This window comes from Cupressus sempervirens, chromosome 6, assembly GCF_028749045.1.
Source record: "Cupressus sempervirens isolate cs-2001-9-10 chromosome 6, ASM2874904v1, whole genome shotgun sequence".
NCBI lineage: Eukaryota > Viridiplantae > Streptophyta > Pinopsida > Cupressales > Cupressaceae > Cupressus > Cupressus sempervirens.
In genome coordinates, this window is record NC_143123.1 from 310,780,411 (window position 1) to 310,852,499 (window position 72,089).

The following is a 72,089-nucleotide window of genomic DNA, read 5'->3' on the forward strand; positions in this document are numbered from 1 at the left end:
TGGAAATAATCCAGACTAACAAGGTTACTGATTCACCCCTCCCCTCTTAGTAACCTTGTTAGTATGGATTATTTCCAACAATTGGTATCAGAGCATTATGGTTCTTAGGATAAAGTTTGACAGCTTGAGCAAAGATCAAGGACAATGGAGATATTCAGACTTGACAAATCTATTGAGAATGAAAAGCTAGATCTAGAAATGGCCATGAATCAACTCAATGAAGAAAAGGAGCATCTTTATCAATCTCTTAAAAGAAGGAAGGAACTTGCAAGACAAATGAATGTTCATCAGTACATTGAAGAAAGGATTGAAGACCTTTTACCATCAAGCAGTTCAAATGAAGCTAATGATGCAATCAAGGAACTCCTAGCAAAGAATGGTTCATTGTAGGAAGAAGTAAGAAAGCTCAAAAGAGAATAAGAAGTCCAATCCATCAGGTTGTGTGAAGTTTTGGAATAGAGAAACAAGGCATATGAAGACTTAGAGGTAAGAAATAATCTATCCCTTTAGCATGAAGATCTTATAGGACAACTATCTAATGCAAATGAAGAAATTATGAATCTAAGATCTGAGAATGAAAGTTTGAGAAATGATTTAATCACTGAAAGACAAATCAATACAAGCTTACAAAGTGATCTGAGATCTGAAAGAAAAATCAATGAAAGTTTAAACAATGACTTAAATGTTGCAAAACAAGTCAATGAAAGGATGATAAAATCTCAAGCAGATATGGATCAATTGAATCTACAAAATGAGCAGAATTTTCATAGACAAAAAGATAAAGCAAGCCTTGGATACAATGAAGAAGGTGAATCTTCCAAATAGGGTACCCAAAAGAATCAAAGACCTACTTGCAATCACTGTGGTAAGTTAGGTCATACATCTAACAGATGTTGGAGCAATGGTAAAAGAAAATTTAATGGTAAATGCTACAATTGCAATCAACATGGTCACAAAGCAAATGAATGCAAAGAGAAATCAAAGTTTGAGGGAAAATGTCACAAATGCAAGAAACAAGGTCACAAGGCATCTAAATGTAGATCTAAATCATTCAATCCAGTAGAACAATTTGTCAATGCATTATTTGTTTGGGACTACAATACTTGGTGCAGATGTCACTATTGTGGAGAATATGGACACATTGGAATAAACTGTGCAAGACATCACCTAAGGAAGAAAAATACTACTATAAGATGTTATACATGTACCAAACTTGGTCATATATCCAAGAATTTCATGAATATAGGAAGAGTTGAAGATGAAAAGAAAGCTAGAGCTGACAGCATTCGAAAACAGATGAGACAATAGTGAATTCCTAAATCTACCGAGCTAGAAAGTTCAAATAATGGCAATGTCACTCAAGAAGTGGGTGACTTCACCATTTCTAATTAGACTCATCAAGAAGGACCAGGGACTACATCTTCAAGCAATATCCTAAAGCAGTTCCAAAATGTAGAAGTGCAAATGATAAATTAGTATTTCAGATACAAGACATAGTTCACTGTGGTGCATCTACTGAGCAAGGTTGGTTTCATACTTAACCGAGCTAGGTCAGTAATGTGAAAAATTTTGTTTGTTTACCGAGTTGCAAGGTTTACTGAGTAAGTCAGTGACTATCTAAAAAACCTTAGGACATCTTAGCTACCTTCGTACTTGAGCATTAATGGTAGATTTTTCATCAAAAAGGTAGAATTTGATCTCATTTTTCACCGTGAATTTAGAATATATAGAATGAAGAAATTTCCAAGAGTGCAAAAGTAAGTTCAATAGATTTGAAGAAATTTTCTAGTGAATAATTTGTTTAACAAAATCATCCACTCACCAAGCAGAAATGGCATCCGCAAGCATCAGCAACAGTAAGGCAAAGAGAGGTTCTGAAATGCTTGTGAAGGGAGCAGAATGGAAAGCACCCAGCTTCAAGCTCATTCCTGCCATAGCTGAATCGCTCGATCCACATGGAGCCCAATCAAAGATTCCACCAAAGTTACTACTTATAAATGAAATTTGTACTCATTTCAAATGCACTGTTCAAGAGATAGGGACACTAGATATGGATAATGCCCTAGCCGAGTTGTGTGTGGATGGAACCCTCAAACTCGAGTTCAAACATCTGGAAACCAAAGGTTTGACCCATATCCTGCACCTGCCAAGGAACTTTCAAATGAAATGGATAAGATACATTTTAAGCCATGTGCATAATGGTCAAATTTGGTTAGAGCAACCTGTCCTGATAATGAAGAAAATGATTCATAAGATCACGGGTTTGCCAATGTTAAGCAAATAAAAAACAACTAAAACCCTAAGTCGAGATGAACTTCAGAAGTTAACCCTAGCCAAATGGGATGGAAGAGGATTAAAACCTAACAATGTATCTGATATAGAGCTAAGATTCAAAATTTATTTAATTGCATATAAGATGTATAGTTCCAGCAAATTGAATAGTGTGCCCTGTGAGGCCATAGATTTAGCCTATAAGGTTGTGAAGAAAAACATGGAGTTTGACCTAGTAGATGTGTTGCTAAAACAACTTAATAAGAACATGGATAGTATAAGGACCTCAAAAATCAACTCTTGTAAATTTGGTTCTTTGTTAGTTTGTTCATTTTTCTATATACAAAATTTTTTCCCTTCAAAAGGTATAGTTGTATGGAGAAAAGATATTCTAGTTTTCTATCAAATAAATGAGTTTGTAGCAGAGATGGGTGAAAATTTTGATAGTATTATGGATAATTATTTTGAAGACTTCAAAGAGAGAATGAATAATAGATTTAGAATCCCTCCTAAACTTGTTGAGGACTACAAAGATGATGTGTGCTTCATGGTTGACTGTGACAAGGTATACATTCAGGCCGTCAGACCCTGAGTTGCATGGGTGAAACCTCTTCCTTATGAGGTAAATATTGATGAATCTAGAGACATTATAGAAGCAATGGTAAATGAGCCAATAGACCCTAGGCAACAAATTTTTGAAACCTATGATGAAGCTAAGGCCAGAATTGAGCTTGAAATCAAGCTACCACAAGCCATAAGCAAGGGCAATAGGAAAATAGCAAAATTAAAAACTTCTACCAGTCCTCTTATGCTCACCGAGGGAAAAGGTGAAAATGAAGAAGGTGAAGAAGAAGGAGGAGGAGAAGAAGAATCTATAGAAGAACAACTAAAGAAGAAAGTTAAGGTAATCATCACCAAACCCAAGAAGAAGCCTACTGCAGTATTCACCAGAAGAACCAGGAAAGGTAAGTAGGAACCTATACTAGTTAGGCTTGCACCCTCATTCGAGCAAAGGATCAAAAAATTGGAGGAAGGAGCTGGCATCACAAATTTCAAAGCATTAAAATTTGAAACTAGAACTGATGTTGAGAAAATGCAGATTGAGGAACTGGTACTCAGCAAGATGGGTAAATGGAAATACTCCCCAGACCAAATTGCCCCTCAAATCTCAAAAGAACTACTGGAGAGATTGCAACCGAGATGGGAGTTAGCCACCCGAACGATAAAAGATATTTATGAGAAATCTCTGAAGAATCTCCGACCAAGTCTCACTAGAGCAAAAGTAAAAGCTGAAATGAAAAACCATGAAGGTAAAATGATGATCAGATTTCACACTTTTTTGATTTTGATTAAAGACATTGAACATGTTGTAAATGATGCTACAAACATGTGGAAAAACATCTACCATCTACATAAGCCCAGTGTAGACCCAGTAGAAATAAAAGATGATGATAGCAACAGTGATGATGAGCTTGATAGCACTCCATCTATCACGGTCTCACCAGGAGAGCTGCATGTGTATATGAGTAATGTTAGTATGCTAATAGAAACCAAATTTAAATAAAGCTTCTACAAACTAAAAAAAATTCATAAACTTCAAGATAGACTAAGATGAACTCTTAATTGAGAATATGAGCCATTAATGGGCTCTCTCAATGAGAAGCTCTCTTGTTGAGTAGCTTTGTCTAAATAGATAGGATGTATGCTCAAGCTTTATGCTTCAAAAAGGGCTTCAAATGGAGTTGGAATTTGGGTGTGAGTGTATGGTTTTGATGTAAAATGGCTTCTTAAAATGGCATTATGACTTTACTTCATGGATTGTGCTATTTTGCAAAGGGGAAGGATCCAATTTATAGGCAAGAGGCTTGAGGGTTTGAGGGCTAAGATGCAAGGATGGGAAAAAGCTCATGGAGGGCTTAGATTGCATGAGAGGAGAGCATATGGATTATGCTTCGTTACAACCAATCAGGGAGTGACACATGTCACAGGGTGAGAGGATGGAGGAAAGGGGAAGGATGAGTCAACAAAGGAGGCTCAAGGGATAAAATCTTCATAAAGACCCTCATAATGGCTTGTAAGAGCAATAAAAGGGCTTGGAAGAGTCATTTATGGCCTAGTGGACTTCATAAAGTTTTATGGTTGGGATATTTTGAAGGAGATGAGAGGAATTTCAACTTGGGCTTGATTAGGAAGGTTTTAAGCTTGCTTAGGATTGTACAAATGATTAGAGGATGGATTAGGATGGGTTAAGATTAGCTTAGGGATAGGTAAGTGGATGACATTTAATGAGGGTGGGTGAAGGAGGAGATATTTGTTAACTTTGGCTTGGGTTAGTAAGTTTTAACCCATGTTTAGGGAATGTGACAAGGTTAGGAGGGGATTAGGATTAGGTTGAAAGACATCTTCTAGAAGAGTCTAGACTTTGGATGAGGATAAAGACTTTCTAGAATAGTCTAGAACTTCCTAGGATGAGGATGAAGACTTTCTAGACGAGTCTAGAACTTCTTAGGATGGGGATAAATTAGATTTTTAAGAAATAAATAAAGTTTTATTTATTTCAAGGGTTTGGGTTGAGGAGATATTTATTAAAACTTTTTTAATAAACATGAGGATTAATATTTAATCTTAATTAAATATTTTGAGTTGGGATTAGGGGTAGGAAATGATGGGATTAGCCTTTAATCAAAATTAATGAAGGATTAGAAGATTTTGGAAGAGGTTAGTGGTCTTAAGGAAATTGGCCAAGTTTTGGGCAAAAAATAATTTTTTAAATTTATTTTGGGTTTTTTGGTCAATTTATTAATTAAATAATTAATAACTAAGGAAATAATGTTTAAATAAGATTTAAACATTTTTGGGAGGGATTCCTTAATTAAATATTTTTAATTAAGATAAAGGGATTTAATGGCATAAAAATAAATAAATAAATAAATTAATAAATGATGATGTCATTAGGAATTTTTTAGAAAATAAAAATACTTTATTCTCTAAAAGTTTTTAGGTGTCTACATTTTACCCCTCTTTGATGTGATGCCGCAAGTGGCATGGCATCAAAGATAACAAAATAAGATGCCCAAGGCTAGAGCAGAAGAGGAGAGAATGGACTGTGAGATGCCCCCTCAAGAAGGCGGCAGGGAGAGAAAGTGAGGCTCGATGGCTTCTTGAAAAGTACAAGAATCTCGGATGAGCAAGGAAACTCAGATTGGCAAAGAGAAGGGGCTGAATTAGTTCAAACTCTCACTATGGGAGAATGATAAAGGAGAATCAGATGCATAAGAGGAAGCAAGCTTAAGACTTTAGGGAAGGTGGAGGATGAAGGAGTGGAGCGCTATAAAAAGGAATCTAGGATAGGGAGATGGATGAGGGGATTATAAAGTTGATGCGATAGGATTTCAAAAAGTCAAATTAGTGGAAGATGGGTTTCGGAAATCCCTAGGACTAGGATTGTGGATCTCGAAAGATGAGGCTTGGTGGATTGATTTGGATTGGTGGATCCCTAAGACTAGGATTGTGGATCCCTAAAGCTAAAGGTGAGGAGTGATTCAAAGAGATACTGATGTATAAGCTGGGGTAGGAGAGACGGATGTTGGATATGGATGGGGGATAATGGAGATGAAGGAAAACCATTGAAGCTTTTTGAGCGGGGGAATACTTCAAAGAGAAGTACCACCATGTAGTTGAGCACTAGATTTGCTATAGGACTGTTGGTTAATTGCCAAGGTTACCAAGAACATTAAGGCCTTTTCATCAACTGTCTAGAGGAATGACAAATTGACTTGAAACAAACACACAAGGATTGCCCCAGCATCACACATGAAACCCAGAGGAATCAGTGTGGAACCGACACTGGGTAACCCACAAGAAAAAAAGAAACAAATGAAAGACTTGATCAAAATCGTACACTCAGAGTGCCCCATTCATAGCATACCATGATATGGAAGATTGTGGCAACCTTGAGGAGGGAACAAAAAGATTGCTTGGAAAAGATACTTCAAGACCCAAAAGGGAAGATTCCAAATCAAAAGAAAGTGAAAATCCAAAAGAGAACCATTTGCCAATGAGATGGGTAGGATGAGGTACTAACAGACCAAGATCAGACATGAGGAAAGCTATATCCTACAAGGATCTATCAGAGAGCACCTAAGCCAATGGATCTGGGTGAGTGATGCATCTGGCAAGCTGAACTAAGAAGGATAACACTTTGGTGACAGGAGATCTAGCTAAAGGATGCATTGGAATAGCTAACCAAGAATTGTGATGTGTGCAAGATGCTGATCAAGGAGGAACTAACACAAAATCTAGATAGATACAATGGTACTAAGCTAAAGAGGATGTACAAGCTGACAAACCAAGATATTTACAAGCTGAAGCTGACCAAGATAGTTACAAGCAAGCAAAAGCTTAGGATGGTAGGATAGCGGGATGGTTCGATGTTGTGCAAGATGCAAAAGCTAAGGGTGGGGTGATAGCGAAAGATATGGATTTGGCAGGATGCATCCAATGATGATGAGAGATTTTGTGACTAAGGATAGCTAGAGGAGCAGGATGAGATGGCTGGATAGGATGGTAGATAGCTAGGATTATGATGGATATAAAGAGATGACATTGGGTTTGCATGAGGATAGCCTAGAGCTAGATGCCAATGACAAGGGAGGATGGACAAGACAAGATCTCCAAGGAATATAGTGCCCCCAATTAGAAGATAACATGCAAAAGGAGGTCTTGTGATGGATGTGATAGGATTGAAGCTAGGATGGAAAAAGCTGAAGGGGCTAGGGAGATGGATGATAGCTGGGATGGTTGGCTAAAGCTGCAGGAGATAAGTGGATGGTGTGAGATGGAAGATGGAGGTTGGAGGATAGGTGGATAGATTGGAAGATGGAGTTGGATGTCAAGAGATGACCAAAAGCATGAGGGTGATAAGCTAAGCTGGGGATGGCGGGATTATGCATGACGCTTGTTTGCCAAGTTTTCACCATTGGATGCTTTATTTTTTTGTATTTTTTTTTGACGTTTTGACTTTGGACTTAGCTGGAATGATTTTGGCTTTCTTCAGCTATTTTGGCTTTTTTGGGATTTTTCACTGACTGTTGGAATGTTCAATTTTGTTGCTAGCTGTTGGTACACCAGATGTGTGATTTATGCAATAGATTGGATTAGATGGGATTGATGGTAGGAGATGGAGGGATGAAAAGGTTGGAAAGGAGCATGAGATGGGGATGCTTGCAAGAGCAACATTGGCACATGTTGGGACAGGTGTGAAAAGAGCATATGGAGGATAGATGGTAGATGCAAGCGTGATGGAGGATTTGTGGAAGCATGCTTGGGGATATAGGCAACCAAGATGGAGTTAGGAGATGGGGGACATGAGCTACTAGATGGAGGATTAGCAATGGTGGATGCCATTATGCATTGGGTTTCAACTTTTTTCTTTTGGATCCACATGGTTCTGGATTTTCTTTTCATAGGCTTTTGCATTATTTTGCATTCTTTGATTGGATTTTTCATTCTTGGAGTATGTCTTTTAGAATAGACATATGATTGCCTAGGATGTGGATTTTTAGCTTTATGCATTTTGAAGTTGGCATTTACATTGCTGTGGTAAGCTTTGGGAAGATGGTTAGGAGAAGCTTTGTGAGATGGAGAGGATATGGGAGAGCGTGTAGGGGGATGATGATGGATGATGTGCCTCGATATGTGCCTTTGCTGATCTTGCATAGGAATGGAGGGAATAGGATTTGAATGATGGTTGATAGGAGGATGGAGGATGGTAGATTTTGGGACATAGGGACCCAAAATGGATTTAGCGGATGAAGGGGGGATATGGTAGGTTGTTTTAGGTTGCAAATATGGTGGAGGGGGGATGACATAAGATTTCTTGAAGGAGTGATGGGAGGCTGTCATGGGGGGTTTTGAGATAGGCTTCGTTTGGGGGTGTGGTGTACCAACACCTTTAGATGGTGAGCCTTTGGATACATATCCAAGACCATGAAATCCTAGATTTTTTTGTGCAATAATAGGCTTTCTGATTCCTTGCTCTTGTGGTCCTAAACCTTGACCTTGATAATGCCATCAATTGAGCATTTGAACTAGCTGAGGATACTTTTTGCTTGCAAAAAATGGTGGAAGTGCTTTATCAGATGTACTACAATAGGGAGATACTATTCTTAATTCTTCTGCTAAGAGGAGGCCACTATGGATGAATGTAAGTGAACCAAGAGGGTATATTATAGATGGTGAAATAGCTTGGATAGGTGGTAAGATGGAAGCATGGAGTGGAGGAGATGGTAGGATAGGATTTAGCTGATGGGATGAAAAGATATCCTGCAGTAGAGGAGGTATGGCTTGAGGTTTTGGAGATGGAGGGGATAGTGACTGCACTATGGATGGAAGACATGGTACGATGATATCTTCGTTTATGCTTTGGGGGATGTCAACATGCTTTTGGGCAGGATCTTGATAGGATTAGTTTGGAGTGGATGGTGCGATAGGAGGTGAAGGGATGGACTCTTCAAAGGCAGTGGATGGATAGATGGGAGATTCAGTAGTGGAGATGGGTGAGTAGAAGATGGATGCATGAGGGTCATTATGGGAGATTTGGGAAATGCTTCGAGGTGATGTGGATAGGATTTGGAGGGTTTTGACAGATGGTGGGATTTTGATGCTTGTGGGAAGTGGAAGGATTTTAAGAAATTTGATGGATGGTATGGGGATGATAGCTATGGGAGATGGAGGTGATATTATAGATGGGGAAGCTTCATTACTGACTACTTCACATGGTTGGATTAGATGACATGGATTATCGACTGCTGGAGGAAACTTTTCTTGTATTTCCTCAAGGAAATTCCTTGGAGACTCGTGTGTCAGAGGTGGAGGTGGATTGATAGGAATAGCTAGTGTGATGGGGGTGGAAGATTGGAAGCTTGGTTGATTGGGTGATGGAGGAGAAGCTGGGATATCAGATGGCATGACTAGATAGTTTGGAAGAATGCATGGATTTTGTGGGATGCTTAGGGGAATGTTTCTAAGGCTTTCAATATACTTGTCATAGTCAACAAGATTTTCATCATCATTGGAATAGGAGGTGGCGAGAGCAAGGACAATATGACCGAACACATCATGATAGGTTTGGGATTTCATGTTTTGATGATGAGTCGGATGGGGATGGGGTCTTGCATATGGATGAACACGGAAGCTCATGGTTGGATTTTGATTAAGCACAAATTTTGGATTGGCTAATGAAGGATTTCCTAGGGAGAGTCAAAGCTGTATGATAGACCTAAGGAGGATTGGCTGGAGATTTTTGGCTTTCTTATGGATGGAAGACTTCAAGGGCATGTTGTCAAAAAGTGAGAGTTTTTCTTTCCTATGCGCTGGATTGGTGGAGATTGTGTCAACTTAAGGATAAACTAATGATCCTATGGGCTTGACACAAGATTGACCACTTGTGGATCCCAACCTTTAGCTCAAGGTGATGAGGGATAACAAGTGACAAAGATAGATTACCCTAGACAAAGCTCTGTCAAAGGGATAACCTTGGTGAGGCTGGTGGATTAGTCGGATTGATTGGATAGCAAATTCTAGTAGAATGACAACAACTCTCTAAAGGCTTGGGTGTGATTTTGAATTGGGTTGCTAGCTGGCTAGGGGGGATGATTTGGAGAGACTTTGGATTTAGGATTGTTCTAAAGCAAGGAACTAGATAGATTCAATTGTAGCGGGGGAGCTTGGATGATTTTCTAATGAGGCAGTGACTATGCTAAGTATGCCTTGAGCTGGGAGATTTCTACTTTTTTGGGATTTTGACCAAAGTTGGCAAACATTTATTCAAAATCTATGAAAAAACAAGCAGACAAAATTTTGGAGCAAGCACGTCAAACACACCAACATCCTAGGAAGCTTTCTACAAGGATGAAATTTGTTATAGCTAGGGAGTCCTCGATATACGCAAGGTACATGAGGCCCAAATTTGTAGATGAAACCAAAAAGATGTCACACAGCCGAGGAGTGGTAACCCACTTCTCCTCTTTCACTTCTCAAGGGTATAAAGTTCCTTGAGGCTTAGCCCGAGTGACAAAATCTTGATTCCAAGAGAGGTGTCTTTGGATTCACCTCCCGATTCTTATACTCCACCGGAATGCTGGAGTTGAGGTCGTCCCAAGGGGTGATGAAATCCCCAAGCAAGCCTCCTAAAAAGTGTAAAACAAGACCACATACATGATCTTGGGCTTTAAAAGACATGCATTTATTCCAATTGATGATTTAGATTTTGTAAGCTATGATTGAAGAGACTTGTGATTATGGCATACAATGTTCATTCCAATTTGACAGCATCGTCAACATAATGAAAGTCAAGAGATTGTCAACATAAGAAATGTGAGTGTCATTGAAAATGCGTCCAAACCATGCAATGTTCATTGATTGTTAGGCATTCAAGATTGAGTGTGAGTTTTTTTTAAGCCAAAAACAAAGATATGTGAAACTCGATTGCCAAGTGCGCGTCTGGAGGCCCTCCACGTCAAGATTTGTCCAATTTTTATGCCCAAATGAAGTGTGAGTGAGATTAATGCACATTCAAAGAATTTTCTAACTTAGAAAAACCACTAAAGACCCAAGTGAGTGGAGTTTGATCTTTGTGGAGCACTTCACACCCTCTTAGGTAGACCCATCCCCATAGATGGAACTGAGATTGCAACCAATGGTTAAATTGATGGGTGATTAAAGAGGGTGAGTCCAACTACAAACTTACTCAAAGCGTCTTTATTAGTTTTTATAACTTAGAAGATTTCAAAAATGTGGATTCTTTTTATGCCCCAAAAGATGATTATTTGATCTATGGCATTCAAGATTGGATTTGTTGTTTTAATCATGCATTCATAAAAAAAAAAAAACTTGATTTTAATCCATGGCACTCAAGAGTGATTTTAGCAACATGCATTCAAAGACAAGTGATTAAACATTCAAGTTTTTTCCTTTGAGCATTCAAGATTGAGATTTTGTGTGTTGTTTTAAGAACTTTGAAGTGCTTTGTTTTAACCTTAGATCATTCAAGATTGTTTTGGACTCAAAAGTGAAAATTACTCATTGGACTTTGGTTTTCATTCAAGATTTTGTGTTCTAGTTTTCATATTTTAAGACCAAAAATGATATTCCTAGATTGTTTTGATGCATGACAAAACCTAAGAAACATTCAAGATTTTGCAACAAGACATTTGTTTGGAACAAATAACAAAGCTTTTAGGATAATTTTTGGCAACCAGTTAGGACTCTTAGTTTTCATGAGATTTTTAAAAGAACTTTAAAATATTTGCAAATGAGGTTCATTTTATCCTTGATTGATGCTTTGAGTTTGATTTAGATTTTAGTGTGCACTTAGTGTTGATTTTGAACCTTTTGAAATGGAAACTTGAAGTTCTTTTTAAATTCCCAAAAATGAAGTGTTCCTAACTTTGCATGAATGCATCTAAAACCTTGATGTTGCAAGGATGCAAATAATTGGATTGGTTTAGTTTCACTTGTTAAAAGATTTTTTCTTTTTTGCAATTTTTTAATTTTTTAATGGATTTAAGTATGATTTGGGAGTTCATTTTAAGCACTAAAAAGAAGTGTGTATGATTTTGCTTCCTTAAAAAAAAATGGCCAAGATCTCCCACAAGAAGAAGAAGAAGAAGTAGATGGAATAAGAAGAATATAGATAAGAAGAGGAAGAAGAATTCCAAGTGCTTTGTCCACCTATAAGCTTGAAAAATATGCAAACACTATGAGATAGACTATGAGTTCCTTTGTCTTCTTCATGCTCATGTGGACCTACAAAACCAATTTATACAATCCTACCAATCACAAAAACAAGCAAAATTAACCAAAATTAGCAAATGACATACAAAACTTGACTAAAAAAGCTAATGAAGATGACCCATGCGGGGTCTCACCGGGTGTGCCAAAATGTATATGAGCAATGTTAGTATGCTAATAGAAACCAAATTTAAATAAAGCTTCTACAAACTAAAAAAAATTCATAAACTTCAAGATAGACTAAGATGAGCTCTTAATTGAAAATATGAGCCATTAATGGGCTCTCTCAATGAGAAGCTCTCTTGTTGAGTAGCTTTGTCTAAATAGATAGGATGTATGCTCAAGCTTTATGCTTCAAAAAGGGCTTCAAATGGAGTTGGAATTTGGGTGTGAGTGTATGGTTTTGAAGTAAAATGGCTTCTTAAAATGGCATTATGACTTTACTTCATGGATTGTGTTATTTTGCAAAGGGGAATGATCCAATTTATAGGCAAGAGGCTTGAAGGTTTGAGGGCTAAGATGCAAGGATGGGAAAAAGCTCATGGAGGGCTTAGATTGCATGAGAGGAGAGCACATGGATTGTGCTTCCTTACAACCAATCAGGGAGTGACACATGTCACAGGGTGAGAAGATGGAGGAAAGGGGAAGGATGAGTCAAAAAAGGAGGCTCAAGGGATAAAATCTTCATAAAGACCCTCATAATGGCTTGTAAGATTAATAAAAGGGCTTGGAAGAGTCATTTATGGCCTAGTGGGCTTCATAAAGTTTTATGGTTGGGATATTTTGAAGGAGATGAGAGGAATTTTGACTTGGGCTTGATTAGGAAGGTTTTAAGCTTGCTTAGGATTGTACAAATGATTAGAGGATGGATTAGGATGGGTTAAGATTAGCTTAGGGATAGGCAAGTGGATGGCATTTAATGAGGGTGGGTGAAGGAAGAGATATTTGTTAACTTTGGCTTGGGTTAGTAAGTTTTAACCCATGTTTAAGGAATGTGACAAGGTTAGGAGGGGATTAGGATTAGGTTTAAAGACATGTTCTATAAGAGTGTAAACTTTGGATGAGGATAAAGACTTTCTAGAATAGTCTAGAACTTCCTAGGATGAGGATGAAGACTTTCTAGAAGAGTCTAGAACTTCTTAGGATGGGGATAAATTAGATTTTTAAGAAATAAATAAAGTTTTATTTATTTCAAGGGTTTGGGTTGAGGAGATATTTATTAAAACTTTTTTAATAAACATGAGGAACTAAGACTGCTCAGTCAGCGCATAGAACTGAAGGCAAAGTAGAAACAACTAAGGAATGAGAGAGATAGAGAGTTTAAAATTATTGATGAAGCGAAAAATATAATTACTGAGGCTATAGGTGTTGATGTTGATACTTCTCAACACATTTTTCTACAATTAGAAGAAGCAATCAATAAATTCAATGAGGATACCTCCGGTCAAGAAAAGTTGTTAGAGAAGGTAGAAAATAAATTTGATAATAAGGTGCTTGAGCACATTGCTCAGCACATAGCAATAAAATAGGTTGAATTAACCACAGTTTTGGCCAATATTGAAAATTCTTTTAATAATGTAACATCTCTTTTTGCTAAGCTCTGTGATGTTACCGAGTATACTAAGGAGATAAGAGAGCAATTGAATAAGATAGATGAGGATCTGAAGGCAAGCACACAAAACCTGAAGCTTGACCCTAGTTCAACCTCATCTCATCACCTCAAGATCAATTTTTTGTCAAAAAAACAAGCAAAATTGCTAAGAGAAGAGTCAAGGATCCGATCTACATTGTTAGATATTCAAAATATGATCCTTCCCATCATGGACACAATGCAGAAGCGCATTGCCCATTCAAAAACATTGATCCATGACAACAATTTCTCCGTTGCAGACCATGTGATTGAACTCTCTGTAGAAGTTCAAATAGCTCTATCCACATGCAAAATCTTGTAAGAGAATTGGGACAAGACTCTGCAACTCATTCTTCAAGTACATTTAGGGTTTATCTCACATTTTGGTGTTTCTATGTAAATACATTATTTTTTTTATTCTTTGGCATTATTGTCAAAAAAGGGGGAGAAAGAGATACTCAAAAAGAGTTATTGGTGAGATAAATGTACAAAATGGACAAAAAGATACTATAAATAAAATTCATATAACTCATGTAAATACCTTGTGTATATTGTATGGGGGAGTCATATGTAAGGAAGCCATTTATATTCAGCAAAATCAGTTGTCAGTATGTTAGATATTGTATATAAGTTTTGGCTCATAAGTGTTTTTGTCACTAATGACAAAGGGGGAGATTGTTGGAATTATGATATATTTTTCATTAGTCACAACACTTATTCGATTTTGAATGCTTATCGAGTTCATCACCTAGTCTATAGTTCACATCGAGCATTTAGCAGATACCTTATAAATTCTACAGGTAAACAATTGATACCGAGCATTCCTTTGGAAATCGAGCATATGGGCAGTTCAGCAGTATTTACCAAGTTCACAATGGTTACCGTGCAGAACAGTGGTTACCGAGCAGAACAGTGTTCTCCAAGCAGTTAGTGGTTACCGAGCAGAACAATGTTCCCCAAGCAGTCAGTGCTCACCGAGTCATCAAAATAACTTAGTGCTTACTGAGTGATCAAGGTAAACAAAGAACTTAGTGTTTACCGAGTGACCAAGGTAAACAAAGGAATTAGTGTTTACCAAGTGAAGAAGGTTATCAATGGATTCATTTTTTACCAAGTGATCAAGGTAAACAAAGAACTTAGTGTTTAGCAAGTGATCAAGGTAAACAAAGAACTTAGTGTTTACCGAGTGATCAAGGTAAACAAAGAACTTAGTGTTTATCGAGTGATCAAGGTAAACAAAGAACTTAGTGTTTACCGAGTGACCAAGGTAAACAAAGGAATCAGTGTTTACCAAGTGAATAAGGTTATCAATGGATTCAATTTTTACCGAGTGACACAATATTCACCGAGTCACCAATGGTTACTGAGTTCCAAGCTACTTAGAATGATTAGTATGGATCATGCCTCTACTCTTACTGAGTGCATGATGATGCAGTGTATTGTAGTGGATGGCAAGTATCAAAAGGTCACCAAGTTAGTTTGTGGAACCCGATTTTTCTACCACCTGGCCGACTCAGTAATGCTTGTTCACTTGTGTTTGGCCGACCTTGCTAGTGTAAATATTGGAATGGTATATATCATTTAAAATGATGAGATGTTGAATACTGATCATTGGTTGTGTTGTGTTGCAATAATTTGAGAAGAGGGAAAGCGAATCACTAGCAGAATAGAGGAATACAGAAAGGTCAACATTGATACAGAAAAGATATATCCATCACATCAAGTGATCAGAGCACAAAGGATCTTATCAGCAATTAGTTGTAAACCAGATCCATTTCTTCATCCTAACAAGTGAATTAGTTTACTAAATCCCTTAACAAGGTAGACTTAACAGTCTTTTGTAAATCTCCTAACAGAGTGCATACTTCATTGTATGTTTGTAAATCCTTTAACAAGGTGGATCTAGTAATCCTACTTGCTCCTAACAGGGTAGATCATCAAAAGTGATCATTGTAAGCCTTAACTAGCCAACTTTATACTATAGTATTGAAGTTTTGTGGGCATCATCCCCACCCCAGTTTTACTTTCTAATTGGAAGGTTTTTGGGTCACCAAATCTGTGTGTTCATGTGTTACAAATATTTATCTTTTCATGCATACAATAGGTTAGATGGATGAATGGTAAAAATATTATTATGCAGAACTGAATTAAAGTTTTAGAGTTACTGATTCACCCCTCCCCTCTCAGTAACCTTGTTAGTCTGGATTATTTCCAACAACACCTAGGTCTAATGACCCTTATTACTACTTTAAAAAGCTCTCTAGGAGCACAACACAAAAAAATTGAAAATTTGAGTGCCCTATGTTTCAAGGTTTCCCTACACCATACTCTCCATCAAAGAAGCTAAGTCCCCTGTAGAGATAAAAGGTGGAGATCTATGCCTTTCATCTTGAAGTGATTCTCAAGAATCTATGTAGTCTATGAGTCTAGTTTACCATGCCATTTGACAAGATATTCTTTATATGTACCATGTTTGGTCTTTGCATGAATCTAAGAATCCAAAATCTTTTCTGCTTGAAGCTTTGGCTTAGGAGGTAAAGCTATTATTTGAGCATCCTTCTGAGCTTCCTCCACATGCTGATCCACCTCATTAAGAGGGCCTTTATACTTGACTAGGTCTGCTACATTAAAAATGGAAGAAATAGCTAGATCCTCTGGTAATCCAATCTTGTAACCATTCTTCCCATACTTGGCTAGTATTGGACATGGGCCAATTCTTCTCATTTGTAGCTTTGTAGAGGTTCCCTTATCCATCCTTGCCTTGTTAAGGTGAACCATGACTAAGTCCCCTACACCAAACTGGACTTCTCTCTTCTTAAGGTCAGCTTTATCCTTTATCTTTTTGGTGTTATTAATGAGGGACTATTTTACTTGTTCATGCACTTCCTTCATAGATTGATTGAAATATTCAGTATAACCACTATTAGGTACTTGTCCATCTAGGTTTCTCAGCTCACATACACCCCTAGGATGTATCCCATACATAATCTCAAAGGGATTCTTACCTGTAGTTCTATTAATGCTATCATTATAAGAAAACTCTACTTGATGAAGGACCAAATCCCATGTCAAACCATACTCCTTGGTTAAACATCTTGGTAAGTTGCCAAGTGTCTTATTGACCACTTTAGTCTAACCATCAATTTGAGGATGGTAGGCTTAACTAAAAGTGAGATTGATACCTAGCCCTTTCCATAAGGATCTCAAAATATGTCACATAAATTTGCTATCTCTATTAGATAAAATTCTAGTTGGCAAACGATGTATTCCCACAACTTCCTTGAAAACCAAGTAGGTAATATGACTTGCATCATGAGTAACCTTGCATGGAATAAAATGACTCATTTTTCTAAATCTATCCACAACTAGATAGATGCTATCAAAACAACTCTTTGTTCTAGGTAAACCAACCACAAATTCCATACTTACACATTCCCATGGTCTTCTTGGTATTGGGAGAGGCTGATAAAGTCCTACATTTGTAGAAGTCCCTTTTGCTCTTTGACATATGATGCATTTCTCAACATAAGTTCTTATATCTCATTGCATTTTAGGCCAATAGTGGTACCTTTGAACCAACTCCAAGGTTTTATTCAATCCAAAATGTCCACTCAAACTCCCATTGTCTTTTTCCTATATAAGGTTCTCCCTTATGGAACCTTTTGGCACAAATAGTTGCCCACCTTTGAAGAGTAATCCATTCTACAATGTAAAGTCTGCAAACTCACCATGAAAATGATTTTGGTATTCTTGACACACATTGTATGTTGCTACAAAATGTTCATCAGTTTGGTAGAGTTCTTTAAAATTATCCAACCCTATGCTCCTTACTTGGATTTCTTGAACTATAAGAAACCTCCTACTCAAAGCATTAGCTATCTTATTGAACTGCTCCTTCTTGTGCTTTATGGTGAAGGTATAAGATTGTAAATACTCCACCCACTTGACATTTCTATGGCTTAGCTTGTCTTGAGAGTTAAGAAAATTCAAAGCTTGGTTATCTATGAACACTAAAACCTCCTTGGGAAAGAGATAATGCCTCCACTTCCTAAGGGATTAAACAAGTGCATAGAGTTCCAATTCATAGGAAGAGTAATTTTTTTTTTTTGCATTTAGCATTTCACCAAAGAAAGCCACTAGTCTATTGCTTTGGCTTAAGACTCCTCCCACTTCTATATTACTTGCATCACATTTGACAAAAAATGGTTCATTGAAAGTAGGCAACTTAAGAATAGGCTTAGTAGCTACCTCTTTCTTTATTGTTTCAAATCCCTTGTTTGTTGTTTTTTTCCACATAAACTTCATCTTTATTCCACCTTTGATAGTATCCATCATGGGAGCACTTATCCCACTAAAATTCCTAATGAACTTTCTATAGCATTGACCTAGGCCATGGAAAATCCTCACTTCATTGGCATTTTTAGGAGTTGTCCAACTCAATATTGTTGCAACTTTATCTTCATCCATTTTTAGATCTCCTTGTGAAAGAACAAAGCCTAAATAGACTAGTTCCTGCTTCATGAAATCACACTTGTCTAGATTGATGATTAAGTGTTCCTCTTTCAATTTAGACAATAAAATTCTAATATTCTCTAAGTGTTCCTTTTTACTCATGCTAAAAATTATTATATCATCTAAATAGACTACCACAAACTTACCTGTGAAGTCTTTCAACACCTCATTCATGAGCCTCATAAATGTACTTGGAGCATTTGAGAGATCAAATGGCATAACTAGCCATTCACAGAGTCTTTTAGTGGTTTTAAAATTTGTCTTCCATTCATCTCCCTCTTTGATTCTAATTTTGTGATAACCACTCTTGAGGTCTATCTTGGTGTAGTACTTAGCCCCTCTGAAGCAATCCATTAAATCTTCAATCCTAGGTATGGGAAATCTATACCAGATTGTGATCTTGTTTATGGATCTAAAATCTATGAATAATCTCCATGTTCCTCCTTTCTTAGGTGTCAAAATAGTAGGCACAAAACATGGGCTAATTTTTTTCCTTATCAACCCTTGATCCATCAACTCTTGTACTTGCTTTGTAAGTTCTCTATTCTACTCAAGAGTTAGCTTGTAAGGTGCTTTGTTTGGAAGAGATGCTCCTAGAACCAAGTCTATTTGATGGCTGATTTCTCTTTTAGGTGGTAGTATTTCTAGTGTACCATTTGATATAATGTCCTTAAATTCATCAAGAATCTATTGCACCTCATGAGGTATTGCCTCCTTCTTAGCTTCTCTTTCTTCCTTGGGTTTCACCACAATTACATAACCCACTCCTTTTTGTCAAGAGTCTTCATGAACTCTTTCCCTTCAATAGCAACACATTAGGTCCACTTCCTAGGTTATCAAATTCAAGTAATGACTGAATTTTATAACTTATCCCATCCTTCTTGAAGGTGTAGGATTTTAGCTCACCATTATGTATGGCCTTCCTATCAAACTACCATGGTCTACCTAATAATAGGTGAAATGCATCCATGGAAAAAAAATCACATATAATCTTGTCTTTGTAGCCTCCTATGGTGAACTCAATCCATGCTTGCTCATTCACTAAAACATGTTATTCCTTGTTTAGCCAGGTGACCTTATAGGGAGTTCTATGAGGTATTTTTGGAATCTTGAGTTTAGCTATGGTTTCCTCTAAAATAATGTTATCAATAGACCTAGAGTTTATGATAGCTTTGCATTCCTTTCCTATAATCTTGCATCTCACTCTAAAGAGTGCTCTTCTTTTCTTTGGCTCTCTTTGACTGGTTCTTTAATCAAGATCCTCTTTATCATCAAGTTCTCCCCACTTTTAGAATCCAACTAGATATCAGGTGACTTCACACTTGAAGCATCTTCATGGATGTATGCTATCTTCTTTTCTCCTTTTGATGCTAATCCCTTTTCAAGACACCTATAGGTTGGATGCCCAAGTTGCTGACAATGGTAACATTTCATTGTAGCAAAGTAGGATGGTCCTCTTCCTCCTGGTGATCTACCTAGGCCTCTACCTCTACTTGAACCACCTCTTTGACTCATTTCTCCACTTTTTTCAGTCAGCTTGGACTCACCTTGGGATCTACCTTCATTACTCCTACCTCCATAGCTTCCTCGTTGTCCTCTACCATCTCTACCTCTTCCTTTATTCTTTGAGGTACAGTCTTGCTTTCTTTTTCCTTTCTCTTCCACCTTTAAAGCCATTTGATATCATTGGTGGAATATTTTAGGAGTGAAAAGGCTCATGTCTTCTTGGATAGACCACTTGAGTCCATTCAAATATCTTGGCAATATGATATTTTCATCTTCTACCACCTTGGACCTTAAGCATAGCTTTTGGAACTCTTCAGTGTAAGAGTGCACATCCATGTCCTTTTGCCTCAAATTTTGTCTCCTCCTATGTAGCTATACTTCATAATCTTCAAGAATGTAAGCTTGCTTGATTTTAGCCACCATTCCTTTCCAAGTGATAATGGTACTTTTCCCTTCTTTTTCCTTCTCTATTTGAACAAACTTCCACTAGGTTAGAGCAGTATCTCTTAACCTTGATTTTGACACCTTGACTTTTTGAGCATTAGAGACACCATCACATTCAAAATGGTTCTCCATTCCTTCAATCCATTCCATGATGAGGTCTAGATCCATCTTGCAACTGAATAGAGGAATGTCTTCCAAGGCTTTACTATTTATTACCTTTATTTCCTTCAAGAAAGGCTCTTCTGGTAGAATAGGGTCTGGTGTTGGAGTTTCTTCTTCCAACTCAATCTCTTTCTCTTTGGCTTCTTTCTCTTCCTTTTTCTCTATCTTGTCCCTAACTTTATCAATTGTGTCTGTAACCTCACTCAACAATTGTTTAAGTTGTGCTAATCTTTCTCTCAAAGACTTGTTGTCTTTCTCTTACTCTTCTATTTTCTTCTCTTGTTCTTCTACCTTCTTGGTTGATTCAGCATTGGTCACCATTGTGCTAGAACCACTGGATTCACTAGGTGATAGCATTCACCTTTCTTTGCACTTATGTTTCCCACACCTTTTGCATGCTCAATACCACTTGATAGGGATGAACTATTGATTCATGCTTCTTGTTTGCCTCTAAGACTTAGGGTGTCTTGCAAGATTACCACATAGATTTATAAGACCTTTTCCAAGCAAAGATCCCCCAATCTAAAACCCTACTCCATTATCTTGATACATTTTCACTTCTTTCTGTCTGCCAATCTACCATTCTAGAATGAGGAGCATACAAAGTCTTCAACAAAACTAGGTCTTTTTGACCATTCTTCTCGACTAATTGTAGGATCATGGAAGGAATCTCAAGACGTTGCAATTTACTCCTTTGGCATCTTAAAACATCTTTATATGGTTAAGTTTCTACCCAATTTCACCCTTTTTCTCCAAAATAGGGCTACAAGGAAGAGCCCCAATTAGCCCTATTTCACCTACAAAATGGGATTTTATCCTTTATCTTCAACTAAATAGTCCGAATGGCCTTCATGGAACTCTATTCAATTTGTGAGAGATTAAAAAAATTCTAGTTTTTAGGCCCTAGAATGGTTGTACAACATCGTTGCTGATTTAGAGGGTTTTTGAGGGTTTGTATAGAAAAAATTGTTGTTTGGTCTTGTTTTATGGCTAAATGAATTAGTGGAAGCTTTTCCTTCCACCCAAGGAACCTCCTCTCACTCCTCTTTCAACCTCCAAAAGTATTTTGCAAAAATCTCCACAATCCTGCAAGAAACAAGCTCTGCAACAACACTATTCCCTAGCCAGGCATGCTTTAGCTCGCCTAGGGCAAGAGGTTAAAAATTCTTGCTAGTGTTTTGAAGGGCCCTACTTTTACCAAAATATAGTACATTGAATTTTATCACTATCCCCAAGAGGCTTTACAATTCCAACTGTGGGATAGTGAGTTAGACCATTATTTCTAGAAGTTGCTGAAAACGAGACAACAAACTTCTAAAATGGAAAGATTTTTATAACTATGAAAAAAAAAACTTTCAAAGAAAAATTCCAAAATAAAAAATTTTCTAATTGACCCTATGTTTCAAGGTGCCCTTGCACCATTTTATGAAAATAAGGATGAAAAAGAATTTAGGAGTAATGCTTGGAAACTTGACCTAGGCAAAATCATTGTTTTGAATATATATATGTGGATATAGAACTCATTGGAGACACTAGAAAATGGTTTTTGTCTACCATACCATCAAAGTTTCATACTAACACATCCCATTTTCTAATTTCACTAATTCTGATCTTTTGGCCAACTCGATCATCATTCAAGCATATTTTAAAATGTTCTTCATCATTCACACCCCCATTCTCAAATAAAATGTAGATTATTTCAAAATTAGTTCCTATTTTTTTCTAAACTTTTTACAATTGATTCTAAATAATTTCAAAATCATCACAATCTTATCAACTCTAAACCATTTCAATGTCATTAGAATCCCTTCTAATCAACCTTAAACCACCATTAACCAACCCTAAACCATCCCAAATCATGCCTAAACCATTTTGAGTCAACCCTAATCTATCTGAAATATGTCAAACATCCCTAATCAATCATCATTTATCAAGTCCTAGGCATTTTAGTATCCTTCAATACCTTTTCAATCTATTAAATCTATCAAATATGGCCTTATCACTACAATGTCCCTCAGCACTTGATCAACCTATCATTGTTATCATTTGATCATCAACATTATTAAGTCCCTCAGTGTCATATTTTGGCTTTATCCAATCAATTTAATAACATTGACAATGTCTATTGATGTTATTATGATCAATCTTATCAATCAACTTTGATCTTGTGACATTTAAAATGTCCATTAAATGTCACATGTCCTTAATCCATGTCATATGTATTTGACATGTCATCAATCCTAATCATCCAATTAATTTGATCATGGCTTTGATCTACCTACCATCATCCTAGTTGATCTACATAATCATCACAGTTCATCAAAAGGGTAATCTTGCATTTATTTCATCAAATTGGCCAATCATTTAATAATGTATCCTATAGGATTAGATAACCCATATTATATTCCTATGTCAATTAAAACATTTTGTTCATCCCACTTTACTAATTATTCTTATCGACCAATGTCCTCAATTAATTAATATTTATTAATTAATTGATCCATCTTTGTGAATTATAGGAATTCTTAATTTGCTAATTCTTGTTTTCCCATTTTTTATTTACAAATTTCTATTTTTGTGGAATTGTGAGTTTTCAATTCAAAATTCCACCCACTGCTGACACATGACCATAATGTGTAACGCCCTACCAGGGAACCCAAAAGAAATTAACCTAATATGTCACTAAGTTTTCCAAATTTTTTTTTTGAAAAATTAGAACAATAAGAGATAACATAGCAGAAGCAATAACTCACATACATACAAAAAATCCATAAACAAATTACATCTCTTAAGGGTTCCATGACATTGAATCACGTACATAATTTTTATTAATACTAAATATGATACATAAAAAAATCCACATCATACAATAACCATAAGTAGAAATCTAATGAAATAATATACAATTACATAAGATGCCACATGGTATGAACAAAATGCATAATCATCCTCTATACAAGTCACAGGATATGAAAATCTCAAAGAATATACATTAACATCTCATAAGATTTCTAGATAATCAAGAATGCTACATCAAAAAATAACCACCGAACATAAACACAAGATCAAAATTAAAGGAACAATTGCACAAATACATCTAGCAATAGCATCCAAATATCAAATCTCAATGTTATAAGAAACACTACCACCTGACCTTGTGGAACCTAAATGAACCACTCCCACCATGCTGAGGAGATAATCTCAAGTCTCATATGGACAAAAAATCCAATAATCAAAATCACCATCTAGGTCAAGGAAATCTTGATAGTAGTCTATCTTAAAGTTACCAAGACACAAGTAACATCTAAACCCAGAGGCAACAAAGACACGTAGGAAATCTACTATGTAAGTGGGTAACTATCATCGCATGAGCCAACTCTAAGGTTACCCTAGTAGCCCCTCTTGACTCTGGCCCCCTAGTGACTCTATGTGGCATCAGTATCCTTTCATATAGACAAGGCATACTAACGAAGCAAAGTCACAACCAAGCATCCTCTCTACTCCCATCCTAGCTTGTACTAGCACTTGAGGCATGGGAAAGTTAAAATAATGACTCTTATAAATTCATTTTAAACCTATTTAATGAAATATTATCACTTATTAATACAACCTACAATGGGTTATTGAGGCAACCTCTTTAGGGCTCTTGCCTCCATTGCAAGCCACTTCTCAACATGCATAAAAATAACCTACCCTAATCTCTTAATAGAAAAACTCATAAGTGTTGGAAATATAGATGAAGTAACTAAGAGGGGAGGGGTGAATCAGTTACCACAAAAATAATTCCAAAAATCCCTTAGATGTCTATAATATTTACTTACTGTTGATACTCGGTAAATAGTGTAGGAATACTGTAACTCGATAGGTTAACTAATTACTGATCATCTAGCATTCATTTTTATTATTATTCTTGCAAAGATTAAAATAAATGAACAAAAGAGACACCAGATTTAACGTGGAAACCCAATATGGGAAAAACCACCAAGTAACTAGTCACCAATTTTCACTCTTCTGAAGTGAGCCTTATTAGGAGCCAACCCTGTTAAAGGTTATAATGCACACTGTTAGGTGTGACCTTGTTAGAGGATCTAATCACCTTGTTAGGAGTGGCCTAGTTAGAGGTCTTTAGAATGATTCAACTAAATTGTCACCTTGTTAGAGGATTTAAAAAATGGCTATTAAAGCAACCCTATTAAGAGATTCTAGATTCACTGTTACAATGATTAGAAAGCAACAATGAGTTGACCTGAATGATATGCAACTTAAATTTTTCTGATTACAGATCTCTATTCTACTTTACTAGATCCTTACTGATCGAATACAACTTTGCAGCTCCTCCAGGATATCTAATCCTTCATCAGAATTCACTTGATATTCGTTTATTCCATCCTCATCCATATACTCACACACACACACACACACACACTTTAATTCACAGCTTGAACATCTAAATACATACCTTTTAGATTATCAAGTTGGCTCAAATATAAGTTACAACAATTGAAAAAATCATTACATCAGTCGGCTGCATGAAACAATTGAACTTAATATCAAAACAATAAAATCCTTTGTTGGCTGACCTAGCTCGGTGACCACTGCTCCAGAATGGTTTTCTAGTGTTAACCAAGTGAGGCTCAGTAAACGCTGCAAACCCTACAAAATTCCTTTGGAGATTAAGTGAACTCAATTAGCATTGACCTTCCTTTGCTGACCTTATGAGCTCGGTAGAAGCTAACTCTCTACCACATTTCCTTTGATAATCGAGTGAGCTTGGTAGACGTTAACTTTTCTTTGTTAATGTTGGGAGCTCAGTTGACACTAACTTTTTGCTACAAAATCTTTTCATGCCTTAGTGAGCTCAGTAAACATTAACTTTTCTTCATTAACCTTGGGAGCTCAGTTAACACTAACTTTCTATTACAAAATCATTTGATGCCTGAGTAAGATCGGTAAGGACTGACTTTACTGAGTAATGTTCGAGAATTCTCAGTAGACACTATAAATTGCTTTGCTAATCATTTGATCTCGGTAGACTCTATTTGATCACTGATATGACATTTTTGTAACATCAAAAATAATACACAATTAACAATTGCATCCAACAATCTCCCTCTTTGGCATTGATGGCAACACAACATATCATAGCAAAATGAAATTTGAAAACAAGTCTAACAAGTCTTTTCCTATCAAAACAAGTTTCTCTATTAGATAGCAAACTCTCCCTCTTTTAGTAATCTCCCTCTATGAAGGAATTCCATAGCAAACTTTTCTTCTCAAACAAATTTTAGAAAGATATGACAGTAGAACTCTCCCTCTTTGACAACACATGCCAAAGACAACACAACTCAAATGAATTTTAATGTACCTTTAGTACTGATTCATATGCAATATTTCCTTATTATGTTGTATCAACTGATAGATCTTTGACTTGGTATGTGTTGATGCATCACTAAAACTTCATTTTAGTGAACTTCAGATAGGGGAGTGACCCCTAACTTACCTCTTAGATACAAGAATGCATCCTTAGGTAATGGCTTTGTGAATATGTTAGCAATTTGTTCTTTTGTATGGACATTTTCCAATCTGATCTCCTTATCTTGCACCAATTCTCTGACAAAATGATATTTTATTGCAATGTGCTTGGTTTTGGAATGCATCATTGGATTCTTAGATATGTTTATTGCACTTGTATTATCATAGAACATAACAACTAGTTCTTTGATTTCCACCTTCATGTCTTCCAACAACTGTTTAAACCAAACAATATTAGAACAGTTTACTGCTGTAGCAACATACTCTGCCTCTGTTGTAGATTGATATGTACAATTTTTCTTTTTTCTTGTCCAAGAAACCAACCTCTTTCCAAGAAAGAATGCTCCTCCACTTGTACTTTTTCTTTCATCAAGGTTTCCTACCCAATCAGCATCAGTAAACACTTTCAAATCTAGATTACCTCCAAATTTGTACCATAAACCATAATCTTCAGTTCCTTTCAAGTATCTCATTATTCTTTTGATTTCCATCATGTGATTTTCTCTTGGTTTTGCTGAAAATCTTGCTACAATACCAATTGCAAGGGCAATATTTGGCCTAGTATGAACTACATACTGCAACTTTCCAATCATAGATCTATACAATGTTTGATCTACTTCTTTTGATTCATCTTCCTTGGTAAGTTTTAATCTAGTACACATAGGAGTCCCAACTGGTTTACAATCTTCCATATCAAACTTTTTCAATATCTCCTTGATGTGTTTTGATTGAGTGATGTAGATACCATTTTTATTTTTCTAAATTTGAAGACCAACAAAGAATTTGATTTTACCAAACATAGACATTTCAAATTCCTTGTTCATTTTCTCTGAAAATTCTTTACAAAGATCATCATTCCTTGTGAAAATAGTATCATCTACAAATATTTCTACCAAAACAATCTTATTATCTGGTGCTTCCTTTATATACAAGCTACTATTATCATTAGTTCATTGAAAACCAATCTGAATAAGATAGTTATGCAATCTTTCATACCATGCTCTAGGGGCTTGTTTTAGACCATACAATGCCTTGTGTAATTTGCAAACTATGTTCTTCTTATCTGGATCAACAAAACCTTCAGGTTGTTCAATGTAAACCTCTTCATCTAGTATACCATTGAAGAATGTTGACTTGACATCCATCTAATAAACTTTGAATCCTTTGTGAGTAGCATATGCTAGTAAAGTTCTGACTCCTTCCAATCTTGCAACAGGAGAAAAAGTTTCTCCATAGTCTATTCCTTCTTCTTGAGCATATCCTTTGCATACTAGTCTAGCTTTTTTTTTTGATACCTTACCATCTTCATCCAACTTATTTCTAAATACCCACTTAGTTCCAATCACATTTTTATCTTTATGCCTGGGTACAAGAGTCCATGTCTTATTTTTCTCTATCTGTTCTATCTCTTCATTCATAGCCTCGATCCAACTATCATTTCCCAATGCATCATTGATATTTCTAGGTTCAAAATCAGCAAGTAAAAAAGTACCTTTCAACTTACTTCTTGTCATGGTTCCTTCAGATTTGTCTCCAATGATCTAATCTGCTGAATGATGTCTCCTGACATATTTTGCTAATATAGGTTTTTTGCCTCTTAAAAAAATTTCATTGTTATCCTCTTGTACTTCAACTTTAGATTCTAGCTATCTTGGCTTGGTAGATATTGGCTTGGGTCTTTCAAACTCGGTAGACACTTGCTCGGTAGCATCTAAATGTAACTTGGGTTGATGTAGCTTGGTTTGAACTTCCTGTAACTCGATTACTAATGACTCGGGAGTAGAAGATTCTTGATTGACTAGTACTATATCAAGTTCAGTGAAAAAAAACCTTCTATAATCTTCTGGTTCCCTTTCGCTTTCTTCTTCAGTCCTTTCTACAAACTCATAAACTTTTACATGTGCACTTTCTATGACTTTGTAAGTAGACAAGTTCAAACATCTATATGCTTTACTTTTGCAAGAGTATCCCAAAAATATTCTTTCATCACCTTTTACATCAAATTTACCTCTTCTAAATTTTTTCAAGATGTAACATTTACTTCCAAATACTTTTAGATAACTTACATTAGGTTTATAGCCATACCATAGCTCAATGAGAGTTTTGAATGAGTCCTTTTTAAGCTATACTCAATTCAAAGTATGAACTGCAGTGCTGATAGCTTCCTTCCAGTATTTGATAGAAATGTTCTTTTCAATCATTAAGGTTCTTGCACAATCCATGATAGATCTGTTCCTCCTTTCAGCTATTCCATTTTGTTCAGGAGTTCCAGGGGCTGATACCTATCTTTTGATTCCTCTCTCAATGCAAAAGTTATTGAACTCATGTGAAATGAATTCTCCACCTCTGTCTAATCTCAAGAATTTCAATCTTTTTCCTATTTCCTTTTCTACTCTGGCCAAATACCATTTGAATTTCTGAAATGCTTTTGATTTTTTCTTTAGATACATGACAGTCATCATTCTTGAGTAATCATCAACAAAAAGAATGAAGAACTTTTCTCCAGTATAGCTTTCAATTCCAATGGGTCGACATAAATCAGTATGCACAATTTCTAATGTATCTTCTAATTGATAGTTTTTGCTTTTAAAACTAGTCTTTCCCATTTTACCAATCTGACAATTTTTGCATAGACCGACCTCAGGTTTCTTCATATTTGGAATGCCTCTTACTTTCTTGAATTTTCTTATATTCACCAAGTTATCAAAATTTACGTGACACAACCTTTTATGCCATAACCAATGTTCTTTGACTTGAGTAATAAAACATGAACATTCACCAAGTTCAAGATAAAATAAGTTACCTTTTGTTTGAGTGCCTGATCTAATCAATTTTTCTTTGCCATCCAGTAGTCTTGCTTTCCCATGAATGAATTCTACTTTGAATCCATTATTGAGTAGCTATGCCACACTTAACAAATTATGCTTTAGTCCTTCTACCCAATAGGCATTATCACATATAAGTTCTTTCGTTAGAGATATTCTTCCTCTTCCTTTTATACAACAAGGTTCATTGTTACCAAATCTTACACTGCCACCATCATAGTCTTCAAAGTACTCAAACTTAGTTTTATCACCAGTCATGTGATGAAAACAACCACTATCTATGATCCATGTATTATTTTTGCTTATATGAGAAATGAGTTCCATTTCCTCATCATTATTAGACTCATCTTTCATAGCAATGTAGACAATTTCATCTTTTTCTTCATCATTAGAATCATTAGAATCTTTAGCCATAAAACATGTTTTCTTACCTTTATCCTTGAATGATTTGAAGTCTTTCTTGCCATTGTACTTGTAACCTTTCTTCTCATATTTTTTCTTCTTATTTGGGCACCTAGCAGCAATATGACCAATTTCTTCACATGAAAAATAGATTAGAGGAACTTTACTTTTATATTTTCCTCTGCCTCTAGAATATTTTCTTTCTAGTAGAGCTTCAATCACCTCAAGATCATTGTCTAAACTCTGGTCTGATTCATCTTCACTTCCTGATTGAGATTTCTTTTTCTTTTTACTTTTCTCCTTGAGTGAAAGCTTGGATTCAAATGCTGATTCAATGTTTTTGGAAGCTGGAACATAGTTGTCAAAGTTGTCTAGTTCAAATGCAGTTAATCTTCCAACTATAGCCTCTAGATTTATCTTATGATTTGCTTCACATCTTCTTTCTTGAATTGCAGAAACTCTGATTGCATAAATGGGAAGTAGGGTTCTAAGAACTTTACTTATAACTGTCTCCTCCTTGATATCTCCTCTAGATGCTTTGATTGCACTGACAATTTCTTTGACTCTTTCAACATATTTTGCAATGTGTTCATCCTCTCTCATCCTCATCTAATAAAATTTTCCTCTCAGACTTTCTGCTTTGGCTCTTCTTACATTATCATCTCCTCCATATATTTCTTATAGCTTTTCCCACATTTCAAAAGTAGATTTATAGTCCTTGATGTCATCAAATTCTTCATAACTCAGAGCAAATGCTATATCTATCATCATAATGTTGTGGGTCTTCTTTTCAGCAATATCATTGACAGATAGTGTACCAGTTGGTTCTGCATATTTTTTGTCAAGGTATTTTAGTCTTGTATCTCCAATAGAAGCTAGATGAAGTCTCATCAACCCTTGTCATGCTGAGAAGTTGTCCCTATTAAGTCTTGGAATTTCCCTCTTATAAGACATCTTGATCTTTGGCTTAGATCCCTGAAATCTTGTCCTGCAAGAACCAAAGGCTCTAATACCAACTGTTGGAAATATAGATGAAGTAACTTAGAGGGGAGGGGTGAATTAGTTACCACAAAAACAATTCTTAAAATGCCCTAGATGTCTATAATATTTACTTATTGTTGATACTTGATAAATAGTGCAAGAATACTGTAACTCGGTCGGTTAACTAATTACTGATCATCTAGCATTCATAGTTATTATTATGCTTGCAAAGATTAAAATAAATGAACACAAGAGACACCAGATTTAATGTGGAAATCCAATATGGGAAAAACCACCAAGTAACTAGTCACCAATTTTCACTCTTTTGAAGTGAGTCCTATTAGGAGCCAACCTTGTTAAAGGTTACAATGCACACTGTTAGGTGTGACCTTGTTAGAGGATTTAATCACCCTGTTAGGAGTGGCCTAGTTAGAGGTCTTTAGAATGATTCAACTAAATTGTCACCTTGTTAGAGGATTTATAAAATGGCTGTTAAACCAACTCTATTAAGAGATTCTAGATTCACTGTTACAATGATTAGAAACCAACAATGAGGTGACCTAAATGATATGCAACTTATCTTTTGCTAATTACAGATCTCTGTTTTGCTTTACTAGATCCTTACTGATTGAATACAACTTTGCAACTCCTCCAGAATATCTAATCCTTCATCAAAATTTGATCAATATTCACTTATTCCATCCTCATCCATATACTCACACACACACTTTAAGTCACAACTTGAACATCTAAATATATACCTTTCAGATTATCAAGTTGGCTCAAATATAAGTTACAACAATTGAAAAAATCATTACATCAATCAGCTGCATGAAACAATTGAACTTAATATCAAAACAATAAAATCCTTCGTTGGCCGACCCAGCTCGATGACCACTGCTCCAGAATGGTTTTCTAGTGTTAACCAAGTGAGGCTCAGTAAACACTGCAAGCCCTGCAAAAATCCTTTGGAGACTGAGTGAACTCGGTTAGCACTGACCTTCCTTTGCTGACCTTGTGAGCTCAGTAGAAGCTAACTCTCTGACACATTTCCTTTGATAACCGAGTAAGCTCGATAGACATTAACTTTTCTTTGTTAGCCTTGGGAGCTCAGTTGAGACTAACTTTTTGCTACAAAATCCTTTGATGCCCAAGTGAGCTCGGTAAACATTAGCTTTTCTTCGTCAACCTTGGGAGCTTAGTTAACATTAACTTTCTGCTACAAAATCCTTTGATGCCTGAGTGAGATCGGTAAGAACTGACTTTACTGAGTAATGTTCGGGAATGCTCAGTAGACATTGTAAATTGCTTTGTTGATCATCTGATCTCGGTAGACTCTGTCTGATGACTGATATGACATTTGTGTAACATCAAACACAATACACAATTAACAATTGTATCCGACAATAAGGTCACAATGACCACATTAGCTCTATACAAGAAACTAGAAATCACAATATAACTATTGATCCATATATCAAAGATCAAATCGCATAACCATGACATTACATATAACATCATAAAGCAATAACTCAAAGGCCTCTAGTAAACATCCAAAAATTGGTCAACATACTAAGTTGAACCCAATCTCAATAAACAAGCCATATATCACATCAAGTAATTCAACACATGTAGTTTCATAGTTCATTTATTTTGAAAAAATAAAAGTTTAATTACAAAAGAGTTCAAGTTTTTTTTTTCAAAGTGTCACATTTGATAAAGTTCTCAAGTTCACAAGTATTCCAAAATTCCTTAGTATTCAAAAACATTTCATATAAAATGAACCATTAAACAAAATTCGAGTCATATAAAAAAAAAGCCAATCCCCTCATTTATAAATAATTTAATTACAATTTCCAAATTAAAATATACATATATGTATAATACACAAAACTAAATTTTAAGTAAAATATTATTAAAATTTTACTAATAATGATTAAATTACTAATAATTATTATTATTAAATTATTAATAGATAATATTTATTAATTATTAATAATAACAATTACTTATATTAATAATAAAATAATAACTATTAATAAATCTTCTTTAATAAAAATTATTATTAAATAAATTTAACACACAAATACAAAAAAACTAAATTAAAAAAATTAACTCAATTATCTTTTAAAGCATGTAGGCTATGATAGTTGTCACAATAGGTCTATTGATGCAACAACAGCGTACTGCCTACTGCTATGACAACAGAGTCTGTCGTGTGGCAGGCTTTTAAAGCTTGTTGATAGCTTGTGCAGTCAGAAAGTAGAGAGAAGGGGGGATGGGGGTAATGGCCCACCTCCCCCAAAAAAATTTAAAAATAAATTTTTTTAAATAAAAATAATATAAAATGCCCCCCATATTTATATATATTTAAAAAATTACAAACAAAGACCTAGTATTTGACTTTTTTTCCATAAGGCCTTTTTTTAAATAAAACTTTTTAATAATAAGAATGGTTTTCTCGAATCAATTTCTAATTTAATATAGATTTGATTCTCAAATTTAAAAAAACCCTATCTGAGTTGATAATCCAAAAAAAAATTCTTAGCACGAGGGTTCCAAATTTGATTTTTGTTTACAGTTTCAATAATGAAGAACAATAATTACTCAAACGAGGGTTTCAACACAAAGCCATTTCTAAATCAAGATTCTCAAACAAGCACAAAGAAGAAATAGAAAAGATTAAAAAAAAAACTACCATGATAATCTCAATCAACATTCCTAACTCAAGCTACTGCCAACCAAACGAATGCGTAGAGATTGCAAGAATTCTTGTCTTCTTGAAAACCCTTTTCTTGAGATTTTCTCATCCAAATCTATGTGGAGATATGAGCTTTAATTTCTTAATAAAGAACTTTCTCCTTTAGGATTTCTGCAAACCCTTTTTCTTTATTATTTTAATTTATTTTAATTTCATGTGCAAACTTTTTGTACTTTAATTAAAATAAACTTTATTTTATTTATTCTCTCTTGCATTTATTAAATAACAAGACATATTTTAAGAGTATATTTATTAATTTAACTAATAATATTTAGAGTTCATTATTAAAATGAAAATCCTAAATAAATTATTATTAAATTAAATTAATATAATTATGCCAAATTTGAAACTTTCATTAAATCTTTTAAATTTAATCCTTCTAATTAATTAATTTCTCAATTATTTAAATTTAATTATAATTTAATTTTTCTTCATAATCTTTTTATTAAATCAATCATTTAATATTCTCATAATTTGATTTAATCATAACTAAAAATCATAATAGACCCACAAAACTAAATAAGAAAACCCATTTTAAAGACAAAGTACAAATTCAAACTGAAGGGTCAAAATCTTGAATTCACATCACTTCGACAAATTTGGAAGTGTCAATAACTCTGATAATTTTCCTATTTTCTAAGACAATTGGCTCAGTTTTAGGATTTGGACTCAAGAACTATCTCCCCTCTTTACCATTAAGATAATATGATAGGGCACACTCATCTTGACAATTTAGGGAAATTAATGCCCGGTACCTTCAATCTGCATAAAAGTTGAGCATGTACATATACATATAAATCTAAACTAAGTAGGCCATGGTGGGGAGTAGTGCATCATGTAGATCCCAACTAGAAGGTGACTACGACTCCTTCCCTCAACCACATCAAAAATGTCAAACATAAAGTAAAATATACAGGTACATCATACACATGCAAGTACGAGGTAAGTAACCACAGAAAATTACATATAAATCATACATCTAACTATCATCATGAAATAAATGAAATCGCTATATGAACATATGAAGCATCATCATCAAAATAATAAATATGAACACATGAAATAACCGAGTATCAAGTAGCTCATCAAATATATAAGTTGAGTATGAAATAACATCCAACCAATTCGGGTAATCAAGTACCACTAAGCTCATAAAACATAACCATAAAGCTGGCCTAAAACACTTTGGCATATAACATGAAATGTAAACTAGGGGTAGGCACTATATAATGTGTCATAGATTCTCTCTCTACACATGGCTAATATGTGTCATATTTTTCATATATTCTTTCTTTCACATGACTATAATAAGACATACTTATCATAGATTCATGTCTACACATGGCTATGATGTGTCATAAGCTTGTATAGATTCTCTTCTACTTTTAGTCATGTTGACTCATATGCATCATAGGATCTTACATATGGTATATTATGTAAAACTTGTCATAGATATCCAAGGAATATTGTGCTAGATTGTACACTTGTAAATGATAAATGTCCATCTCCTCATTTACATCTAACTTTTTACATTTCAACTATAAATTGAGTCATTTTCACCCATTTTCCTCTTAGCTAGACTTCTAGTATTCTCTCCATCATTCATCATAGCATTTTATCATTGTTTTGTTTCATTCAATTGTAGGTATACTATAGGAAATTGGAGCTACATCAACATCAACAATGGAGAAGAAATGAGAACTTGGGAACTTTATTTGAAAGGGGGTTTTGATTGTTTTTAATCTCTCTTTTTTCAATGGTTTTCATGGTAGATTAGAATAGTTAGCATATGTTATTTAAGTTTGTGGTTTCTCATAGTACATTATCCCACCTATTTTCTAGTCCTTTAATTGGTGAACCTAATGTGAGGGTAAATATCTTCTACATATCACCAATGTCTAAAGTTCACCCATAACAATGTAGATGTCACCATCCCTGGTGATCTAGATCCTTTCCAATTTTGTGCTAGCCTAAGAGAAACCATTTCATACCAAGACCTAGTAAACAATGAAGTGAAACCACTTGATTTCTCTAAATATGTTGACCCTGTTAAGCTCACAATTATATTCAAAGGAAAGCTCAAGATTAAAGACTAAGGTTGTGCTGAGTATTCTATGTCACAAGACTTTTGCATTGGGAAATTTCCCCTTTCTCCTAAGTCATTTGGAAAACCACAACTCACGTAGATCATAAAGTCCAAATTCACACTATAGAAGAAGCCCTCTATGACTTTCACTAGTGGATGTGGCATGCATGAAGACAATGTTCACAAAAAAAATCCACATGGATTGAAAATGCTAAGAAAGTATGATAACATACTCCAATATCCCCAAAAAAGTATGGACTTGGATTTACCATTATGCAGGAAAAATAGAAATGGAAGATGTAGTGGCCTTGGATCCAAAAAATAAGACATAATTGAACCTATTGCTATATAAGGATGACCTCACAGTCTAGGCTTGGATTTAAACCATTCATATTGGTCCCTCCTAGTACTAAATTATCCTTGTGTGGTAAAGTGAATACTTTAAATAATGGAAAGACACTTAAGAAAACCCAACTCTAAATCAAAGAGAGTAAACCCAACATCGGTGATCCTAATGGCCCCTATGGACTTGACCATATCTTTGATCCTAATGACCTGCCCGTGGAAGATAAGCACATCATTGGAGTTCCACCTAGTACTCAAACCCATCCTAAATCCTGTCACAAAATATTATAGGACCCAAGTTCTCTTACTTCTAAATATAGATCACATGATCTATATAATAGTGATACCCATGTCTTTACCTTTGACCAAATCTTATTTAATATCAATGATAACATTTCCCTAGTCCAATCAAACTCATTGATTAGGAATAACAAGGACCATAGACCATTGATCGATTTTAAAATGATGAAGCCATTTTGAGCTTCATGAAGTCATACCATGAGGTGATCATAAATTAGGATTTCCCATTGACTTGAACATCATGACATATTTTGGGGAGTCAACTCCATCTTCCAGTCACAAAGTTTTAAACAAAGGAAGAAATGACAAGAATAGTTCTCTTGGTGAAGATCAAAAGGTGTCATTAGATCATGAAAAAGTAAAATAAAGGACATATCTGATGGTGGAAACCTCTCTAAGACACCCAAGGATGGAAGATTTGACATACCCCCACTTAGAGAAAATTCATCCTTACTTGTTAAAATGACATAGGAGACCAAAGATAATAAATGACACCTTAAAAATAGATGGCATATTTCCTCAAGTCTAAATTTTTCACTATCTCTTTTTGTCAGCTCCCAAGGATGCACAATAAGAAAGATGATGATATAGATACTATTGCTTCTATGATTGATATGAAACAAAATGTTGAAAGTTGTGAATTCTTAGTACAACTCTTGATTCCTACATTTAAGCTCTCTTAATATGAGTTCATGTGTGAACTTTTTGGTCCTAATTCCCCTAGGTACCAAGATATTTATGACTACCTACATACCCAAATCCTACCTCTTGAATTATCTAAGAATGAGCATCGAGCCTTTATCCATCAAGCCACTAGATATGTCATCATCAATCATACCCTTTACAAGAGATCCTTTGACCAAACTATTCTCAAATGCCTTGATTTACAAGAATCTAAAACTACCTTATATGAGGTAGACAATGGTATATGTGGAGGCCATTTCAATAGTTTGAGTATAACTAAGAAGCTAGTAAGAGTTGGATGTTATTGGTCCACCATGGAAAAAGATGCTCACAATTTTTCCAAAACATGTCATAAGTCCCAAATATATAGTAATCTAATTCATGCACTAGCACAAGAACTTTAGTTAGTTATCTCTCCATGGCCTTTTTCACAATAGGCATTTGATATCATCAAAGCTATTACTCCTCACTTTGACGGCCATAATTTTATTATCAAATCAACCAAATACTTTACCAAGTGGGATGAAGTTATCCCTCTAACTTTCACTAGTGGAAAGAAGATTTCAACATTTAACCTAAATTATATCATATGCCATTATGGAGTCCCTCTTGCCATAATTATTGATCATGGTAATTCATTTCAACAAAAAGACATTGACAAGCTCTACAAAAATTACAATATCTACCATGGATACTCTAGTATTTACACTCCATAGGGTAATAGCCAAGCAATAGCATCTAATTATACCATTTTCAAGGTCCTCCAAAAGACTATTAATGACTCTAGTTGAGACTGACACTTGAAATTAAATCCAACTCTTTGGGCCTACAAAATAAGTGTACATACTCCCACTAGCGCAACACCATAATCTCTAGTCTATGGAATTGAGGCTATCCTTCCTATTGCAATTAAAATTCCATCATTGAGAGAATCCCTACAAGACATTGTTGATGATGAGAACTATAGAGTATCTAGACGACATGAACTTGAAATGCTAGACAAGTGGAGGTGAGACACCTTAATACATTACAAGATTACAAAAAATGACTCAAGAGAAGATATAATAAGAAATTCTAAGGTCATCACTTCGAGGTTAGTGATCTAGTCCTAAAGATGAACTATGAGACCCAACAACACAGAGAAACCAAGAAAATTTGAACCTAACTAGGAAGGACCCTATGTAGTCACTGTAGCAATTGGTTCTAGAGTATATCAGCTTGAAATGCAGGAGGGTGAGCCACTACCTATACCTATCAATAGTATGCATCTCTACAAGTATTATAATTGATTTTTTCTAACACTCCTAAAAAAATATTTTTCAAATGTTAAAAAATCCTGAAAAATATCAAAATTTTGGTAAAAAGTACTAAAAAAAAATTTACAAAATGAAATAAAATTATGAAAAAATGGATGCCTTAATGAAAACTTAGAAAATAGGCAAGTTGACAAGAAAAAATTCAGTCAAGGGAATTTTTTTGTCCAAAAGTGAAAACCTAGCAAACAGGTGCTTTGGGAAAGTACCATAGTGAAAACATGGCAAATAGGTACCATGTGTAATCATTGATTGCTCCTCCATCTATCAAGATTCCATCTAGTTTTTCCCTCTATGTAATTTCCTAATCACATCCTTCATATTGTAAGATGTCCCTAGTCCTTGATCATGACCTACAAGTTGGTTAATACCTCTTCTTATCTTACCCAAGCATCACTAGTTTGTACATACTTTATCTTTGGCCTTTGTACATAGTTTGAGTCTTGTCTAGAGGAATATTGACTACATAGTATACAAGTTTAAAATTGAATCGGGGGCATGTCCCTAAGCACACATTATCCATTGGATTTATCACATATTTGATTAGAGTTAATGATTGTGAATCCTTTATGATCTTGAGAGAAACCCTAAAAATTCAAATATGATAGTAAGAAAAGACCTAAAAATCATATAATGTCCTGAAAAAATTGATACAAATCATAAAATGTCTTGAGAAAAGACCTAAATACTATAAAATGTCCTAGAAAAAGTCCTAAAAAATCACAAAGTGTCCTTAAAAAATCAATAAAAATCATACAATGTCCTAAATAAATGGATAAAAATCATATAATGTCTTGAGAAATGACCTAAAAAACAAAAAAAAAGTCCAGAAATAAACCCTAAAAATCATAAAATTTCCCAAAGAAATTAGCAATACAAAAACATCAAATATCCTCAAAAATGCTAAAAATAAAAAATAAAAACCACCAAAATTTTGTAATAGACTTTGTATGTAATTATTGTGGATAATCACCCCTTTTTCTTAAATACTTGCACATTTGGAGACCAAAACTCAAAGTACCATGCTTCAACAAAAATCATACCTTGAAACATCCGCTGAGAAATGTGAATCAACAATCAATTCAACTTGTCATTGTGATCCTATCAATCAAACCTACCACATAATTGATCTAATAAACACCCTCTAAAAACCAAAAAGATACTAAAAGAAAGTACTAATGGATGAGAATAGTTGTTAGCTTATGCTATTTAGTGAGTGTTTTATTTTTCTTTGATCATGTTCCTATGACACTTGATGATATAAGTTGATCTATGACAGTGGTTAGGATGGTTCATGGTCATATTTTACTTTTCTATCTATTGAATGTCCCTTTGAGAGTTTGAGGAATGTATATATTCCTTAGGAGGGAAAAGGTCATTCTCTATCTACCTTGTGCTTGTTTACACAAAAGGCTTGCATTTGCGTTCTAGTCGTTTATGCCACAATATGTTGTGTTCCATTTACAATATCAAAATAATGCTCCTTTGACATATAGTGTACTTTATGAGAGTAAAAATGTCCTCACCTCAAACTAATTGGTAGTCATCTCATCTCATCTATCTTTTAATGCCCATCTCATTCACCATTACCATGTTCTAGTACTTTGTTACACCAAAAATATCCTTAATGCATGCATACCAACATATATCAAAAGTCCAAAAAAGACCAAAATAATACATACATACATACACACTCACACACACACACACACATGACATTCACATCATTTTCCATTTCATTTGCATTCATTTTATGAGAAAAACATGTGACAAATAAGATATCATTTTCTAAGCATAGCATGTGATAAATCAAAGTATGATGTCATCATTTAAAGTCCATATAGAAAAATATAACTACACCCATAATAAGCATGTGTGTAATACATCTCATATAATCATCATAACATAGGTACATATTATAAATGTCTCAAAAAAGTATCGGAGTACATGATCATGGTTTAGATCAACACTAACTTCCCATTGTATGCTTAAAATGTGAGCACACTTCTATGAGTCATTATATCCAAGATTTCCATAGCTCTTTATTCATGGAGTGTAAGGGTTTGTAATGAAGGCTCTTAGTTTTGACTTAGTTTGTGCCCATGCAAGTACACCATAAAATGAGAGATTTAAAAATCTAATATGCATGGAAATGGAGATAAAAAGCTAATCTATATGATAACAATGCAATATCTAATCTATCAATGCAAGATCTAATCTATGAAAGCAAGATCTAAGCTATGAAAGAAAGATCTAAGATAATATAAAAATGCAAGGATAGATCATGATGATAGAAGCCATGGATGCATGAGAGAAAAAGACAATAAGATAGAAGTTCTCCACAAAAAGCTTTAATATTCAAACTCTTTCAAAAATCATTCTCCAAACCTATAGCATAACAATAGCCTAGAGTGTGTATGTAAAATGAGGAGAGGGCTCTCCCTTATAAAGAAGAATAGATGATTAAGATTAAGAGGCAATAAGATTTAATCAAGGGTGGAGAAAGAATGATTAGTTTGAAATAAAGATCCACCAATGAGAAAATAGGAAAAGAATTAAATGGAATCCTAATTAGAAATATGTGCATTTAAGTCTAGAGAAATTTTTAATTTTCAATTATTTTATTTCCTCTTTAAGCGGGTATTTATTTAATTAAGAGGGAGCAAGTTCTTTTAATTAAATAGGAAATATTTAATTTAATTAAAAGAGGGGTTTTTTCTCTTAATTAATTAAATGTGAATGAATTATTTAATTAAAAGAGAGGTTTTCTTTTAATTAAATGGGGACTTGTTTTATTTAATTAAAAGGGAGATTTTATTTTAGTTAAATAAGACTTAGGATGAAATGATCAATCTTAGAAAAATAAATAATCAAATTTGATCAAGGAAATTTATTTGAATTGATTTAATAAAATATTGCAAACCAATTATTTAAGAAATTGATAAATTGATAAATTAAATAATGGGGCCCCATAGTTTGGGTGACCATTTTAGGGTGCATACATTTGCCCCTCTTTGACTAATATGTGATCAATTTGGGAACACATTAGGAAAAAGAATACAAATAAATTTTGACTTAAAAAAGTCAAGGATAAAATTAATAAGATTTAATCAAGGATTGAAGTTGATAGATATCACCCCCTTGTAATCAAAATCAAAATGAGAGAGAAGAAATAGAAAATTGATAAAATTGATCAAATCAAACAAAAGATAAAGTTCTTGATGTAAGATGGAAGATATAAAAATAATAGGACCAAGGTAGATCATCAAGCATGAAATATTATGACCCAAAGTTGAATTAGAAGAAAAGAAGTGGGGTGAAAGTGAATGGAAGGTAGAAATTTCGAAGATATAGAAAGAAACATAAAGAAGAATATAAAATTTTCCATAAGAAATAGAATGCCCCAAAATCAATCAACTATTTAAGATAGAAATTTCAATTGAGTTCATGAAAAAAGATAAGAAAATGAAGATCAAAACATAACCATGATTGATTAAAAGTCCACAAGAAAGATGAAGGTAAAACCCTCTCAAACTCATAATGTAGCCTAAAAATGCAAAATAACATGTAGCCTAACAATGCAAGCTACATGAAAATGCAAAGGTGTAATTGCAATAGAGAATTTGTAACATAGGATTTTGTGTTCATCATTCATTAGAGAATGTAACATAACTTCTTTAAATCATTGGGCCATTATTAACGAACATTGAAAAATCACACAATCATCATTAATCACAAGTGCAACTATGAAAATATGAATGTGATTTATATTGGAATGGAATGTGGAAAGATTTTAACATAAGCATTAAATAAGAATTAGGATAAAATGATCAACCTTAGAAAAATAAATTATCTAATTTGATCAAGGAAATTGATTTGAATTGATTTAATAAAATATTCCAAACCATTGATTCAGGAAATTGATAAATTGAATAATGGGGGCCCATAGTTTGGGTGACCATTTTAAGGTGCATACATTTCCCATAGGCATGAACCATGTAAGAGCATATCAAAAATATATTAAAAATCCCCTCTATATAAGATCATGTATGTGTCAACCTGTGTTATCACTAGCTTCATAGGATCTACCTAGCCTTGATGATAAACCCTTGCTAGTTTGTGGTGGTGTCATAGGTCTTGTCACTCCTCTATTGCTCTAAGTCCTTTTTGTCAGTTGAGACTATGAGCTTGATGCTTGGTAGATCTCTGCCCTCCACTCTTAAGGAACTACCATCTCATAATGAGTCCTCCAATACTATGCCTTTGCATGTGCCTCACCCACCATCTTAACTATATTCCAAATGATATATCCATGATATTGTTAACAAAGTCTTAGGAGTCCTGCAATACTCTTTGTTCCCTGTGTATTGTTGTATCTTGAGAGGTTATAGCTCCATCCTTTTCTACTATAGCTTGGTCATACTCAACCCTCAACTACTTAATCTCTATTGTAAATTCTAATCACTCTCGGTCTTAGGTTGTTTGAAACTCCTCTAACACACTCTAGAGAACTCTAATAAACCTTCATCATTTGAACCTCTAGCTCTTTGTGACCCATCTATGCTGACACTCACATCTCCTTTAGGGCATCTAAAGGACCCTCATCTATATCCACCATTGTAGCATCCATACCTATATCCTTATCTTTGTCAAGTTCACTCCCATCCTCATTGCCATCCCCTCCATCTTCACCCCTACTCTCTTCACCCACCTCCTCATCATCATCACCATCACCCTCCTCATCCTCATCATCCCCTCCCTTTCCATATGTCTCCTTGTCTCTATCATCCACCTCATCCTTGGCATCCCCTCCCTCTCCATCTGTCTCCTCATCATCATCACCCTCCTCATCCTTATTATCCCCTCCCTCTCTAACTATCTCCTCCTCCCCATATCCCTTATCCTCCTCATCCTCCTCCTTCTCAACCTCCTCCCCTCTATCTTGGTCTATCTGTGATCTAACCCTCGGTACTAGAACTGCTAGATTTTTCAAATGCCTTATCTCAAGCTATGAAAACCATATATCATATTTTGGTGTTGTACCTACATCCATCACATCTTTCTTCACTCCCCATAGTTTGGGTTGTAACTCCTCTAGTTGTGCATATGGTACCTAAGTCCTAATGGATTCTCCCTACTCCCTAACCTTTGCTCTTGACTAGGGAAACTGTGTGATTCTTGTAGGAACATCCAATATCTTCCCAAACTATCATTGTACTCTCTCTCAAAAACACATCTCAATAACCAAATGCCCAGTTATGGTACATCTAATCAAGTCTCACTCCTATCTATAGCATGGTAGGTGGACCTCATCATCCTCCCACCTAGGGAAATCTCTATATGGCCTCCTTATTAACTATGTTAGGGTGTCTAAATAACGTTTGAATTATAATGTATATCATAAACGTCCCTTCTATAATCACCCAAAAATGTTCACCTAGACTATTATCCCCCTTCTCAACATTTTTGCTAAATTATTAAATCATTTCCCTAGATCAAATCTTTAAAAAATCAATTTATTTGGTTTTATCCTATAGTTTGACCATTATATCCTAATTTCATATTTAATTTAAAGGAACATGTTCCCCTTTAATTAAATAAAACACCTCATTCATCTCTTATCCTAAGTTGCACACATATAGTCATTTTCCCATTTTCAATAAAAGAAAAGACTTTTTAACTCACATGGAGATGTAAATTCAAATCTTTCTTATCAGTGGAAATGATCTTGCACATGGATCATGCAAAAGTCAAATCCCCACACTTGATTAGATCTTCTTGTCCCATGATCTCTAGCATCTGTACTTCTTTAAAGTGGAGAGATCTCTCCTCATTTAAGGATCAATATTATTTGAATTAGTGTTATGTTTCAAGTTTTTCCATAGGCACTCTTAGAGCTTTTAGAGGATCTAGTAGCTTCACATTCATTCTTGCATAGCATTGTAGTTTAGTATCATATTGCATTAGCATAGTTTTCTTTATGCATTAGAATAACACATTTAGCTTAACTAGAGGGATTGTTATACTTTCATTTTATTAGCTTAGTTGTATTTTGCACAGCATTCCATGGTAGTTCTTGGATACTAGCATTCTTGCTCTTGTCTTTGAACCTCCTATTTCATAATGTACTTGAAAAGGGTTATATTTCTTAGGCTCAATTGAGAGATATTTTCATTGCTATTTGCACTCCATGAGTAGGGAGCTCTAGGTCACCATTTGGGATTCTTAACTCATGAGATTTCTCAAATAGAAGGATTTAGAGAAGTGCACATTTTGAGTGTACATTTTTGGCAACCATCGTGGGGTAGAAGGACTGTGTTTTGCCTTCTTTTTTGCATTTTTCTACTTGTTGTTACATTCTTCTTTTTTTAGTCAAAATTATCATATGACATGTTTATAGTATCATACAACAATTTCTACAATTGTTGTGTGATACTTTGCTAGTCAAAAGTATCAAATGCACAATGATATTTTCATTAGTAGATTCGGTGTTAATTTTTTAACTTAATTTTTGACCTTATGCCATTTTCCATTTCATGTTCACTTTTTTTTTAAGTTAAGATCCTGAGTTGGCTGAAAATTTGAGCAACATGAGTTTGTTTGGTCAAAATTTTGACAAATGGATTATAAACATTAAAAAAAGAGAGGAAAGTGTGTAGGAGGTTTAATTTTCACTATGAGCTAATCAATCATAAGTGTGGGAAGAGGTATTGAGCTTATTTCTCTAGTCATTCATTGACCCCATGCTATTTCAAAAATAGTTTATCAATTGTAGGATTTTAATGCAAGTGAAGGACACACTGAATGATTGTGCCTAGCAAGAATTTTTAAGCCGAGAGTAGAGGCAAGCCAAATAGCATCAAGATAGTGAGAGTTGGGTTTTCAATGCACAAATTTTCTACCACAAGATGCATCAACAACACCCCATATAATGTTAGGTAACCCCCACTACTCTGTTGTATTAGTGCAACACCTTTTCGATGATGGCATTGTTGTTTGAGAAGGAAGCATTCAAAGAAATTTTCTTGCAATGTATGAGAAGCTAAAAGTCTAGAAAGATTTCGTCTATGTTTAATGACAAAAGGATTTCAAGAAATATAATTTTATTATACTCTTTATATAAGCCTATATATTGGCGGGATTATGATTTTTTTTCAATAATGTATGAGATTAATCTCTTCTTTCCATAAATTGTTGCTTATGGAGTAGCAGTCAGGACATACAATTTTGGTGCAGTAGACTTTAAAGATACAACTATGTGCAAGGAGGCTATTGAGTCTCGAGGATTGTTTGAAGAGGCACCTAAAATGCTTGAAACTCTGTAAGAGGTATGCAACTCAAAATTGAAAGAATAGAAAGTGATTTTACCATATGCATTTGTGATTATAGATTCTAGAGAGTGAGCATTGATATTATTTTTAGTTTACTTATCAATGATAAGATCTTGGAAAAAATGAAATCACTTGAGTGTTGTGAACAAGGATGGGAACTTCATTCATGTACCTAAATAGATTAATCATAGACTACCTCCATGGAGGTTGGTTTCCTTAATTTCTTGCAAGTCTTGAGACATTAAAATCTAGGAATAAACAAGTCTTTTAGTTGAAACAACTTTTAACTCTATTTGTTCTTCCCATGAAACATTGAAATGAAATTGTTTATATTCAATCAGATTTCAGTTTTCCTAAGATTTTGACCTCCCTCCAATGATCATCCACATATTTAGATTGCAATATATTGTAAATTAATCATGAATATGTTGTACTAGAGTGTACATCATTGCTATTCCTAGGATAAATCATTGTTTTTTAGTTGTCTATTTTAGGGTAGGAGGTTTGAGTTGATCAAAATAGTCAATAAAAAACTTTAAAAAGAAGTCTAAAGTCCATCAAATTCTGCCTAGATTCTATTGTTGATGTCAAAATTTCATAATCCAAAATTTCAAAAATTCCAAAAAATGTTTTTCATGCATACCCATAGTGTGCATTTTTCATACTTATATTTCAAAAAATCCAAAAAAAATAAAAACAAAGTTCATTTTGCATACATCCCTCATAATTAGGTGCATTGGCATACATCCTTAGACATCATGCCAATTTTCACAAGATCACAAACTTCCACAAAGCAACAAGGTCCATACCAAACCATGTACATTTCAAGTGACAAGAACCCACAAACATTCTTTGACCCAATACAAGACATACATTTTCACCCAAAAGGAAATCTTAGAGTGATATGAATGTAGGATTTAGTGAGAAGCAACATTGGTGAATCTTTGAAATTTGATTTCAACATGAAGAGGTATAGTTTCAATAACTATCCATCAGAATTTATCATAGATGTGAATGAGAGTAAGAATAAAAAAGTTTAGATTGTGCCAAAGTACTTGAGGAGGTAAGAGATAAAACACTTTAATTATAAAGTTGGGCTAACATGTTCTTCTTGAGTGAGCTCAAGTACTCCTCATGGGCACAATGATTCATAGAAGTCCACTATGTTTTAACAAGATCTCTTGTGTACCATGCTAACTGTAAAATTAATGTAGACAAACAATTAAATACCAAGGCGATGATCTTGTTGAGTAAATATTGTATAATGAGCATTGTTTATTATACAATTAATAAAGATCATTATAAGTAGACAACGTTAAGTAGAACATGTCCAATATTTTTGTAGATATACACATTAATTAGACCAATTTTTTTTTTCAAAACCATATGTGCAGATATAAACATTACTTAAAACATATCCAATATTTTGGCAGATATACACATTAATTACACCAAATTTTTCTTTCAAAACCATATGGGCAGATATAAACATTAAGTACAACATGTCCAATATTTTTGTAGATATATACATTAATTAGATCAAAATTTTCTTTCAAAACCATATGTGTAGATATAAATATTAAATAAAACATGTCGAATATTTTTATAGATATACACATTAATTACACCATTTTTTTCTTTCAAAACCATATGTGCATGTATAAACATTAAGTACATGTCCAATATTTTTGTAGATATACAAATTAATTAGACCAAATTTTTCTTTCAAAACCATATGTGCAGATATAAACATTAGGTAAAACATGTCCAATATTTTTGCAAATATACATATTAATCGCACCAATTTTTTCTTTCAAAACTATATGTGTAAATATAAATATTAAGTACATGTCCAATATTTTGTAGATATATTTCCCTATGAAGAAAGAACATGCTTGGAAATATGAACCCATAACAAAATAACAAGACAATTGTTAGATTGTGGTTTTTGTTGGAAAGAAAAGTTGATAAATGTAATTGTCCTTGTAAAAAGTCTAAGGGCTTAAAGAATCAAAGAATTTTAATTACATCAGCCCAGATTCATTATAGGCAACATGGTCACATTGAAGGGGGCCATTATTTTTGTTGATTGGTGAATGTGGATTTCCAACTGGAGGAACATGGAGGTGTAAATATCCAAGTTGATGATAATAGTTCCATGGAAGAAGATGATAATGTGCTAGAGGACATGATTGAAGAAGATGGTATTGGCACAATCAATGATGATGTTTAAAATAATGGTACTAGTGCATCTGATAATCATGATGAAGATGGTCTTAATATACCTATACTTGAAAAGGCACAAGAGCCCCTATACCAAGGCTCCCAAAAAACTCTTCTCTCTATTGTAGTGTTCTTGGTGAACTTGAAGGTTATGAATGGTTTATCCAATGTAGCAATGTCATGTATGCTAAGGTATGCCATTTTTGTCATCCTCAATGTTAGCATACCATTACTATTCATTATGTTAACAAATATATTTGTTTTTGTTGGTTGACAAGTGAGTTTTTGTTACCACCATCAAACATTCTACCTTGTTCATACTAAGAATTATCTACCATTATGAACAAAATTAGAATTAAGTATTAGACAATACATGAATGTCCCAATGATCACATTATAGATCATAAACAACATGAATTTGCAACAAAATGCCCTGATTTTCATATTAGTAGATATCAGTCAGATCAATTAACAAAATAGTTGCCTCACAAGGTTCTTCGATATATTCCTATTATTCCATGTCTTCAACAATTATTCAGGTGCACTAGTTTGGTGCAATTTATGGATTACCATGCACATAGTAGAAGTCAAGATGACATTATGTGAATGCCTATAGATGGTTCTACATTTAAAGAGATAAAAGAAAGATGGTCACACATTAATTCAAGAAGTTTAGGAAAATAGGTGTTCGATGAGTTTAGGCACTTTCTCCATAATAATAATAAGTATCACATTACTAAAAAACATATTTTTATTGAGAAATAAGATACAACATCAAGGCCCCAAAGAATGACACCTCATCTATGAAAGTTGGAATATGATCGACTAAATCACTGAGGTAATGTCCAATTATGGTATGAAGTTTGAAATTTATATTTTGATATTGTCTTTTATTTAGTAATAATTTATCGATACTCATCAAGGTCATCAAGGCATCAATAACCAACTTCCTAGAGGAATAAAAAGTTATCCTACTAAATTTAGTAGGTTGTTGTACTACAAGGATCTCCCAATCATGCATTTGTTTGATGCTATGCATATTAGAAAGAATGTAATAGAGACACTATGGAAAATAGTAGATGGAAGGCATTGTAGAGAAAAAATTGCCAAAATTTATAATGACATTCATGAATCCAATCATACAATGAAAGATTTCATTGAATCAAATAGAAATTGAGACCTCATAAATACGAGTGCCTTCCTTGGTTATTAATAGAGAAAAAAAGTGAGGCATTAAAAGAACTCATAAAAAAGAATTTCTTATAGGATTTACTTCAAATATAAGCATTCTTGTATCAAAGAAAGGTGATTTTGGGCCTCAGTTAAAAATGTATGATTGACATACTTTCATCAAGGTAAGTCATGTTCTTTATTTATAATATATTTGTAAAATTGCATGTACTACCTATTGTATTATTTCATAATATATTGAAAAGATCATTTTTTAATGATTGTAGTACGTCCTACCTCTATCCCTCTACACTAGTTTGACAATAGTATTAAATAAGTTATATATGATCTTGGAAAATACAAGAGGTTAGAAGTGTTATTTCTTAGATTTGTTGTACATATATTATATTTATGACTTGCTTTACTTTTTATGTAATCTATTGTATATTTTTATATGAAATATCATTTACATGTTCTTGCACGTTGAATCTTTTTTAGGTGGTTATCATCTAAAAAAATTGATAAAAAAGGATATAAAATATTGGAAGGGAAAAATTATATAGCTTCTATGTGAAAGGCAAAAATTTTTACCTTCAACTTTTTTCAATGCTCAAGAACACTAACTCATACATCAAGTTAAGGAGATTGAATTGTGTGGACCTGTACAAACTAGGTCAATGTGGATGGTTGAGAGGCAATTGAAATTTATGAAGGGCTTGGTTTGACAAAGAGTACATTCTAAGGGTTCTATGGTAGAGGGATATCTGGTATACTAGACCATGGTGTGCATTAGTGAATATTTTTTGAAGTTTGCAACAAATATCCATGTAGATCATAATTGAGATCCAAGTCTATTAAAAAATTTGAACAAGAGTACCTAATGGGGAAAGGTAGATTGAGGAGAGTGAGAAGTAATTATAAGATTTTATTTTAGTTAATTAATTCTTATCCATCATCAATATAAGTTGTTTCTAACTGGTCTAGTTGCTTTCTTTATAGTTGGTCATGAGTGGGATGCACTACATTTGTATATTGCAAACAATATTGATTAGATGATGGTATGGGTTCAATAGTCTCAAGAAAATGGTCACTCATTAACATGAGAAGCTATTGAATCATTGGTTAAAAAAGATCATCATAATGGAGATCCCAATGTTATGCCAATGGTACTTAATCTAGCATATGGCTTAAGAGATAGAAAGGTACACATAAGATTATTAATCATGACTCATAATTTTATATCAACTCATAGATCGATGCAAATAATCTTGACATGTTTGAATAATTACATATCAAACACCATAAAGCTATGTACTACCATGGTCATAAATTTTTCACCAAAAAGTTAGACAAAACAAAGAAAACTTGTGATTCTAGGATAAGTATAGTCTTTAAGATCACCAATATTTTGTCTAGAAATGGCATACATCCTCAACAATCTAAAAATTGATACTATGACATTTTGGATGATATACTTGAGTGTGACTTTAATTCATTCAAATTAGTTCTTTTTATCGTCAAATGGTACAAGTTGTGGCTGAATCAAAATGATCCTAATAGGACTATTATTGAACATGATAGTGGATTCACAATGATTAATATAAGGTCATTTGATCTAGTTGGAGATGAACCCTATGTTCTTTCAAGCCAATGTGAGCATGTGTTTTACTTTGGCATTCCACATAAACTAGGTTGGTCATATTTTTTTAGACATAATCCTAGAGGAAGTCTGGTAAAGTATAATATGATAGAAGAAGAAGATACTAGAGAATCAGAAGACAAAGTAAATGATGATCATAAACAACTTTTACACAATGATGAAGAAGAAGAAGATGATTCTGGTGATGTTGACAATGACAGTGATGACAATGATGATCATGATCATGATCATGATCATGCTAATGAAGATGTACAGGATCAAGGAGATGATGGCCATGATGATGGTGATGAAGATGGTGGTGGTGATAACAATGATCAAAGTGACAACTACGATGATGATGACGACATGGATAAAGATGATGATCAATGAAATGTATGTTGATGTATGATCAATGTCAACTATGATTTTGATGAATGCATCATGCAACAGGAAATAATGAAGGATTTATAAATAGTTCTTTTCTTTATGGCTTTATGTCTACATGGATATTTTTTTCACAAGGCAACATGGATACACCACAATGCACAAGCAGGGATGTATAATCTCACACATCTTCTTCAGTGAAGGTAAACCTTAATTATTGTAATTGTAAAAATTATATAGAAAGAAAGGTTGTATTATTATGTTATTTTCTTTATGTCTTTAGAGTTATTTTGATGGAATTTTACTAATATTAATATCACAACTTGATACTTATTGATAGGGAAAAGTGAAAATAATAGTAGATCAAATACAATCTAAAACATGAGCATCATTTCTATATGACATCACCCTTAGTGTTTACCTAATATTCATGGCCTACCAAATCATACAAAGATACAGTGATGAAATTTTTAACATTATCCTCGAGAGTGACATAAGTGAGGAGACAAAGGCACTAAAAGAAGAATTGATACATAGAGTCCAATCTTTGAAGGTAAGCAATAATTAATCTCAAGAAATGATAGAATTTCAATAGATGTTTATATTTTATAGTATCTTATGTATCATGATCTAAAATATTATGTGTTCTTCTACAAGATTTTATGGTACGTGCAAGACTGTGTGGTCAACATGGTGAGGGTTGTAGTGCACAACCTTCATGTAAGTAACACTTTCTCTTTATAACATTACTGAAAATTAAACATTACTAAAAATTATAGTATTATTACACCATTGAGTTTATTTAAGGTAGATTCAATTTGAACTAGTTTAGGTTGTGCTTGAGGATGAAAAGTGATAGTGTTATTACCATTGAATTCAACTAAGAACTTATTTACTCTTAACGGATCCATTTGTAAGTTGCAAATTATATAATGTATAAGATTTATATTTTGAAATGAATTTTCACATTCTATGATCAAAATTTACAACTAAATGTGGCTTTTATGTTATATATGATTCCATATTAGAATTACCCCATAACCCATAGGTTCAAGAATCAAACCTAGCTTTATCAATAGAGGATTCCATAATTCTATTATGCTTTTTAAGGTTTTCTTTATCCTATTTTTCTAGCAGAACCCATATTGATGCCTAAGCTATATTTTTCCATGTTGTCCTAGTCATTTGCTTAGAATTATTTGCTACACTTAATGTAGCTCCATTCTCAAAAATATTTTAGGAAATAGCTAACATAATTAAGTTAAAATATGTTTAATTACCTACCACTTCCTTATTGCCCCTTGTAGTGTTTGAAGGGGCATCTATTGTGTTCCATATGGTTGTACCTAATTCATCCATCAATAGTTTTGATCTTCATTATGGTGTATAATGTGCTATATTAGAATAATTATTATTTGGTGATAATTATCTTTAAAAAAATCCACTTTAGGAGATTTCCTTCTATTGATTATTATATAATGATGAATGGTAACTTGTAAACATTCAAGTTTGATAAGTTAAATAATAATATTATACAAGGGGTAATGTATATGAGTCTAATTTTGTAGTCAAATATATGCCAACTCAATATATATTTAATCCATATATTCAGTATTACTGAAAATTATAGTATTATTACACTTTTTCTTTAATTAATACTTCCTCATATTTTTTTAAGAAGAAAGAATGTAGTAGCTCTACACGTTTATGAAACAATATGAGCATTAATAGAAGATCATGGCCCTACTAGTGCAACATTTTTTGTTTTCATTATAACACTTAACTTTTATTTTTGGATGCTTCTAGCTAGTATCCCATTTGATCCTTATCCATTGCAAATGTCTTTGCTAATATTAAAGGAATTTGGGATATGAGTACGAGTCATAAAAGCCTTTTTGGTTTACGCAAGTAGTTGAGGCTTTCTTTGTCTTTTTGACATGTTTTGTGTGTCAAAATTGTCATTTACTACTCGTGTTTTAGTAAGGGGAATTATCTTGGTGCATATCAGAGAAACAATGCCAAAATTTTGTCTGTGAAGGATTTGCAAAGCTTGGAATTTATGAGAATTTTTGGAGAAAATACTAAAGAGATGGTCAGAGAATGCTATAGAAAGGAACTAGTGGGGGATCTAGAGAAATGGAGGAAAAGGGGAAAAGTTTGGAAAATTTTGAAAAAGGGAGGGGTTGCAAGTTACATTGCCAAACTTCATGGTTTTGATCTTGAGGTCACCAATAGTATGGTGAATTCGTGGAAAGATGACAAGGTGAAAATGAATGGTGTCTCTTTTTTATCACTGAGGAGGTTTTCGCTATGGTCATAGAGATTCCTATGGAGGGTTTCAAGTTTAATAGGGATAAAAAAGTCTCTACCAATGTTGTGAAGGATTTTGTGCAGAGTACCAAAGAAATGAATGAACTAATTAAGAGTGAGAAATTTTATGTGACAGAATCCATCAAAAAGCTCTGGAGGTATGTGTTGCATGCTATCATTGAATATATAACTTTGGACCCTAGGTTTAATCAAGTTAGAAACCATCATTTTTTTCTTCTTAATAATTTCTACCATGAGAAGAAAATTTATTTCCCTTACTACTTAATTCCATGAGTAAGGCTATCACTAGCTTTAAGAAGAAACCCATTGTCAACCCTACTCTGCATGAGGGATTGTTGTTACTAATCCATGAGTATTTCAAAGCTCTAAAAATTAGAAACAATCCTTCATTGGATTTGGATGAGGACAATGGTAGTAACTATTCTTCTAACTCTGATGAAATTATGAGCATAAGCTCAGAGGAGGGGAATGTTTCTTCTAGAAAGAAAATAAAGGGTCATATTAAGAAGCAATCCTCTAGTTTAACCCCTAGGAGAAAGAGCCCTAGGGACCATAGCCAAACCTATGGTGAAGAGGATATGGATTGCAATGAGGATAAGGAGTACATGGATTCTAAGGATGAAGATAAGGGGATGGAAGAGGAGATTAAAGAGGACTATGCTAGGAAAAAATGGAAGAGGGATAATGCAGAAAAAGAGAGGGCTTTGAATCAAGAACTAGATGTGTCAATTTTCCCCCTTTCCCTTTTTCATCCCCACCCTCAATCTCATTCTGAGAAGAAGGAAAATGATAATTTTGGTGCTAAAGAGGGGGAAGTGCTTGTCAAAAATAGGAAAAAATCTTGGAGGAATTTCAATGTTAGGATTGCAAATTTGGGTATTTATAGAGAAGCTATGAATCCTCAGATTTTGGTGGAGAATCAAGAAGAGCCCTAGCTTGAAGAGCTCATTGATCTAGCTATTTTGGCCATCTCTAATAATGCAAGGGAGATAAGAATGAACCTTCTAAACAATTCTCATAATAGCATGATTGATACTTTTAGATCAATCAAGTGGCTATACCATGAGCTGGAAGAGGTCAGAGAGAAGGTGTGTTAGTTGGAGGGCAACAACAGGAAGTCTAAAAATGAGAACCGGGAGGATCAGAGTGATAGAACTAGTCTAGTTGAGAGGAGAATTAGGAATCTTGAAAACTACAATCACAATTTGACTAGTCAAATGATCTCTCTCCTCAATTCGATCAATGACAATATGCTCTCTTTAATCGATGTGATCAAAGGCAAAGGCCTACTAGCAAGTGAGGATGGAAAGGATGGAGAAAGAGCCAAGTCTAAGAATTATATGGCTACTAAAATCACCTTTATTAGTTTGGACAAGGAAACAAAGAAAGTCTAGGAGCAGAAGGCTGAGGAGCACCAAAAGATTTATGAGGCTGCCTAGACCATGCAGGATTTTGAGAAGAAGAATGAAGAGTATTCCTCTAGTTCTTTGTTTTGTATTTTTGTTGTTTCACTTTTGGCTTTTTCTTAGTTTTGATTAAGTCATTTTTTTTTGGCCTTTTGGTTGGCCTTTATTATTGGCTGGGCTTCGTGCTTATATCAACCTTTAGACTCGTTTTATCTGGCTAGGCTTTTTTGCTTATTATCAGCCTTGGTTTGTAGCTACTTTTGGGTTTTAGGGTCCCTTTAAAACCTATTTATCTTATCAAAAACAATGTATTCTTCAGCTCATGCTAAGGTGTGAATGCCTCATTTAGTTGTCATTGTAATCTTGTTGAGTGCATTGTCGACAACAAGATGCTTGTAAAGATCTTCAACTATGCAGGGTACAACTAGTAAAACCTTTTTTTGCTATATTTTTTAATGTTCTAATCATGCATTGTTTTTTTTGTTGGATGGTATTCATGCCCAAATTGACCAACTAACACAACACAACTATTCTTCAAATACTAAAACTTCTTATTGCATACAATCAATTTGACTATCATTTAAAGAAAACTTTTAAGATTTGATCACAAAAACCAAAATGAAAGAGATAGAATCGATATCACCAAAAGATCAAATGAGTATATAAGCCTTTATATTAAATTTGAAATTCTTCATCACAATGTTACATGTGTTTTTGGTGTATACAAATGATAAAATCTAGAGTGAACAAAAAGAATCAACTTCCTTTGATATATAGTTTAAACAAATGTGTCCTATGATATCCTATTCTAAATCTAGCCCTTATAATTATAGGCATCTGATTTGTTATATTGTGAAAGGGCACATCCCTTTGTTTAAAAATTTATGACTAATTGACATATTGGCAACAAAATGAATGCACTTTAAAGCATAATTATAAAATAGAAGGTTTTATTTCACTGATTTTAATGATGATGATTTGATAAAATCATCACATAGTATGATTTGTTCGACATACTTGTCATACTCTACCAAATTTACATCATTGATAATCTCTCAATCTTGAGTTTGATCTCAAACATATGCTCTATCTTCATGCAGGCCTTTTGTCATTTCTAGATCATCATTTTGTGTTACTTGTAAGACTTCTATCTACATCACATGGCATGTATCCATCCATCTCATCTAATGATGTCACCATTTTTTTCTTGCCAATATACAACTCCATGCTCTATCACCAATTGATCCATTAGTCTAAAAGAAACCTAGAATTTTTGAGAATACACAATATGTTGTCTGATCAGTTTCTCAACCTCCTTTATATTTTCATCCTCTTCAAGGGTATCTCTTTCTTTAACTAATTTCTTATATATCTCATTATGTCTTTGGGCTAGAGGTTCATACACATTATAATCATCCCAGTCCTAACCTAATTTAACCAACAATTTTCTGAAATGATTTATAATCATGGTATTAATGACCTCCCTTTTGATCATTGAGATATCTTTCAATTTAGCATTTTCCTTTTGCAACCTCTTTAATTTAGACTTTAGGGAATCATCAGATGATTGTATCCTTGGTTGCATCTAAGGTTGTTCTATTTTCAACAAATCTTCATACATGGCTTTCCAATTATCTCTTTCAAAAGTAATTTTCTTAAGACTTATTTCATTGAATGATGTAAGATCTACTTGCATGTCTGCAACTTTGTTTGGTTCTATGACGCCAACTTTTAATGTCATTAAATTACCAAATGCCTAATCAACATTGATGATTTGTGGCCTCTTATGTGGTGGATATAAAGCCCAAATCAACATAGATTTTTCATCCTCAATAAATTTTGATCCAATAATAACATGTTTAACTCCTTACACATCCAACTTCATATCCTACTTGCCTGACTTGAATCAACAAAACCTTTGGTGGTCGCCCTTGTTTTCCATTTAAGCACTGCCTTTAGCCAAGATTCAAGGAGCTAGTTCTCTATGTTTATTTCACATGGGCATCAAGACACCCAAATATTTATTCTCTAGGGTTACAGTGAGCCTTCACTCATGGGAGGATTTGCAGCTGCAATTTAGACTTATCTGTCTAGATTGACAGACAATTGATCTTCTAGTTTCTATAGTTCCTTCCAATTTGTTACACAAACTTGGAATTCACTCATCATGCCCATGGTAGAAAGACTAAAGTGGTACCCTACCACTACAATTATTAGTTACAAGCCCAGGCTAGGGTATCAATGGCTGGTAACCCATTTTCTAATGGTTGATACTCTTAATTAGCATTGGCATTTGCATTCTTCTCATAAGACTTGGAGTCTTAGATTTTCCACTATTTGGCATACTATTACTGAGCCAAATATTGCTCACTTTTCCTAGTGTCTCCTCTTCTAGGGTTTACCTTTGGGTCCTTGGCTCCAACATTTGGAAGTTCCTAATCCTTGATGCCCTTTTTGTGGCCAATCTGAAAGCTTTCTACATTTTTTTTGGTTTTGCAGATGAGCTCAAAATATTGGCTCTAGATTTTTTTTTTTTTTAGGCCTTTTCATCTAGAGGCCTTCACTTGGCATATGGTGGTTTTGGTTGATGCTCCTAGACTCCCTTTTAGATATGCCTAGATTTGGCATGCTTTCAGAATGGATTTATTGTTCACAATCTAGAAAGATCACAATGTTGTTTTATTCTCTCATAGCTTTCTTGATATTTATGTTGCAATGTACTCTAAAGCATGTACATGTGATAATGTCATGATGTAGATTCAAGTGAGAATTTAAAAATTCATGCTAGAAGTGGCTCACCAATAGGAGCTACTTTCTCACTAGGGAAATGTCCCCTATATGGTTGCCCAAGTGCCTCTAGATGCTTTATTTGGTGACCATACTCCTCCTTGCAGTCATTGGAGAGACTGAAGTGATTCTTCTTAGTACTTATAGACCCCTAGGTTGTAGCCTCATCATCACTCTCCTAGTTGAGGTTTTCATGGTCATCGCTACTTGGCCTCCCCTCCTTGGAGGCTAGGCTTGAGTTGGTCCTCGGTGGCTCCACATGCTACTAATGATGCAAGTTAGTTATCTACTCCCTGTGACCACAAGTGGGCATTCCCTTGGCTAGATTTAGCCATTTCTCCTCCTAGCACTAAGGAAGATAAAGGTAAAGATAAAGATGTTGCTACTGTTGATGGTTGGGCTCGCCTTGAGCCAATGACTAACCCCAAGGATTTATGGGGTTTTGATGACAAAGACCCTCCTTCAGTTGGCACTGCTCTCATAGCCTAAAATTTTATATTTCTATTTATATATGTGTTTTTGATGAATAGTTGATCTTTGGCCTTGGGTTGTATGATCTCATGGGGTGATCCTGTATCCATTGACCCCTTTTTTGTGAATATGTATCTTTAAAATTTTAAATTAATAGAAAAGGTCTATTCATCAAAAAAAATTGTTGAAAATATATATGCACTTAAGTCCCAACTAGGTAGAACCATTACCCCTACCTCATTCAAAAATTGTCTCCCTCTTGCCAGAGTCATGTGTTCAACCTCTCTCTTAATATCTTCTTTTACATTTGACATTAATTTATTCTCATTCTAAGGAGAGATATTAGGGATACTTTTCCTCAATAGTTTACCTCTATGTTTATATAGTACAGCTATAAATTCTTTGGATTTAAAGAAAGCATCATCATTCACAAATTGTCTAGACTCAAAAAGTCTCTCATCATTCTTGGCATCTATCCTCTCTAGGATATGCACATTCTATTCCATAGGCTGAACTACTGACCTTTCTACAGTTTTGGAAACTTGAACAGGGAAATTTGGAACTCTTTGAATTACTTCTCTTAATTACTTCTTGGCTTTCTGCATCTATTCTTCTATTTCCCTTTCTTGTTCCTCAATCTTTTGTTGTACTTCAATCAATTCCATTTTTTTGAAACTTTCTTCATACTCTTTTCCATGGTGAAAATAATCATGCAACTTTTGTGATTTTCTACATACATGAATGTATCCCTTTGGATCATAGTTACTCCAAGACTCCACATGATACATATGATACTCATTCTATAGGTTTTCTTCTATTCATATGACTTGGTTCAAAAAATAGTAAAATATCCAAATGATAAGATTGTAGGAAGGAAAGACTGCTTTCTCTGCTTACCTCCAAAATGTTGCTTGTTGGACTCTGACATTTGCCTAACAATCTCCAAATAAGCAATCTAATCAAGCACTGATGCAGGCAATCTTTATGGTCTCCCTTCAAATCCAAACTCTCTTACAATTGTGAAATAGTCATAAGCATACCATCTCCCCAATTATTCTTAATCTTCTCACCTAGTCCATTCTCCTTAGGTCTTAAGAATCTTTTGATGGCAGGGTTGATTGAAGGGAAAGAATAGTTTCCAAACAATGTATACAAAGGTTTCACAAAGTGATTTGCAAATATTAGATAACAAGAAGCACTGAACCTATAATCTCATACTGATGTCCACATTTGAACTAGTTTCATATCCCCATTGGACTCTCTTAAATTCAAATTTAAACCCTTGCCCCATAATCCTTTCTTTTTGTCCAAAATACAAAACCATATGCATAAATAATGAATAATTCTTAAAGATAAGGTATTCTATGTCATCAAAATTAACAAAATTAGCATGAATATTGTCAACAACATATGCTTCATAATAGCATCTTCACATCTAATGCTAACACCAAAGGGCCAACCTCCATCAAGTCATGTGCTTCCATTCCCCCTACTTGCCTGCATGATTGATAAGTCATATATAAGTTTGTCTTAAATAATTTGACATTGAAAGAAGGCTCATCTATTGATGTCAAAGGCTCCTTTCTATCTTATGCAACATCAACTTCCACTGCATGTATGAGATATCTAACTGTTCATATTCATTTTTCAATTTAGTGAAAGTCAATTTCTTTATCAACCCATCAGTGAGTCTAAATGCTTCATTCAAGGATTCAATAGATACTTCCATGAATTTTTCCCCATCTTTCTTGTATATACATCTATCCCTAGCATTATATTTGCTAATAATGACCTTGAGCAGCTTCAAATTGAAGAATACATTTGACACTATCAATTTTCCCAAATTCATCTCCCAATGATGAAATATGGGTGTCTTATGGTTTCTTCTCACATAATGATATAGAAATAGCTCAAAGCCTCTAGTTTGAATGTAGACATCTCCAACATCACAAAACTTGTCTTCCACCTTGTGTAGAGAAGAAAATTTGCCTCTTCTAGATTTTGGGCCTACAAATTCTATTTGTTTAATGAGATCCTCATTAATTTTTGTCATGGCACCTCATCATTAGCTTTCTACTTTTTTTCAGCCTTTGCCTTCTTAGCCTTCTCTGGTCTCATTTTCTAAATAGAACTAGAGCTCTCCATGACTGTTCCTAATACTTTTTCAAATACAGATCTTGTATGAAGATTGAACGCAAATTTTAACTTCACTGGCTCACTTATGAGAATTTGTGACCATAACACTACAATGATTACCCTTTTATTACAAAATAGGTTGCATGTGTGCATTTATTTTCCACATGAATCAAAACATAAAGTCATTTTTTATCAGTGTAGTAGATGAACTAGTTGTTAGAGGTCATCTCGTGCACTCATTTCCACACCTATAAAATATATTGAAACATTCATCATTATATCCGTTAGCAATATGAACATATGAGTCTCTTGATCATCATAATCAAATTCTTACAATAAAAAACTATTTTCAACTCCATGCCCATCACTATAATAACAATGATCACACCATTTCTCATCACTACAATGCAAACCTCTCAATTGTGATCCTTGATACAATTTTTTTCTATTAGGTATGGTGATTGTAAATCTTTTTTTTTTTGTTTTGGCAGAAAGAATTGCTATAACATATGTTGATATTTTGTAGCTCATTGATGATTGTTATATCTCCATTACACCAAGCACGATCAATGATCATACTTTCTTTATTAGCACAACATATAATCATAATTGCTTAAAAATATAGCCTTTCATCACCATATCCTTCAATGATCACAATGCCCTTATCACTGATCTCCAAAGCATTTTTCCAATACCTCGATCAGTGATGATCACTATAAAATATAGTGATAACCTTACTTTACTACTTGTCACTTTGTCTAAGAGCTTATTTTCTTGATTAGTGATGATCGCAACAAGCTATAATGATGACTTCATCTCATTGCTCATCACCCAAGCCACTCCTTTGTTGCTTCTTTTAGTGATGATGATCATAGGATATAGTGATATCCAAACCTTTATCACTAATTACCAAAGGATTTTTCACACTCACTACCTAGCAACAGATTATAATCACTATAACATACAGCAACGTCCAAAGACTTATCACTCATCGACATATCAAAATGGCACCTTCTTTTCTTAGGGATCAAATGCATCACTATAAAGTATAATGATAACTCTATCACTCATTATTATGTCTTCTTTGAACCTTCTCTGCTAAACAATTAACCCAATCTTTATTGCCTATAGCAACAACATGTTGGACTTCAAACCATTGAAACTCAATCAGTACCATGTATCCCAAAAACTAATTTCTTATTGTTGTAGCTATAGTGATAACCTTTAAAATAATGAAAACAAAATTAAATAATTGAGTAATAGTTTGGATAAAAGAAGTCCTCGTGAATGAAAGTTAAAGTGAATATTCTCAGAATGTAAGAACCATATTCTCAAATGATTATTACTGATGGAAGTTCCTCATTAACCAATAATGAGAAAATATGATGAACTCAATAGTTACTAATCAAATGTTCACTTGTAACAGCAAGCTACATTCATAGGTAGTAAAATATGATACCTAACCAACATAAGATGGGTCAAACAACTAGCATCGACATATGCACCATCAGCAGTACATCATTAGATTGTTCAATGTGCAAAATTCAATTTAACACACACACACACACATAGACCATTATCATCGACGAATAAGGAGGGACCAATATGGTTAACATTAAAAATAATTCAGTAAGTATTCGAAACATTTCATTCAATGCTGATGAAAGGTTGTGTGGAAGACTCTTAGCACTGATGAGGACAAGATAGAGGCATCTAATAAGAGATATAAGTCCACTCTAATAAAGCAGGGTTTGTATTTAGTAGGGATAGTTGGGAGACAATCACTATAACTAGTAAATAATAATTTTGAATTCTTACTAAATAACATGCAATGATTATTACCAATCAGTATGTCGCCAAATAAGACTACACCATCTAATGTGTATGTAATATAGAGTATTTTGAAGTCATGTCCATCATAATCAGTTGCCAAGCTTCTGTCAAAACATAAATAGATGTAGTGAGTGAATCTTTATTTTATTCATAAAACCTTTTAGAACATGCAAGAAATAAGTAATGAAAGCAAGCAAAAAGGTAAAAAAATATATGCAAAGTATTGGATTCCACCAGGTGGATTTTATACTCATGGACCTATTTTTTGCACTAATAGATAGAGCTCAATTGATCCATTTCTTGGAGTAGCCTGTGTGACTAGTATTGGTTCATTTGTAGGGACATTGTTACAAAACAAGAAAACTATGTTTCTATTAAAATTATGAAAGCTTCTAGGTGCTTTAAAATTGTTATTATTTATAGTGTAATTACTTTTACATAACTCATTTTGGATTAATAGTCCCATGATGTTTTTTGTAGAAAATAATATTTTCTTTGATCATCTTTTTGAGATGACATTGAGGCTATTTGGACCCACCATATGTAAAAGGTACGTAGTTTCATATCATTATTGTACAATATTTTTCTTTTCTTCCATTTATTGTACTATATTAAAGTTATTGATCTAACAATTTTTATTTTTTTTAAAGGTGGAATGACCAGGTTCCTAAATTAAAAAATTAGCTCATTACATCTTTTGAGGACCTTTTTGGAAAAAAAATAATTTGACACTACCTTACTTCTCAAAAGAGCATTGAAACATATAGAGACTATGAGAGACCAATATAGAAGGGGTCTAAAGGAGAACCCAAAGTACTACCATCCTCCTATGATTCCACCGATGGATTGGAATCAAATAATAGAAGATGCAAAAGAGAAAAGGCTACTTGATAAAGGAAATGAACCAAAAGAGGAAAAAAGAAGGTATGTCATGATATTATTAAGTAGAACATAATCATGCACTAATTACTAATATTTCTAAATGTATAATCTAACATGTTTCAAACTATTCATAGACTGTAGAACACATTAGTAGCTACAAAAGTGAGAGTAGAAAAGATTGGCTAACACAAACTTGGCTTTGGTGGCTATATGAATCTTTAGTCTCGAGTCGTAAGTAGCAGCAACAAAATTTCATATAATTTTTTAATATAATGTTGCAAAAAATATTTCTTAATCATATCATACATACAAAACTAATAATATTAAGAAAAACATACAGGGCACAGAATTGAATGTAGAGCCCATGAATGAAGATTAAAAAATTTCCTTGAAGGAAGGCTATAAAGTTGTGACTACACACCTACACCAAGAATCTAAAATCCATACCCAAGAATCTGGTGCACCAAATGAGACACAAGTAAATTGGTCAAATGAAAAGTAAATCAAATTAAATAGTTGAGAAATTTCATTTTTGGTGTTAATTTTGAACATAAATTGACTGCATAACAATGCGCATAACATTTTACTGTAGCCTTCATATCCTATCACAGAATTTATGTTTGACGAAGGCCATGATATGCATCATAATGATGGAAGTATTAATTTTCTATTAAAAATTAATTATGCAATTATCAATACAATTTAACATCTACAATTGTAATTTAACATGTTACCTTTTTTTGAATATTTTAGAGCATGTTGAACATTATGGTGGAGTGAAGCATGTTCCAAGTGTTCAGCATGTTGATATGGTGGTGGATCAAAATTTTAATGTACATGATGTGACATTATCAAGTAAGAAAAGTGCATGTTATGTTGTATTGGTTAATTAAATACTTGTAACAATTTTTTTAAAAAAGAAAAAGAGTATGCCAATTTAACCCATTTATTTGTTCTTGCAATAGAGTCTCCTTTAGTGCAATAGCCTCCTACTCCTCAAAAAAGGAGGAGGCATCATAATTTGACATTACATGTGCCACAAGAGGAGGAGAATGAGGAAGATATTGATTCTCCTATCATCCTTTTTCTTAAGAGAGCTAAGAAAAACAAAAAGAAGAAGTGATTATTTAAAAATGTTCTTTGATAAACCTTGTTTGATCAACTTTGTTGGAAAATAAAAGAACATTGTTTTAAGTAATTATATATAAATTTTGCATATTAATATTGATTTTTATTTCATGTTAATGAATATTTTTATGTATTAATGAAGTCTTGATTAGTATTGTGCACTAATAAATTTTATATCATATTAATGAATGTTATGTGATTGTATTGATTGAATATTATAGTTCATAAATGGATGAATGAACGAATGAATGAAGTATGTAACTAGTTGATAATGGGGAATTTAGATTGATGTTAGGGGGGTGGGTGACACTAGATGAGCTTCTACTTTCACGTTGTTGGTCTTGTTAAGTAGAGAATATTCTCGAAACCAAGTGAAGTTCAAACTAACATACCAAGGATATCTTCCTAACCAGATAGTAATTTCTTTTCTTTGAGATAGATTTATGTGTCCATTCCTTTATCAATCACTACTCTTTTAGGCTCCTCAATTTCCTACTTTGTCCTTTCTTTTGCTTCAAAACTATTACCAAATTCATTCTTGTTCCAAAGTAGCAATTTATTCTTGATCATCTTCAGCTTAGTTACCAAGCAATATAATCATGATCCCAATACATTCGCTTCCTTCAACTACTATTCTATTATATTCATTACGTTTTGTTCCAATAGAAAAGTTTGCATAGTGCATTTTTTTTAAGCCCATCAATATGACTCTCTAAGCCCTTATTGCCCCATCTAGCTAATTTTTATCTTTGGCTCAAGGATATTATACTCATTAAGACATGTGGATAATAATAATACCTTATTGAAAAAATTTGATATATTGGATGTTTGTACCTTATCTTTTTTTTTTAAATAATAACATTATTGATATTATTTGTCTTTGCAAGTTCCAAGGTATCAAAAGAACAAGCTTATAATGTTGCAAATTTATACCTTGAACTAGAATCATCAAGTTTCTTAGTGCAATATCCAAATTGGTTGAAAGAAGTAACATCTATTATTTTGCCTTATATTCTTATTCTTCCGAAGGTTTTTATGAATAACTTGTCCTAGATGCACAGCTATATGCTATCATCACATGGCGTACATTGTGATATTTTCTTGTTGTCTGTGAACATGGAATTAGATTAATATTTTAATTTATTTTTTATCTTCTAAAGATATCTTCACCACTGCTTCTTTTATTTGATTAAATATTGCAGACATGGAAATTAAACCAAAAGGCTCTACAAATTACTACCAAAATATCATGACAATTTTCCAATCATCTTTCTAGTACCTTGGATCTAACTAGAGGTGCTTATAGTAAGGTGTGTATTATATCTCAAGTGTACATCAAAGTTGTTTTAATGTTATCAGCCTTGAATTTGTACAAAAAATTATCACATGTAATTCTAGATCTATTTTCATATTATTACTAGCAATCATCTTGGTATCTACTTATAATTGGAAGTCTATATATTAATAGAGATATGAAAATGAATGTATATTTCATATTAGACTTAATTGGAATGAATGCCAACACTTGTATCTTTTGGGCCAATTTAACATAGAAAATTTCCCAAAACTGTCCTTTGACTTTGATGGCTTCATGAATAGATGGCTTATTAAGGGATTCACTCCCACCACCATTGTAAAGGAAGAGTATTTTACAAACTATTATGTGCCTTATCTTTTTCTTTTGTCGAAATTAGTGACTACCAGTAGTCTCCATAGTTCCAAATTTCTAAATGAAGAAAAAGGGAACATTCAACTATAGGTATATATCTTGTTGCTATTTTCCTCAATCTTGTATTTCACCAATAGACAAGTTTTTCCTCCCTCTTTTTCTTCTACTATTAATTGCTTTGATTTGATAGTCTTTTTCATTACATGTTCAGGTTATCTAAGGGGGGAGAAGATTTAAAGTTTCCATTTTTTATCTTCTTGTTGGCGATGTTCTACCTTTAAATATTGGTGATCAAGTATAAATGTAAATTTCCTAACATTATTATCCTATACATCCTCTTATTAGTCTATTTTAGAAATGAATTAATATTTTCTTATAAATTTATCATTTCTTTTCAAGTCCCTACAGATGGCATTCTAATTGAAGGGCATTCTTTGTCAATTAATAAATCCATCATCATTAGGGAAAGAAAATTTGTATAAAGATCTCTCTTATGTTGTGTCAATGGCATGTTTTTAAGGTGGTAGATATCCTATAAGTTTTAGATGCCAATTTTTGGGATATTGTCATTAGCTTAACTCCTTATTTTGGTTGCAGGTTCACAAAGATCAAAAAATCCATTTTTGATGTCTAGATGTAATGTGGTAGATGACTATGGAACAATACTAGTAAGTAGTTATCTTAAGTAAATAGTGTTATGCTTTCTTATTGTGTTTAATTAGTTGACATATTTTACTAGCTTATCATAGGTTAGTGGAGTAGGATTAAATACTGAGTAGGGTGTTTTAATGGAAAGTATATCAGAGGATAATGGGGAAGAAACTCCACTATAGGTTTTGTCCTAAACCCTTCCTGACTTATCAAATTATCCATTATGTCTATTCACTATTGTTAGTTTCATGATCAAATTTTGAACACACAAAAATGGTTCCTATTACAATAGATTTGCATGAATGGTGTTGCCACATTTATTGGCAAGGTTGGACTCATAGTTGTAGTTTTTGTATTAATTGTACTTTTGATAAGGTAAGTAAAAGTACCTTAAACTATTTTGTTATAAATTATTTGTCTTTTTCACTTTCATGCATTTCATATATTCACCATGTTTTATTTCTTTAGATACTTTACTAGACATACAAAAGATATTGCAGGAACTAGAAAGTTTAAGGTAGGCAACACCAAGTTTGCAGATGTAATGAATGGGGTTGTTGAGATATTTGCAATTGTGATGAGGAAAATTTTTATAATTTCAAAGTAACTTTGTCATTTTATATTTGAATGGATAAATCTTTCTATAGCAATAGCCATGACAGTTTACAAAATTGTGAAAAACTTAATGCCTTCTTTTCCCCTAATCATATTTTTTGATGTCTTCTTTTCCCCTAGTGATGTTTTTTTATACCTTATTTCCCCCTAATCATTTTAACCCATACTCTAATCCTTTATCAAGAGTATTTTGGGTTGTGGAGTCCTAGAGATTAGTGGATGATAGAGTTGCTTCTTTGGGCAAGGGCTAATTAGGCCTAGTTGAAGGGTTAGGAGGTGAAGGAAGTGTTCACTAATTAGGTCATGAAAGACTAAGAATGATATGAATTTAGTAAATCTCAAAAGGGTATTTGAAAGTGTAAAAACCTTGATAGGTTGTTTTGGGGTTTTGGGAGAGAATTGTTGATTTTAGTGTTGGAAGGGCTACTAGGTAGGCCAAGAAAGGCTATAGAAGAGAAAGGGTTGAAGATGAGTGGATAGAAGTGAATGAGAAGTTGTAACATGGAAAATGTACCATGTTAAGATGATCTAAGGTATTATGATCAAGGTGTGAAGCCTAGTTGGAGTTTTGGTATGGTGGAGGCACAAGGTGCACTAGGTGGCCTAGGAGGGTATTAGTGCTTGAAGAGATGGGAAAAAAGAAAAATGTTAGTAAACTCATGAGAATGGTTGTGGGAGTTACTTAAAATGTCAAATAACTCCATTTGATCTTTTAGTATGACTAATTCCTTGAATTGATTCCAAGTTTCTTGTTGAATCCTCTTCTTGAATTAGTTTACTTAAGGTGACAATGGAGGGCTATGTATTATAGATGGACTTTCACAAGGGAATCATTTGGGGTAAAATTATTCAATGGTTGATTGAGCTACATATGGACCCTTTTCAAGAATTTCTCAAAGGATTTTTTTTCTTAAGATTCTCTCTTCCAAGAGAGTCCAATATTTTGCTCTTGAGAGATTTTGGTCTATGAAATCTTATCTTGAAGTGGTGGTAGACCACTAAATTAATTTTTCTAAACTAATCATATTGGTTAAAATTTTGACCAAACTTGGTCAACATTTCCACCAAATTTTGGTCATCAGTTTGGCATGTTGGTCAATCAAAAACCACAATTGGTCAATCTTTCGACCAAACTTTAGTTGACATTTCGACCAATGGTTTGGTCATGGGTTTAGCATGATAGTCGATGAAGGCCCAAAATTGGTTGAAATTTTGACCAATGCTTGGTGGCCATTTCAACCAAGCTTGGTTCACACTTCAACCAATTATATGATCAATGTTCAATGAAACTTTTGACCAATGCTTGCCAAAAATATGACCAATAGTCCTCACACCAAAGGAAACTTATTTCAACCAAATGTTTGGTCAAAATTCTAACCAATACAATGAAAATTTGATGACAAAAATAGCCATGAAGCCATTGGTTGAAAATTTGACCAACATGGGTAGAAAATTTAACCAAGTTTCATTGAAAAATGGGTCAAAATGTACTAGCATTTTTCTTACTATTGTTATATATTCTATCGTCGTGCTTAATACAAAGTATCACACAGGCATAAAGTATCACCTGACTATACAGTGAAGTATCATGTAATGCCCCACCCAGAGATCCTTGGAAACAAGGATAAATATAAGCCAAGTGAATTTTTTTTATAAAAAGTATGAATGCACACGACAAAAAACATACAAGGATCACAAAGATTTTAAAGGAAGATTAACCAAACATCTTGATACCAATAGATCTCCAAATGCCACTACTAATTAAAGCAACTGACAATAGAAGACACAAAACTAAAATCGAATCAAAAAATTCCAAATCCAAAATGTGACACCAAAGGATTGAAGAGCACCTAAGAGGGTAGCCAAATCACTTCGCAAAAAGTTTAGGCCTTACCAAAAAGTGCCCATTGTTCGCTCCAATAAGTTTTTACAAATACTTGGAAATATATTAAATCAGCACTGGGTAATACTTTCTAGTATCATGCAATATTTCTCAAGAAGGGGTGCGACATTTTCAGGATTTGAGTGACACTTCTCCTATGGGCATGTGATACTTTACAAGTATCATATGTCACATCTTTAATTAGGGTGTGATACTAGAAAGCATTGTACAACATCTCTCTAAGAGGTGTGCAACACAATCAAGGAATACATGATAGAATTCTAATGGGTGTGTGACACAATATTGTATCACCCCATGCTAACACATGGTCACCTAGGAAATGTAAGAAAGACTCCTAAGGACAAAAAAAGAGACAATAAAGTCTAGAATCTCCACACTAGGGAGTATTAGATCCACAATTCAAGGCATGAACACTCGAACACACTACTAAAAGATGTAAACTAAATCTAACCATCTAAACGAGTAGTGAAGGGAAAATATGGAAGGAAACTTTGTAGTGTACTAAAGCAAAATCACAATAACAAAAATAAAATTGCAATGAACAGTACAACCAAACTAAGTATGTGGTTCCTCCCAACCATAATAGCATCATAAGACCATCATGGGCCCTATCCATCCCCTACGTGTAATATCCCAAGCTACTGATTGGATCTTCAGTACTATCATATAGGGACGTCACTACTAATATGTGCTACAACATAAGCATAAGGAAATCTAAGATGCTAGGAGTAAAGCATAAGATAATCCTACAAATATGAATAAAATCATTTATCATATGTTAATCATCATAATAAGGAAATGTGGAAATTACTAACATCATCTACACATGATTTACAAGCATCCCAATGAAAGCATAAATCATAAGAAAACATACTCGGGAACCTAAAGTATCAAGTGAAAACATCCAGCAATAGTCACACTAGAACAATAGATCATCTTTGTACACTAGTCCCTAGTAGTGGTATAGGTAGCTACACCTCCTAACCACATGGAAGCTACAAGCCCACTCTTATCATGCTGATGGAGATAATGATCCAACCATAGTCACACACAAGCAAATATCCATGGCTAACACACATGCTAGGTAGTATGATGATTGAATCCAAGACATAAACAATGCATAAACTACAATTCTTGGTCAGACACTTAATAGGCTACTAAGTAGGGGGTGACATCATGGAGAGTCGCTTGGCATCCAAAAGCCCAAGCTTGGACCATGTAGATTCAACTCCTCGATAAAAGGCTCTAGCACACCACATCTTTTTATTATCTAAAGTTTTATTATTATCACTTAATTAAAACTTCCTTTTCCAACCCTCTAGGCACAATGATAACCAAGCTATGAGATAGAAGCCCCCTCCACATGCTACCCTACCCTACCCATGCTCATCCAATAATGAGTGACCATAGGTATACAAATTCCCAACCCAACCCCAATGATCATAACCTCTAGAAGTACCATGGAAGATCAAGACTTACAAGTCACTCGAAAAATGTGTGCACATGTACTCATGTGTGGTCCACCACCATCATGAAGATCAAAACATAAGGACTAGATGAGAACACAAAATAGAAAGTCACTCAACCAAAACTAGAATTGGGTAATGGATGTAGCACACATCCCAATGCAATACAAACGTGTAATAAATATTTGATCGACATCTAAATGGATAATCCAAGTCCATGACCCAACTCATGCCAAGAAAACCTAAGAAAATAGGGTGGCACACAAAATGAGGTAAAAACCCCAAAATTTGAAAAAAATTGAAATTAAAACCCATTTTTCCTTTGGGTACAAAAACCCTAAAAATCCAATAATATTTGGTTTTGGACATTATATGCAAAAATAGCTAGCATAATGGTGCAAAACCCCAACCCCCATCCCAAAAATAGGGAAAATGTTCATACTCGACCAACTGGGTAGAACCAACAAATAGAAACTAAGGGGTATACTAGTTCTCAGCCTCCTAAAAAACTACTACTAGAAATAGAAGCTAAAATGAAGCAAAAACAATAAATTAGAAATGCCCTACTTGACAACAAAAGGGGTAGAAACTAAAATCAACCTGATAAAATAATTAACATGTCGATGTTAGATTGTGGTGACTGATCAGGAAAGTACTGTGTGTACTTTATAAATTCTTTGTCTGACATGTTGTAACCCTAAAATGGCATAAAATTCTTGTATAAAAGGGTTTAGGGTTAGGTATTTTCATTATGTTGTGATGCAAAATTGCTTCTTGTGGTGGTATTGAGTTATAAGGGATTACAGATTGTAATCAGGTTGTAATCACTAGATTGTAATAATATCAGACTTGCACTTTGGTGGACATAGCCTAGGGATTGGGTGAACCATGTTAAATCTTGGTGCCTTTTGTTCATTTCTGTGTGATCTATTATTTGTTGTTATTGGTTATATTTGCATCTAGTTTTTATTTATGTATGTGGTTTTATCCTAACAAGTGGTATCAAAGCTATGGTTTTATTATTGTAACCCTAGATTGAATCCATGGGAATGCATGAGAGGATAAAAGAAAGGGCAAGATATATGAGTTTTTATTGCAGATTTGAGAGTTTTGGATTTGCTATTATGATGAGATGTTGGTAGATTTTGGGCATCGTGTTTAATGTGGAGCCCGATCAGTCCCCAAGTTGGAGATTGTTAGATTGTGGTGACTAATTAGGAAAGTACCGAAAAAAATTTGGGTTGTGGTCAACATTGTAGCTAATATATGGCCGACATGTTGTAACCCTAAAATGGCATAAAATACTTGTATCAAAGGGTTAAGGGTTAGGTATTTTCATTATGTTGTGATGTGAAATTGCTTCTTGCAATGATATTGAGTTGTAAGGGATTACAAACTGTAATCAGGTTGTAATCACTGGATTGTAATAATATTGGACTTGTAGTTTGGTGGACGTAGCCCAAGGATTGGGTGAACCACGTTAAATCTTGGTGTCTTGTGTTCATTTTTGTGTGATCTATTATTTTTTGTTATTGGTTATATTTGCATGTAGTTTTTATTTATGTTCGTGGTTTTATCCTAATAGTCGATACAGTCGAAAGTGACAGCAAAGCAAGGTCTCCCCAAGCCATATCCAACAAGACTAAGCTCATGAAAAACCCATGCTTAGATCTCTCCAAACAAGAAAAAATTGAATCCTGTAGGAAGAGGATTTTAGAAAAGCTCTCAATTTTGTAATTTCAAAATGTAAGAAGTGAATAATAAAATTCCTTTTTCAATATTTATTCACTTTTCGAGTGAATAGTTGATTAGGATAAATAGTCAGTTAGACTAGCAAGACTTCAAATCAACCAAAATAAAAATAGGTTATTCCTCATAATAGGAATTCACTTAAGTCAAAGCTGCTAGAAATTAAATTCGAGAAGATTTAATGTCCAAAAATCCAAAATCACAAAAATCACTAAACAACTTTCATGACAATGTGAACCTCTAAATGCACAGACACACTCACTAGTTTAATCATAGAGTGGAGATGAGTTTGGATTTAATAATCACCAAAAGGTTTTAATTTAAACAATTAAAATAAGGATACATCGACCATATAGGGATGACATTGGTAAAATATAAATAGCTAAATCACTAACTCCATCTGCCACTGCCAGGGATATAATTCCTACATAGTAAAACACATAATCAAGTGCAATTGCATATAATATCATAGCCAAAGCAATAATGCATTAAATACCTAATTAGTCCATTTACATCACTCATGTTCACATAAAGCATAAAGAGACAAGAATGACATAAATAACCATAGCATAAAATCTATCACATAATATAAACAAAAAGTATGTCCAAATACTAGATAATCAGATATTTTCATAGATCTACTATCATCTCAAAATGGCATCAACATGCAAATATGATAAATTGAATAGCATAGTAGTCAAGCATCTATGGTACTAAATCAAAATATAACATTTGACCCTCAAGTCATCTCAAAGTGCATATAAAAAGA